General features: G+C 44.2%; 1 pseudogene; it reads left to right on the plus strand.

Annotated features, from left to right (window-relative positions):
• Nucleotides 1-10,468: 10,468 nt before the first annotated feature.
• LOC148476962 (uncharacterized) lies at nucleotides 10,469-35,926 on the plus strand (annotated as a pseudogene).
• The last annotated feature ends 36,163 nt before the right edge of the window (nucleotides 35,927-72,089 follow it).

The raw sequence follows: 72,089 nt of genomic DNA on the forward strand, positions 1-72,089 counted from the left end.
GACGTAAACAGCCCTTTGTTGCCCGCCCAGGATTTAACAGCAGGAAAGGGTAAATGCTTTTGCGTTTAATAACAGGCAATGTAGCAGAGGCACGAGCTGCCGTTTTAAACATGCCTGCCTGTCGTGCGGAGGTGCTCATACAGCCAAGGATTGTAAGCGCCCAGCTGGACAAGCCGCTGGACAGGACGACCAGTGTAGCACTAAGTAGAGCCTTTTCCCCAGTTAAAATAGAAGTCATAGAGTCTTGGCTAGGTCGCTATCCTCTTAAGGAGGAAGCGTCCTTTTTGTTAAGAGGTTTTATTGAGGGTTTTCATTTGCCTGTTGTTCATCCAGTTTTTGTTTTGACCAAAAGGAACCTTAAGTCAGCCAGGGAATACACAGCTATTGTGAGGGAAAAAATTGCGGCGGAGGTTGATGCAGGCCGCATGGCTGACCCTTTTCCATCTCCTCCATTAGTCGATATGTGCATTTCCCCTTTGGGAGTTGTTCCTAAAAAGGAGGCCGGTAAATTCCGGTTGATCCAACACCTGTCCAATCCGGAAGGGGGGTCCGTGAACAACGCTTTAGATCCAGAGGATTGCAGCGTCATTTATCAATCTTTTGAGGATGCCCTACGGTTGGTGCAGGAATTTGGCTCTGCTATTGGCGAAGATTGACATAGAGTCTGCTTTCAGGCTTCTTCCTTTGCATCCTGATTCCTTCAAATACATGGGTTTCAAAATTGATGCGTCATATTTTGTGGATAAGTGTTTACCAATGGGATGCTCCATTTCCTGCTCCTTATTCGAATGTTTCAGCTTTTCTTACAGTGGTGTATTCAGGCGGGTTCAGGGCAGTCGGGAATAGCCCATTATTTAGATGATTTCTTATTGGTTGGGCCAGCAGATAGTGCCATTTGTAGCGAGCTTCTTTTTTCAGCTCAGGCCCTTTTTCGCATTATGGGTGTGCCCATTGCTGTGAAAAAAATGGAGGTGCCTACCACAGTTTTGTCCTATTTGGGTATCATGATTGATACCGGGATGGGGTTATGTTGGTTGCCCAGTGATAAAGTTACTAAGATACGTGAGTATCTAGGACTTTTCCTTTAAAGCAGTTGCAATCACTGCTCGGCCTTCTTAATTTCTCTTGCTGTGTTATTCCTATGGGCAGGGTTTTCTGTCGTAGGTTAGAGAGGGCCACAGCAGGAGTAAAAAAGGCGCATCAAATGATTCATTTGAATAGTGAACTCAAGGAGGACATGCGTTTATGGTACACTTTTCTGCAGGATTTTCAATGGGGTTTGGATTTGGCTGCCCAGGGCAGTGGCCAATTTTGAACTCCAGCTTTATATGGATGCATCTGGTGCATTGGGTTTTGGGGCCTTTTTTGAGGGTCAGTGGTGCACGGAAGCCTGGCCAAAAAATTGGCGGGCTGCCAGTTTTACAGCCACTATGCTTTCGTGGAGTTGTTCCAAATCGTGGTAGCAGTAGACATTTGGGCTACACAGCTAAGTAATCATAGCATAAATTTTTGGTGCGACAACCTGGGGGTGGTTCAGGCCATTAACGACCAGAGAACTGTTTGTCCCCAGGCTCTCAGTTTGCTTAGGCATTTAACATTATTATGCCTGATAGGGAACATTGATTTTAATCTCGGCATGTTCCGGGCATTGAAAACAAGATAGTGGATGCTTTATCTCGTTTTCTATGGTCCAGGTTTAGATCACTGGTACTTACAGCCAGCATTCATGGCTTACCTTGTCCTGATCCTGTCTGGCAGATCATCAGGCTGGCATCGACGGACTTGCTCTGAAAGCTTTGGCACTGGGTACCCTACGGTCTTATACAACAGCATGAAACTCCTGGCAAGCCTTCATTGCCAACATAGATCAGGGTAAGACTGTTCAGGATAACATATTGCAGTTCGTTTGGTTGTGGCATGAGCAAGGCCGGTCAAAGGAGGCAATGTCCGGTGCTTTGGCTGGCATTTCATATTTTTCATGCTTGCATGGCTTGGCAGACCCAACTAAGTTGTTTATTGTTTCCAAAGCTCTGCAGGGTTGGGCTAGGAAACAGGCGCGTCCAGGCGATTCTCGCAGGCTGGTTGATATCGGTTTGTTGAAGAATATTGTGGTGGCAGCAGCAGGAGTGGCCCTAGGTGATTATGAGGCAGTGTTGTTTAGTTTGGTGTTTGTTTTGGCATTTTTCGGGGCACTGCGAGTAGGGGAACTGGTGGCTGCTAGCAGGAAGTCAGTGCAAACTGGGATTCTTATGGTGAATGTGATTGTAAAATCGGACTTGATCTTGCTAAAAGTTCAGAGATCAAAAACCAACCAATTAGGTAGGGGACATTGGTTATCAATTCCAGCACATCCGTATCTGAGCATATGCCCCGTAACCATAGCTAAGCGTTACCATCACCAGCGTCCGCGTGAGGTGTCGCAATGGCTAGTTCAGGAGGACATTTCACCGCTCTCGCGTTTTCAATTCACTGCAATTTTTAAACGTTGTTTGTAGGGGTGAGCGGGTTCGGATTTCTGAAATCCGAACCCCCCCGAGCCCCCCCGATCCGAGTCCGATCCGAATCAGGCTCGACTTTTCCCGCCTGACACGGATCTGAAATCGAGGCAAAACGTCATCATCCCGCCTTCCGAGTCTCGCGGGTTTTGGATCCTATATAAGGTACCCGCGTCAGCGCCATTTTCTCACTCGGCTGTGGACAGTGAAGAGGGAGGGTGGGAGTTAGGGCTGTGTAGTGTAGTGTAGTGTAGTGCTGCTGTTGTCCACTACTTCAAAGTCCATAGGGGCTGGCTGTGTTGTGCTGTGCTGCTGATGTTAATAGGGGCTGTGTCCACTACTTCAAAGTCCATAGGGGCTGGCTGGACTGTGTTGTGCAGTCAGTTCTCCATAGGGGCTGTGTCCACTCCAAAGTCCTGTGCAGTGTCCCAGTCCTAAAGGGGTGCTGAGGTGTTGTCCAGGTGGTGCTCTGTCCATCAGAGGTGCTCCCCCCAAGTGCTAAAAAAATAATATATTTTCTGTGTTTGTGAATTGTGTGCGCAGTAGCCGCACGTGCATCAACAAAGTAGTGCAAAGCGTGCGCCTGTGTCATAAGTAAAGGGCCGGCTGGCTTGACCGTTAAGGGTGCTGTAACCCCCGAAAGTACACTACAGTCCAAACCAAAAAAAAAATTATTTTCTGTGTTTGTGAATTGTGTGCGCAGTAGCCGCACGTGCATCAACAAAGTAGTGCCAAGCGTGCGCCTGTGTCATAAGTAAAGGGCCGGCTGGCTTGACTGTAAAAGGGTGCTGTAACCCCCAAAGTACACTCCAGTCCTAACCAAAAAAAAAATTATTTTCTGTGTTTGTGAATTGTGTGCGCAGTAGCCGCACGTGCATCAACAAAGTAGTGCCAAGCGTGCACCTGTGTCATAAGTAAAGGGCCGGCTGGCTTGACCATTAAGGGTGCTGTAACCCCCAAAAGTACACTCCAGTCCAAACCAAAAAAAAAATTATTTTCTGTGTTTGTGAATTGTGTGCGCAGTAGCCGCACGTGCATCAACAAAGTAGTGCCAAGCGTGCGCCTGTGTCATAAGTAAAGGGCCGGCTGGCTTGACCGTTAAGGGTGCTTTAACCCCCAAAAGTACACTCCAGTCCAAACCAAAAAAAAAATAATTTTCTGTGTTTGTGAGTTGTGTGCGCAGTAGCCGCACGTGCATCAACAAAGTAGTGCCAAGCGTGCGCCTGTGTCATAAGTAAAGGGCCGGCTGGCTTGACCATTAAAGGGTGCTGTAACCCCCAAAGTACACTCCAGTCCAAACCAAAAAAAAAATTATTTTCTGTGTTTGTGAATTGTGTGCGCAGAAGCTGCACGTGCATCAACAAAGTAGTGCCAAGCGTGCGCCTGTGTCATAAGTAAAGGGCCGGCTGGCTTGACCGTTAAGGGTGCTGTAACCCCCAAAGTACACTCCAGTCCAAACCAAAAAAAAAATTATTTTCTGTGTTTGTGAATTGTGTGCGCAGTAGCCGCACGTGCATCAACAAAGTAGTGCCAAGCGTGCGCCTGTGTAATAAGTAAAGGGCCGGCTGGCTTGACTGTTAAAGGGTGCTGTAACCCCCAAAGTACACTCCAGTCCAAACCAAAAAAAAATATATTTTCTGTGTTTGTGAATTTTGTGCGCAGTAGCCGCACGTGCATCAACAAAGTAGTGCCAAGCGTGCGCCTGTGTCATAAGTAAAGGGCCGGCTGGCTTGACCGTTAAAGGGTGCTGTAACCCCCGAAAGTACACTCCAGTCCAAACCAAAAAAAAAATTATTTTCTGTGTTTGTGAATTGTGTGTGCTGTAGCCGCACGTGCATCAACAAAGTAGTGCCAAGCATGCGTCTGTGTCATAAGTAAAGGGCCAGCTGGCTTGACCGTTAAAGGGTGCCGTAACCTCCAAAGTACACTCCAGTCCAAACCAAAAAAAAATATATTTTCTGTGTTTGTGAATTGTGTGTGCAGTAGCCGCACGTGCATCAACAAAGTAGTGCCAAGCGTGCGCCTGTGTCATAAGTAAAGGGCCGGCTGGCTTGACCGTTAAAGGGTGCTGTAACCCCCGACAGTACACTCCAGTCCAAACCAAAAAAAAAATTATTTTCTGTGTTTGTGAATTGTGTGCGCAGTAGCCGCACGTGCATCAACAAAGTAGTGCCAAGCGTGCGCCTGTGTCATAAGTAAAGGGCCGGCTGGCTTGACCATTAAGGGTGCTGTAACCCCCGAAAGTTCACTCCAGTCCAAACCAAAAAAAAAATTATTTTCTGTGTTTAGCCGCACGTAAATATCAAATTGATATAACATAAATGGAGGACCAAACTTTCTCCGATAAAAATAAAATAGAGAAAGATCAAGAACCACTTCCTCCTAGTGCTGAAGCTGCTGCCACTAGTCATGACATAGACAATAACATGCCATCAATGTCGTCTGCCAAGGCCGATGCCCAATGTCATAGTAGAGGGCACATACAATCCCAAATGGCAAAGTTCAGGAAAATTACCTTGAAAAAGACATTTAAATCAGCTGAAGAGAAACGTAAACTTGCCAATATGCCATTTACGACACGGAGTGGCATGGAACGGCTAAGGTCAATCCCTAGTATGTTCATGACTAGTGGTTCAGCTTCACATGATGATGGAAGCCCTCCTCCAACTAAAAAAATCAAAAGAGTTAAGCTGGCAAAAGCACAGCGAAGAACTGTGCTTTCTAAGAAAATATCACAAATCCCCAAGGAGAGTCCAAGTGTGGTGGTGGTTGCGATGCCTGACCTTCCCAGCACTGGACGGGAAGAGGTGGCTCTTTCCACCATTTGCACGCCCCCTGCAAGTGCTGAAAGGAGCACCCACAGTCCACTTGCTGATATGCAAATTGAAGATGTCACTGTTGAAGTAAAACAGGATGAGGATACTGGTGTAGCTGGCACTGAGGAGGAAGTTGGCGAGGAGGATTCTGATGGTGATGTGGTTTGTTTAAATCAGGCTTCGGGGGAGACAGTTGTTGTCCGTGGGATGAAAAAGCCCATCACGGTCATGCCTGGGCAGAAGACCAAACATTCCACCTCTTTGGTCTGGCAATATTTCTATCCAAATCCGGACAACAACTGTCTTGCCATATGTACCATATGTAAAGGTGAAATAAGTATGGGTAGGGACGTCAACCACCTAGGAACATCCTCCCTTATACGGCACCTGCAGCGCGTTCATAAAAAGTTACTGTCAAGTTCAGAAACTTTGGCTAAGACCGTAAGCAGTCGAGGGACACCTAAATCCCATTGTCCTGTTGTATCCAAGCGCCTGCAAACCACACCGTCAACTCCCTCCTCGTCAATTTCCTCCTTAGTCAGGATTGGAAGTAGTCCTGCAGGCTATGTCACTGGCATGACTGACTCTCCTATCCGGGATTCCTCCGGAGGATCCTGCATTGCTACACCTACTGCTGCCGCTGCTGCTGTTGCTGCTGCTGGGAGTCGTTCATCATCCCAGAGAGGAAGTAGGAACACCACTACTTTTACTAAACAATTGACCCTCCAACAGACCTTAGCGAGGAGGATGAAGTATGACAGCAGTCATCCTGAAGCAAAACGTATAACTGAGGCCTTGACTGCTATGTTGGTGTTAGACGAGCGCCCGGTATCCGCCATTAGTGCAGTGGGATTTAGACAATTGATGGAGGTAGTGTGTCCCTGGTTCCAAATCCCGTCTAGATTTCACTTCACTAGGCAGGCGATACCGAGACTGTACAGAAACGTCAGAAAAAGTGTCCTCAGTGTCCTGAAAAATGCCGTTGTACACAATGTCCACTTAACCACGGACATGTGGACAAGTGAAACAGGGCAGACTAAGGACTATATGACTGTGACAGCCCACTGGGTAGATGTATCACCTTACGCAGCAACAGCAGCAGCGTCACCAGTAGCAGCATCTCAGAAACGCCAGCTCGTTACAAGGCAGGCTACGCTGTGTATCACTGGTTTCAGTAAGAGGCACACCGCCGACAACCTCTTAGAGAAACTGAGGGAAATCATCGCCCAGTGGCTTACCCCACTTAGACTCTCCTGGGGATTTGTGATATCTGACAACGCCACCAATATTGTGCGGGCATTACATCTGGGCAAATTCCAGCACATCCCATGTTTTGCTCACACAATAAACTTGGTGGTGCAGAATTTTCTGAAAAGCGACAGGGGCGTGCAGGAGACGCTTTGGGTGGCCCGAAAAATTTCTGGCCACTTTCGCCATTCAGCGACTGCGTGCCGAAGACTGGAGTGCCAGCAAACACTCTTGAACCTGCCCCGCCATCACCTGAAGCAAGAGGTTGTGACGCGGTGGAACTCAACCCTCTATATGCTTCAGAGGATGGAGGAGCAGCAAAAGGCCATACAAGCCTATACATCCACCTATGACATAGGCAAAGGAGGGGGTATGCACCTGACTCAAGCGCAGTGGAGAATGATTTCCGTGTTGTGCAAGGTTCTCCAGCCCTTCGAACTTGCCACACGTGAAGTCAGTTCAGACACTGCCAGCTTGAGTCAGGTCATTCCCCTCATCAGGCTTTTGCAGAAGCAGCTGGAGAAAGTGAAGGAGGAGCTAAGACGGAGCGATTCCGCTCGGCATGTGGGACTTGTGGATGAAGCCCTTCATTCGCTTTGCCTGGATTCCTGGGTGGTCAATCTGTTGAAATCAGACCACTACATTTTGGCCACCGTGCTCGATCCTAGGTTTAAAGCCTATGTGGTGTCTCTCTTTCCGGCCGACACAAGCCTGCAGAGGTGCAAAGACCTGCTGGTGAACACACTGTCAGGTGAAGCGGAACGTGACACGTCAACGGCTCCTTCTTCATATTCTCCCACAACTGGGGCTGCCAGGAAAAAACTTAGGTATCCTAAGCAACCCGCTGGCGGTGATGCAGGGCAGGCAGGACCAAGTTTGGACATCTGGTCCGGACTGAAGGACCTGGCAACAATTTCTGACATGTCTACTGTCACTGCATATGATACTGTCACCATTGACAGAATGGTGGAGGATTACATCGGTGACAGCATCCAAGTAGGCTTGTCAGACAGTCCATACCTGTACTGGCAGGAAAAAGAGGCAATTTGGAGGCCCCTGTACAAACTGGCTCTATTTTACCTGAGTTGCCCCCCCTCCAGTGTGTACTCCGAAAGAGTGTTTAGTGCAGCCGGGAACCTTGTCAGCGAAAGGCATAGGAGGTTGCTTCCACAGAATGTGGAGAAGATGATGTTCATCAAAATGAATTATCAGCTCTTCCAGGGAGACCAGCCTCCAGAAGGTACAGAGGGACCTGTGGTGGTGGATTCAAGTGGGGACGAGTTAATACTTTGTGAGGATGAGGATGTACACACTGAAGAGGGTGAGGAATCGGTGGATGAGGAGGATGAGGATGACATCTTGCCTCCGTAGAGCCAGTTTGTGCAGGGACACATTAATTGCCAGCTTGTTTTGTGGGGGCCCAAACGAACCAATCATTTCAACCACAGTTGTGTGGCAGACCCTGGCGCTGAAATGATTGATTTGTTAAAGTGTGCATGTCCTGTTTATACAACATAAGGGTGGGTGGGAGGTCCCAAGGACAATTCCATCTTGCACCTCTTTTTTTTCTTTGCATTATGTACAGTTTGGGGCCTCTTTTTTCTAACTGCCATCCTGTCTGCCACTGCAGTGTCACTCCTAGATGGGTCACGTGTTTGTGCCGCCCACTCGTGTCGCTTAGCATAGTCATCCAGCTACCTCGGTGCAACCTTTTGGACATAAAAACACTATTGTGAGGTGTGAGGTGTTCAGAATAGACTGGAAATGAGTGGAAATTAAGGTTATTGAGGTTAATAATAGCATAGGAGCAGAAAAACCTACAAATTCTGTGATTTTAGCTGTTTTTATGCTTTTTTTCAAAACAATACAGATCCAAAACACAAAACCAAGAACCCAAAACACGGAAGGGTGGTTTTGGCAAAACCAATCCAGATCCAAAACACGAAGAAAGATCCAGATCCAAAACCAAAACACGAAAAGTGGCCGGTGCACACCCCTAGTTGTTTGACATCCCTTGATTTGCCGGTAGAGCATTATGGCATGCACTCGTTTAGAATTGGTGTGGCCACTTGTGCAGCAGCAGCAGGTTCTTCCAGCGAGGCAATCAAATGATTGGGTCGGAGGAAGTCTTCTGCTTATAAATGTTATTTTAGAGGTGACAAGCTGCCTAATTAGATAGCGCTTCATGCAAGTTTGTTTTTTGGGAAACCCAGTGCCTTAAGCTACCTGGTGCTAGGGGGGGAGTGGAGTTCTTTTCACCTCTTGCCCTCATTGAGGTTTTGGTGTTGTTCACCTCCATCTGGGTCATTCAAATGACTCAGTTTTCCCTCCCTGGTTAATCTGCTATGGTGTATAAGCACTAATGTTCCTTTAAAAAAAATTTCCTTACATGTTGTGGTAGGGTATTTGATAAGGTGTGGATTGTGGGACATTCGTATGTGTATTGGGCTGGCAGACACCCCCTTGTTTGTGAGACCCCTTGTAATGTCCACTGGATTGGGGTGAGGGATTTCAGATGGAATGGCCTTTTGACTCTTCTTTGGGATTCAGAGAAGAAATAGTGTGCCCCATACTGCTTGGTCATCCATCTTGTTCATCCACCTTTACACATACCCAAATCAATGATTTGGGTATGTGTAAAGGTGTGGAGACCATCATTGCTATGAAGAGAGATTTTCAGATAATTTCTGAGCATTGGCCGCAGGTTCAGTTAATGTGGTCAGAAGTCATTCCACGTAGATTCTGGAGAGGGGACCAAAGTGGCACAGCTTTAGATAGAGTGAGGAAAAAACAGAATGCTGCGGTGTCTTGTTCTGTAGCAAGTCTGGGCGGGCATGTTATCAAGCACCCCTTCTCCGTTATGAAGAGGTTGACTTCTATAGATCAGATGGAGTGCATTAGGCAGGTGAAGGTTTGGTCTTATATTAGAGGCAGTTAGTGGTCCTTGTTAGCTGGTGGTGGTACATCATCAGTGGAACCCGTTTTTGGCAGAAAGCAGTGCTCCTCGGCTGCTCAATTTAGTGCAGCTGAACTTGGCTAGCATCCCCCCTTGGAGAGAGGCGAGTCGGTTGCTGCCTTAGGGGAGGACAAGGTCTCCATCTTATGGAGGGATCAGCACTGTGCTATATTAATTAAGGGGGATGGTACAACTCAAGACAGTTCACACTTGGCGGTGGATTCTCCACCCCCATCTTAGTAATACATTCTTCATATGGGCTGTAGCCAAGTTAGCACTGCTTTTTCGCCACCATGCTCGAATATACAGATCAATTTACAATCCGATTTAAATAAATTTTGCTGTGACCTCTTTTTTGCAAATCTATTTAGTTGTCAGTGTCATTATTTTAGTTGGTTAAGTTTAAGTTAAGTATGGTAAATAATAAAACTATGGGTGACTTATTGGCAATTTGCAGTAAGACCTTACACCAGAACAGTTGGGTGTAATTATACTCAGAGACATTGTATTGTAATGTGCTTAGTGTTACTGATAAGTTAAACTAGAATTATTAATTGCCAGTTAGTAATAATAGCAAATGTGAAACAGATATTATAAATGTCATATTGAGCAAGTTATAGTGAGCTTTGGAAAGTGATCATAAGTTAATTCAAGTAATTGTATATATTTTTGGTGTTGTCGTATCCTTGCATACTTTACCTTTACTCCGAACAATACAAGTGTGACTAAGTGTCTTAGAATAATAAAATTAATGTAACTTTCCCCAAAGTGTGTTTACTCTGCTGGGTTCTGGGGGATCTCCTGTCTCTCTGTTGTGATAGGAGGAGTCTGAAAGAGGAAACGCACTGATCTACGCCCAAGCAGGTTCCAGAAGAAAAGCAGGTACGATCCACTCACTGACATCCCACCAAATTGGGGGTGTTACATTTTGGCGTCTACGAACAGGATCGACCATGGAACTGCGAGAAGGCAACCCAGCTGCAGATGACAACAGGATCAGGGAAATGACTGACAGGGTTGCAGGATTCAACCAGTGGCTCACAGAGATGATAAAGGAGATAAGTGACCTTTAGACAGAAACGGGCTGTAACCAGACATGAGGAGTGGTATCCAGACCGCAGAGTGCAAAACCATCCCTGATGGGATGTTTCCCGAAAGACCGGAAGATGAGTAATCAATCAATTTGATGCTCGAGGGAGACCTATATGTCGACGATGCAAACAAAGCGGTCACATTGAGCGGAACTGTCAACAGCCCTCAAGAAGAGATGTATGTCCAATTGCAGTAAGACAGGACCAAGCTACAATGTCTAATGTATCGTATGCCATTGACGATAAGTGAATCAGCCCAAGAAGACTTTTGGGTCATGTCGTGTGGTTCAGCGTACCACGTGGTTACGGATTCATAAATAGAACAGACACCAAAAGAAGAGTATATGTACATTATACAGCCATTAAGAGAAGACCATCCCTGAAAAGTGTTTACGAAGCCTGAGAAGTGGCGAAATGGTCGAGTTTGAATTGGCGAATGGAAAGAAAGGCATAAAAGCCGTTAATGTGACTGGTCCAGGTGGTGTTCCGGTATGAGGCAGCAAATTTGCAACAGATTGCAAGCAACATTGATACTATCCATGTCATGGAGATTCTCTAAGTAATAATCAGAAATATGATCAATACAGTGATGGTGGAGAAAGGACAAGAGCAGTTGAAAGTGCAACTGATAGACGAACGATGATCCTCCACAGTCTTACTGGGGTGTCGGCACCTACCATATCACCAGATGATACCAGCTGAACACAGACAGCAAGAACCCAATGTCCCAGTGCAGAGTGAATCGTTGGGGAGAACCCCAGAGCAGAGTGAATACTTGAGACGAACAGACGAACGGCATGTGAAGGAACCTAGTGAAATGGTGCAACCGAGCCTACAGGATGTAGTTAGGCCGCAACCCACTCCAGAGCCGGAACATGAGAGCAGACTGAAAGTGAAAAATACAGATTCCAGTCTCGCTGACCCCAGTCAAGCAGATTCAAATACCACTGACCAGGAAAGAGACACTAAAGAAGTTATCCACATGTCCACGGCAGAGGGATCGAGACCCCTTAAACCCAATAGTCTTGATTTTCTTATGTATCAGTCTGAATCTAATGTCCCTGTAGAAACTCTTAGTGTAGCTAAAGAGGTTGTGACATATCTTTACCCAGAGAAACATGGCCCAGATAGTGAGTACACCACTATAAGCGGTGAGGAGCTAACTTTCATGTTGCAGCAGGCTATATATAGGTCCAGAAAGAGTCACAAAGGTGTGTTACCTGCACATTGTAGAGTCAAAACTGCTGTTTTCAACTTTGATTTGAATGTTATGTTGTTGATTATGCAGTGATGTACAAGAGACTATTCTTTGCTAGACTTTGCAAATTTGTTTATTACGTGAGGACACGCAATATTTAAGCCGAGAGGCATGTGATACCCCCAAACCAGCAGTGTTTTCTCCAGCATGGAAGGGGTTAATGGCGAGGCGTTAGGACCCTGCTGATCCCCTGGAGATGGTTCTGCCAGCCTTACGGAGGGAAACTAGAAAGAGGCTGTTGGGGATGGAGCTAGAGAAGCCCAGTGAGTCCTGCACAAGACTGGGAGAGGAGCAGCATACTGTGAGCAGAGGCTGAGTTTCTGGGCACACGTGGTGCCTGAGGAGAGCTGCAGTAGTGATAGGAGCTGCACTGCCTGTGAGGATCCCCAGAGACAAACTGGCCCATGCTGACAGCTGACAGAGGAAAGCCTCCTGCAGAGTCTGACAATTGTTACTGTCAGCACCAGCACCAGAGAGCCTACTATTGCTGCAGAGGGACACAGTGAGTAACCAATGCAAGAACTGACACTGAGTGACCACATAGAGAAGAGAGCTCTAGAGCTGATTGTTTCTGCAACAAGGACAATCCCAGTGCACACAAGTGCAGGACAGAACTATTCCAGTGTGTCAGTGTACCTGCTGCATCAGTGAGAGCTATCCAGGTACAGCAGCAAGCTATATTGTACCCATTTCAGGGAGGGATACATAATCATACTGCTAACACCAGTGTACCACAGTATTTGTTCTGAGTGACCACGTTTACTGGGATAGCACCCCTGCATCTCAGTATACAGCCAGTGCCATAGCTAGGGTAGTGCAGCCAGTGCCATCACACAGGGCACCACAGGTCAGGGGGCACTGTTTGGGCCTGTCAAATTTCTGTTTATAATCATTCTTGCTTGTAGCTTCCTCTTATTTCATCACCAGCATCTCCTGGCCTCCCCTATCTCTTCTCTGGCCCTTCCCCATGAAGCCATGGCCCTTTTTTGGGTGCATTATGTCCCTTTGAAAAATAAGGGGGGCGCCAATGCTCTTTCTGGCACAGGGCACCAAAAAGTCTAGTTACGGCTCTGCCTGCACCTTCTTTGTATTTATGAGCCTGTACAGGAAATATTAAGTGACAATACCTCAAGGACACACAGGACCTCATTCTGAGTCGGTCGTTGCGGCCGCACGGTCGTAAGGGAAATGGGGCCGGATATGCAAATGATGCACTCGCAAGTTGCGTCCTTAAGATCGGATTGTTAGCTGGCCGACCAAGGGGAGGATGTGGCCGTAACACAAAAAATACACAGCTTCTCATACGCATTACACGTCATCTCCGGCCATATAAGGATTAATCAAGACCATCGGTAACCATCGGAACTGGTCGTAGAGCTTAAGGTTGACCATACCCTCTCTTAAGCACTACGATCAGGTCAGTGTACAAACCATCCATGTCACGTGTGCCATGACACTACTTTGTTCATTATGCACTCCCATAAAACGCCGTTCACATAATTAGGCACCGCTGCATTCGGATCTCCACTCCCCCGTTTTCAAGCACCTTCCCATGTTACCACCCACAAACGCCTCATTCTGTCACTGAAACTACCGACCTGGCTGTGTTCAAGGAGAGAGAAATTTCTGATCATAGCAGCTAGTTTGCGAATGCGCATTGCAAACTTTCCGAATGCGCAGTTTAGCGAACATCGGTGGTGTACGACCATGCGGCCACAACGACCGACTCTGAATGAGGTCCACAGAGAGGGACATTGTGCTCCTTATTGGCAATTTGCAGTTAGACCTTACACCAGAACAGTTGGGTGTAATTATACTCAGAGACATTGTATTGTAATGTGCTTAGTGTTACTGATAAGTTAAACTAGAATTATTAATTGCCAGTTAGTAATAATAGCAAATGTGAAACAGATATTATAAATGTCATATTGAGCAAGTTGTAGTGAGCTTTGGAAAGTGATCATAAGTTAATTCAAGTAACTGTATATATTTTTGGTATTGTCGTATCCTTGCATACTTTACCTTTACTCCGAACAGTACAAGTGTGACTAAGTGTCTTAGAATAATAAAATTAATGTCAATTTCCTCAAAGTGTGTTCACTCTGTTGGGTTCTGGGGGATATCCTGTCTCTCTGTTGTGATAGGAGGAGCCTGAATGAGGAACTGCACTGATCTACACCCAAGCAGGTTCCAGAAGAAAAGTAGGTACGATCCACTCACTGACATCCCACCAAATCGGGGGTGTTACATTATATATATATATATATATATATATATATATATAAACCCCCCCATAAAAATTATGCGTTTGCCCCTGCAATAGTATCTGTAGTCACCTGGTCTATCCAATAGGTTTCCACACTATTACCCAATATAATAATATACTCATTGCATGGATATATAAAAGGCAAAGTAGGGGAAACACATATAGTGTAAAACCGCAACATTTATTTAGAATCACAACATAAATGAAAATGGTCGCATACCATCAAGTACTTTTTATGAAAGGCACAATTTCAAGCATATATGGGTCTAAATGCTCCCCATATTAAGCAGTACCTTCCCAGGATCAGGTTTCAGATGGCAGCACCACAGGATACAACACCTATCTTTCTGTCCTCACTGAGCTTGCCTTAGGACACCAGCGGTAGGTTTGACAGGTGTACCACCCTGCGCAAAAGTGGGAGTAGGAGCTGTCTGTAGAATCTCATCCCCAAACACACCCGTGTAACATGTATTCCTCTAATGAAGTGAACTGAAAAAAATATTATGTTGATTTTCTCAGAGCTGTAGTTCCTCAATAAATACATTAATGTAAAAAACCAATTTTTGTATTAAAACATTGCAGTTTTAAAAGTATATAACTTCAAAATCAGTGTACTTATCAGCCTAAGATTTTGGGGGTTTCTTTACACCCATGGCAAGATTTATTATGCCAAGTCTCATTGAAATTAGAGGATGTAAGGTAGAATCCTTTTCAAAAATTGTGTTGATTTGATGCAGAATGACCCTTCCAGTTCTTAACTTATGGCCCAGCAGTAGAACGCATCAGTGTGACACTTACAGTGATTCAAACGGTGGGCTAATTGTATTTAAATGGTGGCTCTTTAGACCAGCATGGCATCTGCAACTGATGAAGGACAATAGATCCAAAATGCATTGCACAGATGCCATGCCACACTAATGGACCTCTGATTTGCTAACTACAGAAAGGCTTGAGGTGTGTTGTTGAAATTGCCTCTATCCGGAGATTGGCTTACACCATCTGTTTATACACACCACTTGCCTATTACAGTATGAACTAGAGGACTTTTCTTCTGTAGCTATGTTTTTATTACTTTTTACATCTATGATATATTATGGCTGATTGTGTGTTAGTCACAGGTGGTCTTAGGCCAATGTGTGCAGTCTATAGCTCCTAGGACATTAGACATGCCTGCAAAACTATAGAAAGCTACCCTTATCTCAAGCCACTGTGACTCTTGGCTGGGGAAGCAGATATAAGTGTAGGAGAGTGTCTTCAGGGTTGCCATCACCTGGATGAGATGATGGGAGAAACTCACTTGTGTCATGCCCACCACTATAGAGGAGACTGAATGGGAAGGGGACAGTGTCAAAAAAATTACAGCCAGCATCTTGTGCAGGCCTGAAATGGCATGTGACCATTGCAACACTCTAATGTTGTGTGTGCTATCTTGGACTTACCTGTTGTCTTAATTAACACAATAAATTTGTTTTACTACATTATAGCTAGAGATGAGCGGGTTTGGTCCCAGAGAACCGAACCCACCCAAATTTAGCATATCCGAGTCGGATCCAAGCATGTTCAGAAGTTCCCGCCTTACTTGGTTCTCGAAACTGAGGCAAAACCATAGAGACGGAAATGTTGCAGTTTGCGAGCTTTCGTCTCTATGATCAATGTAGTATATAGGGACCATGTGACAGACGCCATTTCCCTCCAGCTGTGCTGAACAGGGAGGGTGGGTAGTGTAGAGCTGGGAGAGGTGCTGGTGCTACCTGGGCTGGTGACTGCTGATCCATTGTGGTCTCTGGTCATGGTGCTGTCACTGTCACGGTGCTGTCACTCACTATCTGTCACAATTGGCATTTGTGAGTTACCTGTTTCAGGTAATGAACTGGAATCACTGGAAGCCAGCTGGACTGGAACCATGGGTAATGTGAATAGCTCTTTTATTATAAGAATTGGGTAGCAGTGAGAACTGCCTTTGATGATGAATGACTGGAACTGGAAACTTGAAACGTTGGAGTGGGACCATAAGTAAATTGGAGGGACCGGACTGGGACCGGCAGGTAGGCAGACTGAGCTGGTCGAGGTACCAGTAGATGAGCTTGCAGATGGATGGTATAATGGAAGCTACTTGGTGCACCTGGGAAGCCATGTGGAGACTGATGATAGCACGGAGGCTACTTGGAGCGGCTAATGAGCCGTGAGGTGAGTGGACTTGGAGGAACCGTACTGGGACAGGCAGGAAGGCTGACTGAGCTGGTCGGGTTACTAGTAGATGGGCTTGCAGATGGATGGTAGTGTGGAAGCTAATTGTTGTGGCTTGGGAAGCGTAGATGATAGATGGTAGCATGGAAGCTACGTGGAGCAGCTGGGTAGCCGTGTAGAGAAGCTTGTAGCGTGTAAGCTACTTGGAGTGGCTGGGTAGCTGTGTGTAGAAGCTTGTAGCATGGAAGCTACTTGGAGTAGCAGGATAGCAGTGTAGAGAAGCTGGTAGTGTGGAAGCTATTCGGAGCAGCCTGGGAGCTGTAGGTGGGAGATGGTAGTGTGGAAGCTACTTGTTGCAGCCTGGGAGCCATAGATGAGAGATCGTAGCATGGAAGCTACTTGTTGCGGCCTGGGAGCCATAGGTGAGAGATGGTAGCACGGAAGCTACTTGTTGCGGCCAGGGAGCCGTAGGTGAGAGATGGTAGCATGGGAGCTACTTGTTGCAGCCTGGGAGCTGTAGGTGAGAGATAGTAGCATGGAAGCTACTTGTTGCAGCCTGGGAGCCGTAGGTGAGAGATGGTAGCACGGAAGCTACTTGTTGCGGCCTGGGAGCCGTAGGTGAGAGATGTTAGCATGGGAGCTACTTGTTGCGGCCTGGGAGCTGTAGGTGAGAGATGGTAGCAGGATAGCTGAATGTAGCAGGCTTACAGATAGTACTGGTCTAGGAACCAACAGGAGCCAGGGATACACTGGTACTCAGAGATACAGCTATAGCATAAGCTGTACACCATGGACCGTAACGAGATGTTCAGGCACAAAGTCCAGGTGATTAATCACTGTGGGAAGGAGAGCAGTCTGCACACACAGAGATGTCACAGCCAGCATGATTCAGCCAGAGCAGATCTCCCAGGAGAATTACAAACACAGATCCATGGAGCAGGTGTCAGAGGTAAGTCTCAAAGCAATGGTAAAAACTAGCCAGGATTGTGACACTATCACTGTGCAGTCTGCTGATCCATTCTGGGCACGGTGCTGTCTGCTGATACATCATGGCTGTCTGCTGTGTCCTGGGCTTGTGCTGTGTTCATCTCTGGGCCCAAGCTCTGGACTCCCAAAAAAAAAAGTAAAAAAAAAAAAAATTAAAGTATCTCTATTAAATTTTTCTGTGTGTGCTTGTGGGTGTTAGGCTTAACCGCAGTAGCACACAAGAGCCAGCCAGTGCTGCCCGACTCCAGACGTGCTCAATCAATAAAAACAAAACAATACAATATATTTTGTATTAGTAATATAGTTATATTTTTTTCTTCTGTGTGTGCGTGGGTGTTATGCTTAACCAAATTAGCACACAAGATACAGCAACTCCAGTCGATCTCAACAAAAAAATAAAAAATAAAGTGGTAGGCTGAACCACAGTAGCGCACAAGATCCAGCGACTCTAGACGTGCTCAATCAAAAAACAAAACAAAGTGTCATATTTTTTTCTTCTGTGTATGTGTGTGTGGGTATTAGGATGAACCACAGTAGTGCACAAGAACCAGCAACTTCAGTCATGCTCAATCAAAAAAAAAAACAAAGTGTCATATTTTTTTCTTCTGTTTGCTTGTGGGTGTTAGGCTTAACCGCAGTAGCGCACAAGAGCCAGCCAGCAACGCAAGTTACAACCTTGTGCTGCCCGACTACAGTCGTGCTCCTAAAAAGCTATGGGGCCAAGTTCTTCTGGAGCTGACAAAAAATAAAAATCATCATTTGTCTTTTTTTCTAATATTTTTGAACGTGTGTCAATTTTGTAACAGCACCTTGGCTACACTATTGGTGATTGTAACACTGCTTCTAGACTGCAGAAAAAATATGGAGGGCTGTCACATTACAGGAGAGCAAGGCCAAGAACCACATGTTGTAGCTGCCACCGGCAGTGCAAGGCCATCAACTTCCTCAATCTCTAGGAAGGCCCATGTCCCAGGGCTTAAGTCACGCCATCAATATGGTAAAGCAAGTTTTACTGAAATGAAGAAAAAACAATTGAAAGGATATTTGCCTTTAGATAAATAAAGAATTGGCAATATGCCATTCACTACACGAAGTGGCAAGGAAAGGATAAGGGTTTCGCCTTCTTTCTTTATGAAGACTGCTGACCGCTTGTAGTAGTAGTAGTGGTGGTGGTCCTATTAAAAATGTGCAAGTTGTTAAGACAGCTCCGGAGAAACCAACTGTGTGCCCTGAGAAATCGAAATCACTAATCCCAGAGGAGAGTACAAGTGTGTCTGCGGTTGCCATGTATGAGCCTGACCTAAATACTAGTGTAGTGGAGGATCCTCCAAATTCCAACATTTGTGTGCCCTCTGTAAATGTGGGGAAGGGCAGTCAACATCTTGCACACGTAGTCATTGAGGATGATTCTGTGGAATTGCACATGGAGGAGGAGGATATTTTGGTGGATGAAGGTGCTAAGGATGATGAGGATGTTGATAATGAAGATGTTGGTGATGAGGATGTTCATGCCGAGGATGTCCTTTGTATAATTAAGGCAACAATGTTGCCCATGGTTTGAAAAAGCCAAAGCCCATTGTTGTCATGCTGGGACAAAAGACCAAAAAATCTAGTTCTCACATGTGGAATTATTTCCATCCCGATCCGGACAACAGTCGTCAAGCCATATGTGCCCATTGCCATACAAGATTGAGTAGAGGGAGGGACCTAAGCCATCTAGGAACCTCCTCCTTGTTACGTCACTGCGCATTCATCAAATATCAAAGTGTACATCGCCAAGTTCCAAAACTCAAAATGTAACAAGTCGAGTGTCACCTACCAGCTCCCTCTCTGTGAGATCTAAGCGCCTTCGATCTCCAACACCTGCATCATCATCTACATCCTCATTCATGATCGGAAGTAATTTAAAAAAACAATTGACTATTAAACAGTCCTTTGATTGAGTAAGTAAGTATAACAGCTGTCACCCAGTTTCACAGCGGATCACTGATGCCATGACGGCTGTGCTAGTATTAGATGGTGAAATAATAAAAAATGAGGATGATAGTGTGGAGGAAGTGCAAAAGGAGGATGAGGGGTAAATTTGTGTCCTATCTGACGCTAATGTGGATGTTGATGATAAGGATGTGGTTTGCGTAAATCAGCCACCAGTGGCAGCAGTTCTTGCTAATGATAAAAAGAAAGCCAGAAAAGCAACGTCTTGGGTGTGGAATTATTTTAATCTAAATTCTGACAACACTTGTGAAGGCATCTGTTCCATTTGTAAAGCCAAAGTTAGCAGAGGAAGGGACGTTAACCATCTACGTCATTTGTAGCAAGTTCATGCAATTTGTTTAACAAAATTATATTTTGTAAATTAATAACAAGCAGTCCAGTATAAGCTACCAGCAGTTTGGACCATAACATGCAATCTCCACCAACAACACCCTCATCATCCACCTCCTCCGTAATAATTGAAGGTAGTCCTTCCAATAAATGTTTTGTGGGGCCCAAACAAACCAGTCAGTCCTAGTGGCTAAAGTGCTTGGTTTTCTTAAACTGTGCATGTCCTTTTTAATATCCCACATAACAGTGGGTGGGAGGGACAATTCCATCTTGCACTTCTTTCCTTTACATTTAGCACAATTTGGGGCATTGCTGACTGACATTATTATAGTTTATTAAACTGCCATCCTGTCTGCCACTGTTGTGTGGCAATGTTGCATAGATGTCTGATATTTTTTTAAACTGCCGTGTGTTTGTGCCACTGCTCTATTGCAGCCTTTGGCCTATATTGGTGAAAAATATTGTGACCTGTGAGGTGGTTAAACATGCCTAGAAATGCCTGAAAACCATTGTAATTAAGGTTAGTAATACCGTAGAAACAAAATAGGCCCAAATCATGAAGTTTTAGCTGTTTTTATGGTTTTTTAAGAAAAAAATCCAGATCCAAAACCAAAATCAAAACACAAAAACAAAACATGGAGGAAAAAAATCCAAAACCAGATTCAGATCCAAAACCAGGGGAGATCCAGATCCAAAACCAAAACCAAAACACGGGGGTCGGCGCACATTTCTAATTATAACACTAATGTTGTCAATCCTCTTTAAATACATTTGCTAAGCACACTGCAACTTTTCAAGTCTATAGATTTTATAACTAACTAAACACTTTTATACTGCAGTTTAAAGTAGGGGTGAGCGGGTTCGGATTTCTGAAATCCGAACCCCCCCGAGCCCCCCCGATCCGAGTCCGATCCGAGTCAGGCTCGACTTTTCCCGCCTGACTCGGATTCTGAAATCGAGGCAAAACGTCATCTTCCCGCCTTCCGAGTCTCGCGGGTTTTGGATCCTATATAAGGTACCCACGTCGGCGCCATTTTCTCACTCGGCTGTGGACAGTGAAGAGGGAGGGTGGGAGTTAGGGCTGTGTAGTGTAGTGTAGTGTAGTGCTGCTGTTGTCCACTACTTCAAAGTCCATAGGGGCTGGCTGTGTTGTGCTGTGCTGCTGTTGTTAATAGGGGCTGTGTCCACTACTTCAAAGTCCATAGGGGCTGGCTGGACTGTGTTGTGCAGTCAGTTCTCCATAGGGGCTGTGTCCACTCCAAAGTCCTGTGCATTGTCCCAGTCCTAAAGAGGTGCTGTAGTGTTGTCCAGGGGGTACTCTGTCCATCAGGGGTGCTCCCCCCAAGTGCTAAAAATATAATATATTTTCTGTGTTTGTGAATTGTGTGCGCAGTAGCCGCACGTGCATCAACAAAGTAGTGCCAAGCGTGCGCCTGTGTCATAAGTAAAGGGCCGGCTGGCTTGACCGTTAAAGGGTGCTGTAACCCCCGAAAGTACACTCCAGTCCAAACCAAAAAAAAATAATTTTTTGTGTTTGTGAATTGTGTGCGCAGTAGCCGCACGTGCATCAACAAAGTAGTGCCAAGCGTGCGCCTGTGTCATAAGTAAAGGGCCGGCTGGCTTGACCGTTAAGGGTGCTGTAACCCCCGAAAGTACACTCCAGTCCAAACCAAAAAAAAAAATATTTTCTGTGTTTGTGAATTGTGTGCGCAGTAGCCGCACGTGCATCAACAAAGTAGTGCCAAGCGTGCGCCTGTGTCATAAGTAAAGGGCCGGCTGGCTTGACCGTTAAGGGTGCTGTAACCCCCGAAAGTACACTCCAGTCCAAACCAAAAAAAAAATTATTTTCTGTGTTTGTGAATTGTGTGCGCAGTAGCCGCACGTGCATCAACACAGTAGTGCCAAGCGTGCGCCTGTGTCATAAGTAAAGGGCCGGCTGGCTTGACCGTTAAGGGTGCTGTAACCCCCGAAAGTACACTCCAGTCCAAACCAAAAAAAAAATTATTTTCTGTGTTTGTGAATTGTGTGCGCAGTAGCCGCACGTGCATCAACAAAGTAGTGCCAAGCGTGCGCCTGTGTCATAAGTAAAGGGCCGGCTGGCTTGACCGTTAAAGGGTGCTGTAACCCCCGAAAGTACACTCCAGTCCAAACCAAAAAAAAATTATTTTCTGTGTTTGTGAATTGTGTGCGCAGTAGCCGCACGTGCATCAACAAAGTAGTGCCAAGCGTGCGCCTGTGTCATAAGTAAAGGGCCGGCTGGCTTGACCGTTAAGGGTGCTGTAACCCCCGAAAGTACACTCCAGTCCAAACCAAAAAAAAAATTATTTTCTGTGTTTGTGAATTGTGTGCGCAGTAGCCGCACGTGCATCAACAAAGTAGTGCCAAGCGTGCGCCTGTGTCATAAGTAAAGGGCCGGCTGGCTTGACCGTTAAGGGTGCTGTAACCCCCGAAAGTACACTCCAGTCCAAACCAAAAAAAAATTATTTTCTGTGTTTGTGAATTGTGTGCGCAGTAGCCGCACGTGCATCAACAAAGTAGTGCCAAGCGTGCGCCTGTGTCATAAGTAAAGGGCCGGCTGGCTTGACCGTTAAAGGGTGCTGTAACCCCCGAAAGTACACTCCAGTCCAAACCAAAAAAAAATTATTTTCTGTGTTTGTGAATTGTGTGCGCAGTAGCCGCACGTGCATCAACAAAGTAGTGCCAAGCGTGCGCCTGTGTCATAAGTAAAGGGACGGCTGGCTTGACCGTTAAGGGTGCTGTAACCCCCGAAAGTACACTCCAGTCCAAACCAAAAAAAAAATTATTTTCTGTGTTTGTGAATTGTGTGCGCAGTAGCCGCACGTGCATCAACAAAGTAGTGCCAAGCGTGCGCCTGTGTCATAAGTAAAGGGCCGGCTGGCTTGACCGTTAAAGGGTGCTGTAACCCCCGAAAGTACACTCCAGTCCAAACCAAAAAAAAATTATTTTCTGTGTTTGTGAATTGTGTGCGCAGTAGCCGCACGTGCATCAACAAAGTAGTGCCAAGCGTGCGCCTGTGTCATAAGTAAAGGGCCGGCTGGCTTGACCGTTAAAGGGTGCTGTAACCCACAAAGTACACTCCAGTCCAAACCCAAAAAAAAATTATTTTCTGTGTTTAGCGGCACGTATATATCAAATCGATATAACATAAATGGAGGACCAAACTTTCTCCGATAAAAATAAAATAGAGAAAGATCAAGAACCACTTCCTCCTAGTGCTGAAGCTGCAGCCACTAGTCATGACATAGACGATAACATGCCATCAACGTCGTCTGCCAAGGCCGATGCCCAATGTCATAGTAGAGGGCACATACAATCCCAAATGGCAAAGTTCAGGAAAATGACCTTGAAAAAGACATTTAAATCAGCTGAAGAGAAACGTAAACTTGCCAATATGCCATTTACGACACGGAGTGGCAAGGAACGGCTAAGGTCGATCCCTAGTATGTTCATGACTAGTGGTTCAGCTTCACATGACGATGGAAGCCCTCCTCCCACTAAAAAAATCAAAAGAGTTAAGCTGGCAAAAGCACAGCGAAGAACTGTGCTTTCTAAGAAGATATCACAAATCCCCAAGGAGAGTCCAAGTGTGGTGGTGGTTGCGATGCCTGACCTTCCCAGCACTGGACGGGAAGAGGTGGCTCTTTCCACCATTTGCACGCCCCCTGCAAGTGCTGAAAGGAGCACCCACAGTCCACTTGCTGATATGCAAATTGAAGATGTCACTGTTGAAGTACAACAGGATGAGGATACTGGTGTAGCTGGCGCTGAGGAGGAAGTTGGCGAGGAGGATTCTGATGGTGATGTGGTTTGTTTAAATCAGGCTCCGGGGGAGACAGTTGTTGTCCGTGGGATGAAAAAGCCCATCACGGTCATGCCTGGGCAGAAGACCAAACATTCCACCTCTTTGGTCTGGCAATATTTCTATCCAAATCCGGACAACAACTGTCTTGCCATATGTACCATATGTAAAGGTGAAATAAGTAGGGGTAGGGACGTCAACCACCTAGGAACATCCTCCCTTATACGGCACCTGCAGCGCGTTCATAAAAAGTTACTGTCAAGTTCAGAAACTTTGGCTAAGACCGTAAGCAGTCCAGGGACACCTAAATCCCGTTGTCCTGTTGTATCCAAGCGCCTGCAAACCACACCGTCAACTCCCTCCTCGTCAATTTCCTCCTTAGTTAGGATCGGAAGTAGTCCTGCAGGCCATGTCACTGGCATGACTGACTCTCCTATCCGGGATTCCTCCGGAGGATCCTGCATTGCTACGCCTACTGCTGCCGCTGCTGCTGTTGCTGCTGCTGGGAGTCGTTCATCATCCCAGAGAGGAAGTAGGAACACCACTACTTTTACTAAACAATTGACCCTCCAACAGTCCTTAGCGAGGAGGATGAAGTACGACAGCAGTCATCCTGAAGCAAAACGTATAACTGAGGCCTTGACTGCTATGTTGGTGTTAGACGTGCGTCCGGTATCCGCCATTAGTGCAGTGGGATTTAGACAATTGATGGAGGTAGTGTGTCCCTGGTTCCAAATCCCGTCTAGATTCCACTTCACTAGGCAGGCGATACCGAGACTGTACAGAAACGTCAGAAAAAGTGTCCTCAGTGTCCTGAAAAATGCCGTTGTACACAATGTCCACTTAACCACGGACATGTGGACAAGTGGAACAGGGCAGACTAAGGACTATATGACTGTGACAGCCCACTGGGTAGATGTATCACCTTACGCAGCAACAGCAGCAGCGTCACCAGTAGCAGCATCTCAGAAATGCCAGCTCGTTACAAGGCAGGCTACGCTGTGTATCACCGGTTTCAGTAAGAGGCACACCGCCGACAACCTCTTAGAGAAACTGAGGGAAATCATCGCCCAGTGGCTTACCCCACTTAGACTCTCCTGGGGATTTGTGATATCTGACAACGCCACCAATATTGTGCGGGCATTACATCTGGGCAAATTCCAGCACGTCCCATGTTTTGCTCACACAATAAACTTGGTGGTGCAGAATTTTCTGAAAAGCGACAGGGGCGTGCAGGAGACGCTTTGGGTGGCCCGAAAAATTTCTGGCCACTTTCGCCATTCAGCGACTGCGTGCCGAAGACTGGAGCGCCAGCAAACACTCTTGAACCTGCCCCGCCATCACCTGAAGCAAGAGGTTGTGACGCGGTGGAACTCAACCCTCTATATGCTTCAGAGGATGGAGGAGCAGCAAAAGGCCATACAAGCCTATACATCCACCTATGACATAGGCAAAGGAGGGGGTATGCACCTGACTCAAGCGCAGTGGAGAATGATTTCCGTGTTGTGCAAGGTTCTCCAGCCCTTCGAACTTGCCACACGTGAAGTCAGTTCAGACACTGCCAGCTTGAGTCAGGTCATTCCCCTCATCAGGCTTTTGCAGAAGCAGCTGGAGAAAGTGAAGGAGGAGCTAAGACGGAGCGATTCCGCTCGGCATGTGGGACTTGTGGATGAAGCCCTTCATTCGCTTTGCCAGGATTCCAGGGTGGTCAATCTGTTGAAATCAGACCACTACGTTTTGGCCACCGTGCTCGATCCTAGGTTTAAAGCCTATGTGGTGTCTCTCTTTCCGGCCGACACAAGCCTGCAGAGGTGCAAAGACCTGCTGGTGAACACACTGTCAGCTGAAGCGGAACGTGACACGTCAACGGCTCCTTCTTCATTTTCTCCTGCAACTGGGGCTGCCAGGAAAAAACTTAGGTATCCTAAGCAACCCGCTGGCGGTGATGCAGGGCAGGCAGGACCAAGTTTGGACATCTGGTCCGGACTGAAGGACCTGGCAACAATTTCTGACATGTCTACTGTCACTGCATATGATACTGTCACCATTGACAGAATGGTGGAGGATTACATCGGTGACAGCATCCAAGTAGGCATGGCAGACAGTCCATACCTGTACTGGCAGGAAAAAGAGGCAATTTGGAGGCCCCTGTACAAACTGGCTCTATTTTACCTGAGTTGCCCCCCCTCCAGTGTGTACTCCGAAAGAGTGTTTAGTGCAGCCGGGAACCTTGTCAGCGAAAGGCGTAGGAGGTTGCTTCCACAGAATGTGGAGAAGATGATGTTCATCAAAATGAATTATCAGCTCTTCCAGGGAGACCAGCCTCCAGAAGGTACAGAGGGACCTGTGGTGGTGGATTCAAGTGGGGACGAGTTAATACTTTGTGAGGATGAGGATGTACACACTGAAGAGGGTGAGGAATCGGTGGATGAGGAGGATGAGGATGACATCTTGCCTCCATAGAGCCAGTTTGTGCAGGGACACATTAATTGCCAGCTTGTTTTGTGGGGGCCCAAACGAACCAATCATTTCAGCCACAGTTGTGTGGCAGACCCTGGCGCTGAAATGATTGGTTTGTTAAAGTGTGCATGTCCTGTTTATACATAAGGGTGGGTGGGAGGGCCCAAGGACAATTCCATCTTGCACCTCTTTTTTTTCTTTGCATTATGTACAGTTTGGGGCCTAGTTTTTCAAACTGCCATCCTGTCTGCCACTGCAGTTTCACGCCTAGATGGGTCACGTGTTTGTGCCGCCCACTCGTGTCGCTTAGCATAGTCATCCAGCTACCTCGGTGCAACGTTTTGGACATAAAAACACTATTGTGAGGTGTGAGGTGTTCAGAATAGACTGGAAATGAGTGGAAATTAAGGTTATTGAGGTTAATAATAGCATAGGAGCAGAAAAACCTACAAATTCTGTGATTTTAGCTGTTTTTATGCTTTTTTTTAAAAAAATACAGATCCAAAACACAAAACCCAGAACCCAAAACACGGAAGGGTGGTTTTGGCAAAACCAATCCAGATCCAAAACACGAAGAAAGATCCAGATCCAAAACCAAAACACAAAACACGAAAAGTGGCCGGTGCACACCCCTAGTTTAAAGTGACCTGGTCTAGACCATAAGTTCAATTGTATACTAACGCTCCCTTCCTTTCCTCAGTAGTGATGCAGGATATTATTGATGAACTGGAGACTGCAGCAATATGGAGCGAAAACTCAGTTTTTGCGATGTTTTCGCACCGATGACATCATATTCAGAGGTTTTGGTTTGGATGTAGGGGAGTATGAAATCTTTCTTGCAGGACCACTCATGGATTTCTACTTGACAAGGGGGCCGAACATCTGGTATAGGTAAGTATGTGTGAATGGGTAGGTGTGTTTAATAAACTTATACTGGACACGGTGTGTGTCTTATGTTTTTTTTAACTATTTATTTTACAGTGAAGTTACAGGTGCTGCATGTCTGCTGGCACTTCTAGTTCCACTATAAAGTACAATACTGTTACATTATTCCCCCCCCCTATTACCCCCATACCCACAAAGCAAGGGGTATGGGGAAGAGCCCCAGGCTTCAGCATAAGCCTGTGGTGCTTGGGAGAGGGGGGACCCTTTTTGGGGGGTCCCCAACTCCCCCGAAGATCACTGGGTTGCGCTGACCAACTTGGGGTATAATGCTTTGGACCTGGAGCCCCGGTGATTGGGTCTCTGGGCTGTGGCATTACACCCCGGTCGGGGGAGTCTGGTGCTGGTCTTAAATATAAGGGGTACCCCACGTCTTTTTTGTCCCCTATATTTAAAACCATCACAAGTCCCTGCAGCCTGGTGTTGGTTTCTAAAATACGGTGGAACCCTACACATTTTGTTCCCCGTATTTTTAGAAACCACCACTGGCTGGCAAGCCTGGGGCTGGTTTGGCTTTTGGGGGGGACCTTATGTCATTTTTTTTGAAAATTTTTGCTACTATTTTTTACATGTTCAACAAAAATGGTAATTTTTGGGAAATATTCTAGGGACCCCCCTAAAGATGTGTAGACATGGGGGATCACTATGGGTACCCCATTTTAATCTCCTGAATGAAGTCGGGGTTTCTAATAGCCGCGGCAGGGAAAAAGACCTAGCAAAGCTATTTAAAAACCTGACTTTATTTTGCAGGCAAAATCAGGGTACCCATAGTGATCCCCCATGTCTGGACATCCCAGGTATATTTCCAGAAAATTCACGTTTTTATTCCTTAATGGGGTCAAGGGTCATTTTTAAAAAAACAGGGATAATATTTCAATTCACTACAGCAAGCGAAAAAGTGCAGAATTGGGGTTTGGGGGTGCAGGGTTATAAAAAATAGCCTGTACTTTTGGGAATGTTCCCAATAAAAGGAAATGTTAAAAAAAATTGTTTTAAAAAAAAAAATCAGGACACCCTAAAAAAAAAAAATTGTTGTGAAAATATAAAAAAAGGAAAAAAATTGCCAAACTAACAAAATTAATTCTAGTGAGGTCCCCAAGTATGTGGCAGGTATTTTTTTATTGTGCAAAGTAGCGTAAGGTGCATTTTTGCAGAATTTAAAAAAAATAACTTTAGGGACTTAAAAATATGCTAGTACCCATTTTCATGTACTCCAAATTTGATGGAACCACTTTTAAAAACGAAAAAAAATGAAATGCTCTTCTGCATCACTTCAAAGTCAAACACCTGCCGCGACTATTTAAAAACCCAGATTTTCTTCTGCAGGCAAAAATGGGGGTACCCATAGTGAACCCCAAGGTCTGGACATCTTTAGGGGGGTCCTACAATTATTTCCAAAAAAATCCCATTTGTTTTCGCCGATCCAAGTATCGCTGGGTCCCGTTTTCGAAGATTTCATATTGAATACGGGGATAAGCGGGAGCGCGTGCGATACTTTTTTGCCGGCAAAAGCTCTGATGTGCGGCGAAATCTTCGACGGCGAGGATAATGTTTCATATTGAATACCCCTCAAAGTCTGCAGAGTTTGGATACTGAGCCAGCCAGCAAGAATATGTCCTCAAATTCTCTCTCTCTTTCTCTTTCTCTTGCTCTTGCTCTTGCTCACTCTTTCTCTCTCTCTCCTGCAGAGGGGTAACAGGGTGCCAGCTTTACCTCCTTAGTAGACTATTGTAAGTAGGCTAGAATGTAAGCTCTTACAAGTAGGGCCCTCTATCCTCTCCTTACTTTACTTTCATCTACTTCTTACTCCCCACTAGGGCACCTAACACTTGGTTGCTTTGCTCTGTTGCTTATCTAGGGGGTTATGGTCACTAATGTAGTAATGTATATTATCCTTGTCCTCATCCTCATCCTGTATTGTATTGTACTGTAAGTCACTGGTCAACCTATTTGTTTTTTTACTTTGTAAGGTGCTGTGTAACACTTGTGGCACCATTTAAATAAATTATAATAATATAATAATATTCCCCAGAAGCTGTGGCAGACAGTGGGTAAGCAGTAGCGCTCTCCTAGCTACTTCAGGCTGACTGCAGCAATGCAACTCTACCCTTCAATGCTGCTACCTGTAGACTGAACCAACTGCAGTTACCTTAGACTACAACTACCAACTGCTCCCTTCCAAATAACACTTGCTTAACACTGGTCATGTGACCTGCTCTTGACATCTTCAGTTACTTCAGAGGCTGCTAGGACTTGTGGTCTGCCTGTGAAATTACATGCAGTGTAGTGTGATGTGTCAGACGAAATATCTCGCATAGCGGGGTACAGTATTACACCATGCAGTGTCTGGTTCAAGCCAAGCCCTGTTATGGTTGAGGTGGAACATATGTACTGAATTGAGATTTAACCACCCATGAGAGAACCTAAGGCTACATAGACTCTGCAGTACCTCAATGGGGGAGATGTATTATAGCGGCACGTTAAGTGCCGCTATAATTCTTCCTGCTTCTCCTCCTTACCGAGGTGAAGCAGGAAGCACTAACGATGAGATGTACGAACATCTCATCAGCTGGAGCAGGGGAGCATTAACATAGTGTCCCAGTCATTTACCGCCAAACCCGCCAATCATACATCGGGGAGAAATAGTATCAGCACACATAACATGCACTGATACTGCTTCGACGCTTAATACATCTCGTCCATTAAGATGATGATCCTATTCTGGTTCTGTCTCTTGGGCCTTTTCAGTTAGGTGTTGGAATGTGGAGTTTTTAAGGTATGGGGTGAGCACAGAATAGATCCCTGCTTCAGCTATATTTCATACAGTCAAATGGCTGCAGGTGAATTAGTTTCCTTTTATTTGTATCATGATGAAGCTTAGATGAATAGGAGCACTTTTGAAAGAACAACCCACCACTCATTTGGTAGTTAACTTATTTTGACTATTCAGGTGCAATTTTTCATCATGTTCTATGATTTTTACAAACACGATGGTTACTAAATCCAGGGTTTTTTTTGCTGTCTAAATATAAATTAACAGATACACATTCCTATTGCACCTATGGTTCCTATGCAGCTTATAACATTACGAAGATACCCCTATTATCCAATTATTTAGATTGTGTCAGTATTTCCAAAGGGGTGCTACCACTGGACACGGTACAAGTTACATTACACAGCACAAAGAAGAAAAAAAGTGTGTCACTATTGGGTGCACTAGAGTAAAACATACCTTTTAATTCAAACATCTACATTTCAATGAACTCCATATAATGTACCAGCAAGGTTTTTTTTTTAAAGGCTTTGAAAAAGCCATTAAAGCAAAACATGCATTAGGCATCTTTAGCTGTGTGTTCTTGTCTCTACTAATATCATTGTTGTGATTTATGTCTGCCATGCAGGGCCGCCATCAGGGGGGGACTGCTGGGCCTCCAGTGGCAGCAGCAAGCCGGCAAGGAAAATCATCAGTGCTGCAGCATGTAAACTATGGAGCTGGCCATGAGCCAATCATACCTCACAGAATGGCAACCAATCAGAGCAGCCTCTCCTGATTGGCTGCTGTTCCGCAAGCTGTGATTGGCTCGCGGTCAGCTCCAATTACATCTCATGGAACGGCAGCTAATCAGAAGTGGCTGCTCTGATTGGCTGCCTTTCTCTGAGCTATAATTGGCTCATGGCCAGCTCCATAGTTCATATGCCGCAGCGCTTATGCTCTCTCTCCCACCCAGTGCACTCCTTGTCCCTCTCTTTCAGACAGGAAGTACTATGGAAAGACCAGGTATGGTGATCTTGCTTTGTGCCCCACATGAGTCCAGCCAGCCTTACCTGCACTGCCCCCTTAGTCCAGCCAGCCTACCCACCCCCCAATCCAGCCAACCATCCTCCCTTCCCTGCACTGTCCCCCCAGTCTAGCCAGCCCTCCCTGCACTGCCATCTAGTCCTGCAAGCCTGCCCACCCCCTAGTCAAGCCAGCCATTCTGCCTTCCCTGCACTGTCCCCCCCCAGTCTAGCCAGCCTTCTGTGCACTGTCCCCCCCTGTCCAGTCAGCCTTCCCTGCACTCCCCCCATTCCAGCCAGTCAGCCTTCCCTGTCCACTCCCCCATCCCCAGTCCAGCCAGTCTGCCTTCCCTGCCCAACCCCCATTCCAGCTAGCCTGCCTACTTTCTCTGCCACTCCCCCAGCATAGCCAGCCATCCCTAAGCCCCCTCCCCAGTCCAGCCAGCCTTCTTACCCTGCCCACCAGACCCCAGTCCAGCCAGCCCACTAATTTAGCCAGCCTACCTTCCATACCCCTCCCTCAATCCAGCCAGCCTTCCCTGCACCCCTACCCCCTTCTAGTCCAGCCAGCTAGCCTGTCTTCCTGACTCCAGTCCAGCCAGTTTTCCCTGTGGCCCCCCATCTCCAGCCTGCCTGCCATCTCTGTCTTGCCTCTCCCCTAGTCCAGCTGACCTTCCCTGCCCTTTGCCCCCCCAAGACCAACCAGCCACCCCAGTTCATTCTTGCCAGCCCAGTGCCCCCACTTGTCCAGCCTTCCATGCCCTGTATCCCCCCCCAGTAATACCCAACCTTCCCTGCCCATTCCCCCCCACCATGTATAGCATCCCTGGTTTATGCACCAATTGATGCACCACCACCGAAGTAGGTCCACCCACATCCACAGCTCCACCCAAGTCTGCCCTATACACCTACCTATTTTGTTAGTACCGGGCCCCACAATTTCTGATTGCAGCCCTGCTGTCATGTACTGCTGACAACTCAGCACAGAGGTACACAGGCTGAGAGCTCTCACAGTACGTAGCAGCAGACACAGTAACTGTCTGCAAATAACACAGCAAAATGACTAAGGTTACCTAAATAAAGGAAAGAAAAGATCAAACAGGCAATCCAAGCCATATACTCTCACAATTGAAATGTCATTTTTGATACATATGTAGCACTCCCAGTTAGATTGTATTAGGAAAGGATTGGAGTGTAGGCAATTATACAATACGATTTTTTAAAGATTTATTCCACAACAAGTTAGATAGTACAAGGATCATACAGTAAAATTTCTTTAATACAATACAATTTGTTCAGAAAACACTTTTCTATAAAACCACAACAATATTATTACTTTTTATTTTTTAGGAACTTGATGGTATCTGACTGCACCTCACTCTGAGGGGTACCTGTGGACTTCTAGAGGTTAGTAAACAAACATCTCCTATTTCTACGTATAACTTTGATACAATGTAACACCTCAATTAGCCTCTTAACTAATACAGTTTTAAATGTTTAGTCTAGAATAACATGTTATTCTAATTAAGTCACAAAGTAGTAACTTTTAAAGAAAAAGAACAGTATACTGACTGTTTCCCGGGTTGAAGCAAAGTCACAGTTAGTAGTGCGCACTATAAGTTGGGGATCCCTTGGTTGATTAATTTAAGATAGTCAGTCAGAATTCCTAAATTCCTCCCTGCTTTTTGCTTATTGTCTGTCACTTTCCTGGAAAACTTTATGGCAGGCAAATAATCTACTACTCAAGAAATAACTTTCTCAACTCTCCTAGAAATACTTCAGGATACTTTGTGCTACCGTGCAGTACGATCAACTGTACCTATTCAGCAGACTGTATCCTTCTGAAATTTCCTCACTTTCTCAATACAGTAGGTAATAGGTCCCTTGTCACTGAAACTTGGTTACTTCCAAATATCAACTACTCAGTGGGCTAAACATCAATGACGGTTGGCAGCATGATGCTATCTCATTTATGAGTCAGTCCTGTCTATCTCTTCTGTTGCTATTCTACAAGGGCGCTGTATTTCACACTGATTGTCCTGTTTGGCTCTTAGCAGATGTAAACGGTTGGGGATCACTGTGTAATGCGGTTTACTGTCTCTACCTCACTGCACAGAGGTGATAAACTATAGTTCTGTGAGAGGTCTAATCTCTACTTGTACTCACGATGCTATCGCTTTAACCCCAGATGCCTCCTCCTAATTCTGACTGACTTGGAGCTTCTGCGTCACCAGGAACCGCCTCTCAACAGCCAGGCTGGCTTAACAACCTCCATCCATATTTCTGCCTCTGTTGCGCTTCCCAGGACTTCTATTGGACACTGAAGGGAGTACCCAATCTCCTCCAGATAAACTCCGCCTCTTCCTAACACTCCCTAGTTGGCTGCTGAAAGGTCTACGGGCCCTGGTGTCCGCCACGATGCGCTGAAGCTTCTCTCTGCCCTCTCCAACTGCTGGTAACTCCCTGTAACTTGTCACAACCACAGTTTCTCAGCATGGTGGCCGATGGGTATTACCTGTGAGGTCACCATGGCGGGGGTGTCACGGCCAGGGTTTCTCAGCATGGTAGTCACCGGGTATTACCTGTGAGGTCGTTATGGCAGGGGGTCTCTGGCAGCGGTGCTGGTGTTTGGCATTTGACATTGTCACTAGGCCTAGTGAGGCCTGGCGATGTTTCCGTTCCGTTGGCATGGGCACCGCCGTCTTGCCTGTGGCCATGTGATTCCGGCTGTCCAATCCTGGTAGGTCATGTGCTCATACAGCCAGTCACAGTGCGGCACTGAGTATTTAGGAAGGTCCAGAGCCTTCCTTTCTTTGGCCAGGGCAACGTGTTTCTCAGCTGCGGCTGAGAGTACCTGTGCCTCACCTGCCTGCTTGTATATGCTCCTAGCCCCTAGCCTGAACCTTGCCTGCTCCAACCTGCTGGACTTACCCTGCACCCTTCATATACCTTCTTACCTGCCTGAGAACTGGAACCTGCTGTTTCCCTGCACCTTGCTTCATTTCACTCCCTCTGCCTGCATCAGTTACAGCTCACCAAACCTGCATTCAGTTACAACTCGTCAAGCATGCATTTAGTTACAAGCTCATCATACCTGCATTCTGTTTTCATCTCACCATACTTGTATACTGGACTGTTCCTGCCTGTCACTATCTGGACATTTTCTCATTAACCCCCACTACAGTTATCAAGTGCACTTTAGTGCTATACCTGGACTTTTTAATTTGACATTCCCATGTCTTCTAAGTCACTTATTAAAAACGTAACTGTTTCATTTAAGTCTGCTTCTGTGTCTGCTCCTATCACCACCCCAGGTCCACAACAAATTCAGAACCTCACAGGGGGGGGTCTGGTGGTGGCGTTGGTGTCTGGTGAGGGGCATTGGCTGTGCGTGTTTCTGTGCGGGCATGTTGTCACTTTGGGCTGGTGAGGCCTGGTGGTGCTTCCGTTCCGCTCTGGAATGGGCACCGCCATCTTGTCTCCAGTCACATGACCTATTAGCCCAATCCTGGTTTATCACATGCTCTCTCTGGCCAGTCATGGCACAGCACTTGGTATTTAGGGAGGTTTAGATCCTCACTTTATTGCCAGAGCAACGAGAGAGTTCCCTGTGCTCACCATCTTTTCCTGTGAAACGCTACCTGCCTACCTGCCTGTTTGGCTTCTCCAACCTTGCTGGACTACCCTGCATCCTCCATTACCTTCCCCTTGCTTGAGTACCTGAGTCTGCTGTTCACCCTGCACCTTGCCTCCACTGATACTCTGCTTGATGATTTTCCCTCAGCCTGCATTCTTCATTTCAACCACTACACCTGATTTCCCCTGCCTGTCATTAACTGGACATTTCTCTATTAACCAGTCACTACCTGGACAGTTCCCATTGTTTGCCACTACCTGGACATTTTCTATTAACCAGTCACTACCTGGACATTTTCCATTTGCCGGTCACTAACTGGACTTTCTCCCAAAACTTCACCACAGCTCCCAAGTGCACTTAGTCCTATACCTGAACTTCAGTTTTTTTCATATTCATGTCTACCAAAGACTCATTAAAAGTTCTACATTTTCATTGAAACCTGCTTCAGTGTCTGCTCCTCTCACCACCCCAGGCCCACAACAAAACCAGAACCTCACAGTTTGCACTGGCCCCATGGACCTGGCCATGGAACAGGAGTCTGAAGTAGATTTAATCTGGTTCAATGATGGCCGTTTGGAAAACCTGGAAACCATGCAGCACCAAATGGCTCAGTTCTTACAAGAAATTGTCTAAAATACAGGACATTCTGCAAACCTCCTTATCCTCCTCTGGGGTAACAGTCCCTTTGCTCTCTCCAGCACCTGGGAATACTGGCAACAAGACATCTCCTCATTTACACCTTCCTATGCCCAGCAAATTTGATGGCAACCCTAAACTCTGCAGGGGTTTCTGAATCAGTGCGATATACATTTCACCTTACAGCCTGATAACTTTCCCACTGCAAGAACTAAAGTGGCCTACATAGTGTCTCCGTTGTCCGGCTCAGCCTTGGATTGGGCTTCCCCACTCTGGGAGCATTCATATTCTCTGCTGGATATCTATACAGACTTTGTGTCATCATTCAGGAGGATCTTTGATGATCCCAGACGTACAGTATCAGCTTCAACTGGTATTATGACTCTAAGACAAGGAAATCATCCCATCAACCAGTATGCCGTACAATTTCAGATTTTAGCATCTGAGCTCAAGTGGAATGAGGAAGCCCTTACTGCAGCCTTCTGTCATGGTCTGTCTGACCAACTAAAGGATAATTTAGTCACCCGTGAGCTTCCTACCAATCTAAATGATATGATTTCACTCTGTAACAAGATCGACCTATGCTTCAGAGAACGTCAGGCTGAAAAGCACAGAACCGGCCGACAAAGGTCATCTACCCCTTCCTTACCCACCCGTCCATACCCTCCTCCTTTGCAAGAAGAGCCTATGTAGGTGAACCATACCCATCTCTCCAAAGAGGAACATCAGAGAAGGATATCAAAAAACCTCTGCCTGTACTGTGGAAATTCGGGTCACCTGGTGGCCTCCTGTTCCCGTAAATCAGAAAACGCCCAATCCTAACTGCCACTGAGGACTGCAAGTTAGGAGTAATGAGCCCATCCTCAAACTCTAAAGATTTTGTATTAATCTTTGTCCTAGATCTCAAGCCTAAACCTATCCTCACTTCTGCTCTATTGGATTCGGGAGCAGCCAGAAATTTCATGATTTCCAGTTTAATTGATTACAGATCCCTTGAAAATCTCTCAATCATGCAATTTCCCTGACAGCTATAGATGGTCATCCTCTGACTAAGGGAATCGTCACCCATGAAACTCAACCAATACTAGTCCGTATTGGAGCGCTCCATTCCGAGTCTCTGAAATTCCTGGTGATACCCAAAGCCTTCCAAGAAATTATTTTAGGACTACCCTGGTTATGCCAGCACAATCCCAAAATAGACTAGTGTTCTATGCAAATCCTCTCATGGGGGGTCGATTGCCAGAAATCATTCTTCCCTGGATTCGACCTGTAAGGAAAACAGTTTCATTAGTTCTTCCAGTTATCCCTAGAGAGTACCAGGAGTACACTGATGTCTTTTCTGAGCAACAGGCTAATATCTTACCTCCTCACTGAGAATGGGATTGTCCAATTGATTTATTTTCCAACAAGATGCCACCCCGATGCCGCACCTATCCTCTATCCTTGCCTGAGACCAAAGCAATGTCTGAATACATCCAGGAGAATTTAGAGAGAGGATTTATTCGCCCCTCCACCTCTCCTGCCAGAGCAGGGTTCATTTTTGTGGCCAAAAAGGATGGTGGTCTAAGACCTTGTATTGATTATCGGGGCCTCAATGACATAATGGTCAAAAATTGATATCCGCTTTTGCTAATCACTGAGCTATTCGATAGAGTCAAGGGATCCATCATATTCTCTAAATTAGATCTGAGAGGGGCCTATTACCTCATTCGTATTTGCACAGATGATGAGTGGAAGACCGCCTTTAATACCAGCGATGGGCATTTTGAATATCTCGTGATACCTTTTGGATTGTGCAATGCCCCTGCTGTCTTCAGGGTTTAGTTAATGACATTTTCCGGGACTTACTTTACGTATCAGTTGTTGTCTATTTGGATGATATATTAATTTTTTCATCTTCGGTAGAAGAACATCACAAGCACGTGAAGGAAGTACTGTCCCATCTGAGGAGGAATCACCTCTATTGTAAATTTGAGAAATATGTTTTTGATGTACCCAGTGTGCCATTCCAGTGCTACATCATTTCTGGCTCTCATCTATAAATGGTCCCTAAAAAAGTGCAAGCAATCTTGGACTGGTCTTGACCTCAATCCCTGAAAGCCATCAGAGACTACTTGGATTCGCCAACTACTACAGGCATTTTATCAAGGGATTTTCTTCTTTGATGGCTCCAATTACGGCCTTGACCCATAAAGGTGCTAATCCAGCCCTATGGTCACCAGAAGCAGAGACTGCCTTCCAACTTCTGAAACAAGCATTTATTTCAGCCCAGGTTCTAAGACAACCAGATCTGGATAGACCATTCATGTTGGAGGTTGATGCATCATCTGAAGCTATGGGAGCAGTTCTGTCCCAGAAGTATGAAGACAACCGAAACCACCCTTGTGGCTTTTTTTCCAAGAAGTTTACTCCCACCGAAAGAAACTATGCTATAGGTGAACAAGAACTTCTGGCAGTAAAGCTGGCGTTAAAAGAGTGGTGATACCTGCTGGAAGTGGCCAAATTTCCCTTTACCATCTTCACAGACCATAGGAACCTCCTCTTCCTTAATAATATCCAGTGTGTGAGCCCCCGTCTAGCCCGATGGGCAATCTTCAACGCTCAATTCCAGTTTACCCTGACTTTTCGAGCTGGACCTCTAAACCAGAAAGCAGATGCTCTGTCCAGGTCCCTCCTCTTTAGTGACAATTCAGAGACCATACATAGTGCCCCAGTACTGGAATCAGTGTTTGCCAGCATACAATTACAACCTCCTACTGGGAAAACCTTTGTGGCCCTGGAGTTAAGGAAGCAGCTCCTCACTTGGGCTCAATCCTCTCATTTTGCAGGTCACTCAGGTACTCGGAAGACTCTGGAGCATCTAAGAAGGGGCTACTGGTGGCCATCTATGAAGTCTGATGTGATGGAGTTCATTTCTTCATGTACCTCTTGTGCACAGCATAAATCTTCATGTCAGGCCCCAGCTGGAGAGTTTTTACCCCTGCCTATTCCATCACATCCTTGGACACACCTCTCCATGGATTTTACTACAGATTTAGCAAATTCTCAGGGTTACACCACCATCTGGGTTATGGTGGACCGATTTTTGAAAATGGTCCATTATGTACCTTTAAAGAAGCTGCCAACTGCCCCTGATTTGGCTCACTTGTTTGTCCAACATATATTTAGTCTCCATGGACTTCCTGTCGAAATAGTCTCAGATTGTGGTGCTCAATTTGTGGCAAAATTCTGGAGGGCGCTATGTTGTGTTCTGCAAATTAAACTAAACTTCTCCACAGCCTATCATCCACAAAGCAACGGATCTACAGAGATGGTTAATCAGGACCTTGAGACCTTCCTAAGGATCTTCATGACATCTTCTCAAGACAACTGGTCTGATTTACTGCCCTGGGCTGAATTTGCGCATAACGCCTATTACCATTCATCTACAAATCAAACTCCATTCCAAGTATGGTCATCATCCTCGGGTTCCCCAGTTTCAAAGCCTGCTTGTTTTTGATGTGCCTGCCATGGAAGACACTATACGGAGATTTGTATCTATATGGACTCAAGTACGTACTAACTTGGAGAAGGTGTCCTCTCGTTACAAATATCAGGCAGACAGGAAATGTAGGAAGGTACCACACAAGCAAATTGGAGACCAAGTGTGGCTATCCACTCACAACCTACGTCTCAGAGTGCCTTCAATGAAATTCGCCCCACGTTTCATCGGGCCCTTTTCCATTATCGAAGTGATCAATCCTGTGGCTTATCGCCTTCAGTTACCTCCTTACCTAAAAGTCCCCAATTCTTTTCATATTCCCTGCTCAAACCCTTGATCCTGAACAAATTTCGTAAAGTTCTTCCTGTTCCTCCTTGGATTCAGACTGAAATAGGTGTGTAATTTAAAGTCTCTCAGGTTCTGGACTCTCGTATTCGCAGAGGGTGACTTCAATATCTTCTGGATAGGAAGGGTTATGGCCCGGAATAACGCTGTTGGACCGATGCCCGAGACATCCATGCTTTTGCCCTGGTCAGGAGATTCCATACTGTTCATCCTGAAAAGCCTGGTGAGTATCCTGAGGCCACCCATAAGGGGGGGTACTGTCACGACCAGAGTTTCTCGGCATGGTGGTCAACGGGTATTACCTATGAGGTCACTATGATGGGGGCGTCTGGCGGTGGCGCTGGTGTTTGGCAAGGGGCATTGGCTGTGCGTGGTTCTGTGAGGGCAAATTGTCACTTTGGGCTGGTGAGGCCTGGTGGTGCTTCCGTTCTGCTCCTGCATGGGCGCTGCCATCTTACCTCTGGTCACGTGACCTAATCGCCCAATCCTGGTTTGTCACATGCTCTCTCTGGCCAGTCATGGCACATCAATTGGTATTTAGGGATGTTCAGATCTTCACTTTATTGCCAGAGCAACGTGTTTCTCAGCATAGCTGAGAGAGAGTTCCCTGTGCTCACCATCTGTTCCTGTGAAACGCTACCTGCCTGCCTGCTTGTCTTCTCAAGCCCTGCTGGACTACCCTGCATCCTCCCATTACCTTCCCCTTGCCTGAGAACCTGAGTCTGCTGTTCACCCTGCACCTTGCCTCCACTGACACTCTGCTGGATGATTTTCCCTCAGCCTGCATTCTTCATTTCAACCACTACACCTGATTTCCCCTGCCGGTCACTACCTAAACATTTCTATATTAACGAGTCACTACCTGGACATTTCCCATTGTTTGCCACTCCCTGGACATTTTCTATTAACCAGTCACTACCTGGACATTTCCCATTTGCCGGTCACTAACTGGATTTTCTCCCATTACTTCACCACAGCTCCCAAGTACACTTAGTGCTATACCTGGACTTTAGTTTTTTTCATATTCATGTCTACCAACCACTCATTAAAAGTTCTACATTTTCATTGAAACCTGCATCAGTGTCTGCTCCTATCACCACCCTGGGCCCTCAATAAAACCAGAACCTCACATAACTGCCCTGTCAGAGCATGTCTCTTCACCTTAACAGTTCTAATGTCCTAGGACAGTACCAGTATCTCTGCATTAATGACCTTAAAACCCCATAAATATTAATTTACATACATCTGATCTTATCCGGATATCCGTAAGGGTGAACAAAAGTCTTGAGAAAGGCCTCTGTGGTGGTTTTTGTAGTTAGATCCTTCACTGGCATGGCCACGACAAATTTGCTGTAATGGTCTGTTATCGTGAGTGCATACTGATATCCTTGTGTACTATGATCTAACTTGACATGATCAAGTGCCACCATATCCAAAAGATATTTACTCCTGATGGGTTGTAACAACGCTTTTTGTTCTGGTCCTCCTTTTCTTTTGAGCGAGCAGGGAACGCAACCCTTACACCAAATTTCAATGTCAGTTTGCATCCCAATCCAGAAGTATAGCTGTCTCAGAACTGCTTCCATCTTCTGACTCCCAAAGTGCCCCGACTGGTCGTGACAAGCCATCAACAGGAGACTTGCTTGCTGTCGGGGGACAATGATTTGAGAAATCCACTGGTTGATGTTTGGATCTATACTGTTACAGATGATGAGTCCTTTCTGGATTCTAATTTGATCCTGATGTCGCAGCAGTTTCACTAATTCAAGGTCTGCCTTTTCCCTCTCTGTCTTATTCAGCCATTTGCTTTTATGAATGATATTCATCAACTCTTGGAGAACCCTACTTTCTTTTTGTATTTTTTGCCAGTTAAATCCTTGTAATTCTTGCTCTTGATGATGACTTGAAGGAGGTTCAATAGCCTCACAGGTAATGATGAGTTGTTTAATCGCTGAGAGCTGGAATTTAGGGAGTTCAATATCTTCTTTGTAGACATTATTTTCTTCAGCAACATCTATGACAGATAGATTTGAAAGGGCATCAGCATTTCCATTGGACCTGCCACTACAGTAAGACATGGTATAAGTAAAATTGGCTAGATGAGACATCCACCTCTGTTCCATGGCACCATAGATAGGACTGACTCATAAATGAGACAGTGTCACTCTGCCAACCATCATTGATGTTTAGCCCACTGAGTAGCTGATGTTTGGAAGTAACCAAGTTTCAGTGACAAGGGACCTAATACCTATTGTAGTGAGAAAGTGAGGAAATTGCAGAAGGATACGGTCTGCTGAATAGATACAGTTAATCTCACTGCACGGTAACACAAATTATCCTGAAGTTTTTCTAGGAGAGTTGAGAAAGTTATTCTGTGAGCAGTAGATTATTTACCTGCCATAAAGTTTTCTGTTACTGCCCAAATTACCACAAGTATTTCCAGTCTGAAGACACTATAGTTTTTGCTGTTACATTAAGTTTTTCATAGACCTCTACTGGCATAGGCTATGACTCGTTCCCGCCCATCCAGCATCTGAGAAAGAACAGCCCCGATCCCATGATGACTGGCATCCATATAGACACGAAAAAGTTGCTCATATTCGGGATATAACAGAGGAGCCTCGATCAATAACGTCTTTAATGCTCTAAATGGATCTTGGTGTCATACCATCCAAATGACAGGGGTATTACTATGTCTCTCCTTGCCGCCAGTTCCACGAAGAAGTTCATGCAAAGGTGTGGTGAGCTTAGCGAAGTTTATCATGAATCTGTGATAGTAGCCAACAAATCCCAGGAAACTCCTCACTTCCTTTACGGTCTTGGGAACGTGCCAGTCTCGGACCACACAGATTTTCTCGGGATTTGGTTGAACCACGACTTTATGTTTTAGATACTGGACTTCCAGCTTCAAGAGATGACACTTGGACGGCTTCAACTTCAACCCATATTTGATCAATTGCTGGAACACCTCCTCTAGATGCTGTAAGTGGTCTTTATAGTTCAGAGAAAGAATGATCACACACATATACTGTATATATACCCATGACACCACTGGTGGGTAAATTGTCATAAACATGAACACCCCTTTATGTGTAAACTAAAGTCATAAATGTAAGATCTATTTCTGGAAAGATAGCAGAAATATTTATATTTATATACTTGGAAAGTGACAGTTAATATATTTTGATATATTTGCATTCTATAACCACTCTAACCACCAAATGGATTTCTCACTGTATAAGGGACAAAGGGGTAAATTTACTAACAATCTAGATAGGTTGGGTGATTTATTGATTTTTTCCCTGCTTGCAAATTTACTAAAGGCAAAAGTCGGATGAGTTAGAGAGATTTCTCTCATCTCACTCGTAAAACTCTGGTGAGATAGCAATCTTGAATCAAATCACCATCGGGCCATCTCTCAAATTTACCAAAAATCGGGATGACAAGCTCAGGTGAGTTAGGAGCAAACTCTCTGTCAAAATCACTTTTCAAACTCTCACTTTCAGCGGTGGCTAACATTAGCAGCCGCTCGTTGGCTGGGACCCACGTGGAGGAGCCACTCATTGGCTAAGCCCACGTGGGTCCCAGCCAATGAATGGCCGCTAATGTTAGCCGCCGCTGATTGGCCAGCATCCTGCGATTGAAGTCTGCTAGTTCCCACGAGCAGACAGTAGCGCAGTGTAACAGCATGTAGTAACATGCTGTTACACTGTATCAGGTGCCCGTTTTTGAATTCTGCGCAGAACATCGTGGGACACAAAGGTGAGTATTTGATCTTTTTTTACAGGTGATTCCAATAGGATACTTTACAATGACAAGTGGACGTGAACATCTGGAACCAGGTGAGTATGTATGTGTATACCTATATGTAATAAAGCTTTATTGTTGTGTGTTTATTTAACCATTTCTTTACAGGTGAACTACAGGTACCAGTGGGCCCTTAATGCCCGCATGCTGGTACTTGTGGTTCTCCAAGTACCAGCATGCAGGGGAGGTTTGCTGGGTCCTGTAGTTCCACTGTAAAGACAGTGATGAAAAATCTTAATTTTACACTTCACCTAACACAATCAACCCACCAGCCACCACCAAGGGATGGTGGGGATAGCCCCAGGTTATCAGCCTAGGCCAGGGGTGCCCTGGAGAGGGTTACCCCTTTATTGGTGGAGTCACCAACTCCCTTGGATCCCTGGCCTGGGCTGACTAACGGTTAGGGCTGATGCTGCGGCTGGGTGGCCCGGTGAAAGGGCACCCCTGGCTGTTGCATCAGCCCCCCATTAGAAAGGGTCCTGGGCTGGTTTTAAATATACGGTGGAACCCATGACATTTTTTATCACTGTATATTTAAAACCAGCTCTGTCCCTGCAGCCTTGTGCTGGTTCTTACATTACAGGGTATCCCTACACATTTTTACCTGTAATGTTAAGAACCTGGACAGGCTGGCAAGCCCGAGGCTGGTTAGTGTTTTTGAGGGGACCTCATGTCATTATTTTTTTTTTAATTTTCACATTTTTACAAGGGTTAACACACAAGCAGCAAGCACATATCTCACTGATATGTGCTGGCTGCTTGCTCGGGTGAGATTTGGCACAGAAAACACTGCAATCTCAGTTGATTCATTTCCTGCAAAGCGAGTTACTCGGGAGAGATATCTCGTTCTGCTCCACCATCGACAAACTCGTTTAGCCTCAAATCACCTGTTTGTAAATTTAGTAAAATAAAAGGGATTAAATCACCCGAATTTGGGCGAATTTCAGCGAGTTAAATCACTTTGAAAATCGGGACCATCTCAAATCTTAGTAATTTACCCCTAATAGTGTTTGTTCACTTCACACATTGATCTAAAAAAATAGGATAACAGTCTGTCCTCAATAAAACAAAATTGAATAATTTAAACTGAAGATGGGAAATCCTCTCTTTAAACATTATCTATAATTTTTGGGAGATCATTAGAGGATATAATTTGAATCTCATATCTGTGTTTAATTTAAATGGACAATTGAACAAACACTAAATACATACCCAAATATATGAATGATGAAGTGCAGACTATATGATATTTTTGAATTTTAAAGAAGATAAATTAAAGACACACAGTTTTTTGTAATATTTTAATATATCAAATTTTATATTTATTTATCTCATTTTTTCTATATATTTTTTTAAGCTCGCTGGTACATTATATGGAGTAAATTGAATTTTAAATGTTTGAAATAAAAGTTATGTTTTAATCTAGTGCACCCACTAGTGACACACTTTTTTTTTTCTCTTTGTGTTATGTAATATAAATACTAATTAATCAATTAATCAATGGATAGTCTAATGACATCTTTCAGCATCTAAAGTCAGATTTTCATGTGATATTCCTTCCATTTTGCCTTTAGTAAATCACCAGATTGCAAAATTGACAGAAAATTGCATAAAACCCAAAATCAGTGCTTAGTAAATGTACCCCTAAGGATCCAGTTCAGGTCCCGAACAGTGGCACATTTGACCTAAATGTGTTAGAATCATTTAAAAATATTCTGTGTAAAAATGTGGCTGAATGGAAATGCTAGCTGGTAATAAGAAGTACAGAATTTGTCTGTCAACAAACCCTGGCACTGCCACTGTCTGCTGATGATAAGTGTTGTGCAGAACTGTAACCAGATATCCTTCAAACACTGAAATACCCCTCACGATCATTTTTCATACCTCCTACAATGAAATAACTCTCTCTCACAATCAATCCCTGACCCCATAACTGACCAATTAAAATAATTCTCATTTACCAATACCTGCTGACCCCATACAGGGATGGAGTAGGGCTGTATTTCAGCTCTGTTATCTCTCACACATAAACAAAAAAAATGTTAATTTCTCATTGGGACATGGACATGCCTTATAGGCATGTCACAGGGGCATGTCAAGAGTCACAGGGGTGTGGCCTCATGGCACACCCACATCTCTCTGCATGCTGCCCAAGCAGAGCGCCAGAAGGCTCAGCTGCAAAACCAGGCTTTTGGGCCAGTCTAGCCCTGACTCCATACTTCACCCATTGAAATACCCCTCGCTCACCATCATACCCTGACCCCCATAACTAACACATAAATACTCTTTCCAACATCTGGATAAAAAAACAAAACAAAATTATATAATTTATCTATTTCTTTTTTTTAATATGATCAATTTAGTAAAAGGTTTGAGCAAAATAGCAGGGGAGGGGTAGAAAGAAGACAAAAAAGGAGTAGAGTGGAATGGGTACAACAACACAAATACATACAAGCAGGACATATGACATAAAAACATCAAGTGGTAGAACAATGTACTGTAACAGTAGTGAAGCAGAGAGAAGCACAAGAGAACACAAGGTAATGTAAGTGTAGAAACTATCCATGAGACACAAAGACATGGGAGGGAAGGCATTGTGTAAAAAACAACCAATGTGATCTGCTGGTGAAAAATGGAATGACTTTATTAACTACAACACTGAAGATATGCTCAAATTTATAAAGTAAATTGCTTCTTTAAAGGAGTCAAGGGAATGTGGTAATTGTGATTTCCAATTAAATGCATTACTGCATTTAACCACTTTTAAAATATGCCAAATTAGTTTTTGGGTGAATTTTGGTACTCCAGGAATGGGTCTAGGAAAAGAGAATAGGTTGGAGAAGCTGGAATGGTAACATTAGTGAGTAATGAGATGGTGTACCCTTGCCCACATGGACCAAAACATGTGATGCAGAGTGCCCTCCGCTCCACAATTCCACCAACATATATTTGAAGCCAATATACCAAAAAAGATAAATTTTTAGTGAGTTTTCACATAGACAGAGTAATGATGTGGAAAATACTATGAGATACTAGAGGACAATATTAGTCCCCTGGCCAGTAAGCATAGGTACAGTAACAAAGATTCTAAAGTGGTAACTGACTAAGCCTGCACAAAGACACAAAGAATGATAAAAGCTGCGTAATTGCAGATACTGATAAAAATAATGGGAGGGGAGCAGGAATCTATCATGAACAGAGTAGGAGGGGGAAGAGTGTGAAGAAGCAATATCAGATTGAAATAACAGCTCACAACTAATCCAGGGGTAAAATGCAGCATGATTGCAGCCAGGTGAGAAACAAGAGTTGTCCCACAATAGAGATGGGGGAAAAGACAAAAGAGAAAAGGACTTTGTAATATGATCCCATATACTTTAGTGGTGGTAAAAGCTATAGGGGCCTATTCATCATACCTAAAAAAATCGATGGAGGTAATATGGTTTAGAACTCACATGGAGTTCTACCTAACCAGAAGAAGTCATCATTCGTCCTGCCCATAGCTATCTATTTCGAAAAGCTGTAATTTTTGTGATGACAGCTTTTTGGGAAATAGATATTTTACCCTCTCTACACTAACACACCGCAGCTGGAATCTGTGCTGCACATGTGCTGTTACATTCGTAAAACCAGCGCATGCGCAGCACTGCCAACTCCAGTGGTAATTTTGTGTCCCCCTCACCCCCCTCGGCATACCTCCCCCCCCATCCCCGACTTACCTGCCCGCTGCAGCTGTCTCCAGTGGCTGTTGCTGTTCACTTTTTTTTTTCTACACTTTATTGTGTTCTGCTGGGAGAACATGTGTCAGAGCAGTCACCTGAGCCAGAGGACAGACCAGAGCACCGGAGGGAGATACCAGGGAACCTGCCCATGCTTACACAGGTAAGTTTTACCTGCTATTCACCACTTCACAGTGGCGGATAGTAACTCCATCAAATTCCAAAAATACATAATTTTTGGAATTTGATGAATACCATGATTTCCATATCCCCATACTAATTTATAGGGAGTGTGTATATTAACACAGGGGGACTTAACCAGGAGATATCAGTGATATTTCCTGTTTTAAGTCTCTTCAGAATACTAAAATAACGTTAATTAAGGAAAATGTCCTTAAAAACTTTATTTTACTGTTGATGAATACTAGACCCCATAATGAGAAAGTCCTGTAGAGGAGGGCGTCTATGGAGGTGTTGAAAACACAATAAGGAAGATGCAGATACATATTTAATCTGTTCAGATTTAATTTGAACCCACAGTCTAAAAGAATGATCTGAGTGCCAGAGTATCCCCTGTGTAAGGTGAGCTTGAACTGGGCACTCCAAAGCCACCCTCCTTTGCTGGCTTATGCAAGAATGTCTCAAAAACAAAGGAGGTGAACCTCTGCACTAGTAGACAGAAGGATATCAGACTGAACCCCATATAGATTTTGACTTAATTGTAATGTATCAATTTTTGGGGTGCTTCCCATGACAGATATTGGGGGTATTAATAAATACTAAGAAAAAGAAAAAAGTGTAGTCTCAAAGTCATGAACTTTTTAAAATATAACTTTTAAAGTATATAATTAAATAAAAATTGTGTAACATTATCGAATTGTTTAAAACCCATAAACACAAATATTGTTGTAGATAGGGCCTGATTCAACTTAGGATGCAAGCAGCTTTGCAATTCCATTCTTTCAATTATGGTAATGCAGCAGAAGGCATCATGCCTCCTGCATGTATTACTTATTGAGCTGCATTGTACAACACAACATCGGATAATCTGTAAGAATATCGGCAGCTAAGTGACACAAGCCGGCCAACGCAGATGAGGGAAAGAAGCTAGGAAATCTCCATCAGCTGATGGAGATCCTGCCCCCCCCCAAGTCACTGCCCCCTCCCTGCCACAAATGGCAGCAGACTATTGATCACAATTAGATTCTATTATAAATCAAATAAATGTTCTGTGTATTTTATCATAAACAGTAATAGTTCATATTCCGCTCATCAATTGACCCATCCAGCTGTAGTGATAAGCACAAGAGGTTAATATATATATATATATATATATATATATACACACATATGTGGACAATGCAGTCAAGTCAGAACGCCTTAAAGTGCTATATAGTGCAAAATAAATTATGTGCAAAAGAAAGCAGAGATCAATTAGGAAGTTAAAAACTTAGGGCCTAATTCAGAGCCACTCGTTCGCTCCGAGCGATGTTTCCCCAACATAAAGTGCATGTGAATAAATAAGAGGCATATCTTATTTCACGTATAGAGGAAGGTATAGTCAGGTAGGGTACAAGCTCCCTGACTATACCTTCCTCTGTACATGAAATAAGATATGCCTCTTATTTATTCACATGCACTTTATGTGCAGTGGGCGGCGGGTCGCGGTTGTCAGCGGGGGGCGCTGGTGTTGGCAGCGGCGTGGGGGGCATGGGTGTTGGCAGAGGGGGAGGGTCCGGCGGTGGTGAGGGCGTTGGCGGCGGGCCTGGACCCAAGAGGATTCAGACCCCACCAGCCATTATGCTGATTACCGCAGCGGTGGCCATTTCAAAAATGGCGCCTCAGCGCTATTTTTGAAATTCAAAGATGGCCGACACTAGCCAATCACGGCATCTCTGAATTTTAAAATGGGCGCCGCTGCCGTACTCAGCAGAATGGCTGGCGGGGACTAAATCCTCATAGATCCAGGCCCGCTGCCGACACCCAGACAGGCGCCGGTCGCGCAGCTGCCGCCGCTGATGATGTTGCGTGCCTTGATTGGCTTGCAGTGGCCATCCTTGATTTTCAAAGACGGCAGGTTGGTGCCCACCAGGTGAAAACTCTGAAGCCCTGGTGGGATGGCGCCCACCGGGCGAAGACACCGGAAGTCCTAGTGGGCAGCGGCCATGTAAAAGAGCTGAGATGCTGCCACCCAATAGGTGAAGAGGCCGAAGCCCTTGTGGGTTGGTGCCCGCCAGGCAAAGACACCAGAAGTCCTAATGGGTGGAGGCCATGTAAAAGAGCTGACACAGGCTGCCACCCACTAGGTGAAGAGGCCGAAGCCCTGGTGGGTTGGCGCCTACCAGGCGAAAACAGCAAAGCCCTGGCGGGTTGGCGCCCACTGGGCAAAGACACCTGAAGTCCTAGTGGGCGGCAGACATGCAAAAGAGCTGACACAGGCTGCCATCTACTAGGTGAAGAGGCCAAAGCCCTGGCGGGTTGGCGTCCACCGGGTGAAGACCTGTAAAATAAATATTACAATATAAAAGTGTGTTGTGTTATTTAATTTTTTTTATAGGTGGACTACAGGTGGCAGTGGGCCCTAATGCCCAGCATGCTGGTACTTGTGGTTTTCCAAGTACCAGCATGCAGGGAGGTGTGCTGGGACCTGTTGTTCACCTGCAAAAGAAAACATTTTTTAAAATGCACTACACAGCACAATCAACCCAGCACCCACTGCTCAGGGGTGCAGGGAATAGCTCCGGGTTATCATCCTGGGCCTGGGGTGCCCTAAGGTGGGGGACCCCTTTATTGGGGAGGTCCACAGCTCCTCAGGGATCCCTGGCCTTAACTGAATAGCGGTCAGGGTTGATTCTGTGGCTGGGGGGCCCGGTGAAAGGGGTCCAGTGCAGGACAGGGGGACCCTACTAATTTTTCCCCCTGTATTTCCAGAACCGGGACCGGGTCAGAGCCCAGTGCTGGTTGCACAACTTACAGGAGACCCCTACATCATTTGTCCCCCATATTCTGGCAACCAGGACTGGTTCTGACTAGCCCGGTGCTGGTTGTGCTTGAATATGGTGGAACCCTATGTCATTTGTTCCCTGCATTTAAGCACAACCAGGACTGGCTGTATGTGTTTGAAAAAAAAATGACATGGCCCCACCCCCCCAGAAAACAGCCAGCCTCGGGCTTTGGAGCCCCAGTACTGTTTGTGCTAAATACAGGGGACAAACGACATAGGGGGTCCCCTGTATTAAGCACAACCAGCACCAGGCTTTTGAGAACCTGTCCTGGTTGACAAAATACGAGGGACAAATGACGTAGGGGTCCCCTGTATTTAGCGCAACCAGCACAGGGCTCTGAGCCGGTCCTGGTTCTAGAAATACAGGGGAAAAATGCATAGGGCTCCCCTTGTATTTCCCAGAACCAGCACCGGACTCCGTCTAGTGGGGGGGGTGATGCCACAGCATTATTGGGGGGGTCCCCAACATACTCAGGGATCCCTGGCCTGGGCTGACTAGCGGTCAGGGGTGATGCAGCAGCTGGGAGCATGGTAAAAGGGCTCCCATGGCTGTGGCATCACTCCCCTGCTAGAAAGCGTCTGGTGCTGGTTGGAAATACAGGGGGGCCTTATGCATTTTTTTTCCTCTGTATTTCCAGAATCAGGACCGGCTCAGAGCCATGTGCTGGTTGTGCTAAATATGAGGGAGGGGGAGTTGCTGTGAGCTTTAAACCTTGATAGCATACTCTGAGTTTAACACTAATGTGATGGCTATGTCCATGTTACAATTCTGAGCAATAGAGTAGGGACTTGCTGTAAAGTGGGGTACCGTGAGGGGGGCTGCAAGCTTAAATGCATTGATCAATTCATGAACCAAAACCCCACTGTTTATCATATTATGATTATTGTTAGTTATAATGGTGAGTGCAGAGCCCCTGTGATTTCGATATATATATTTATTGTTATTAACAGTTTCTTATATAGCACAGCATATTCCGTTGTGCTTTACAATTGTAAGCATTAATAGAACAAAAGTGGGTAATAACTGACAGATATATAGGTAGGAAGGCCCTGCTCGCAAGCTTACAATCTATAGGGAAATAGGCATTGATACACAAGGATAGGTGCTATATATTGCATTTTGGTTCAGCCAGAGTGCACAGTTTCTTGGTTGGCTGCATGATCCAGTCACACAGGAATGTTGACCAAATGTCATGAGGATGTGAGAGAAAGATGATGTGTGAGATTGTGTGTGGACTGTAAAAGGGGATGTAATAGATATGGAAGCTATGAAGGTTATGTGGGAGGTTCTGGAATCTGATAAGCTTGCCTGAAGAGGTGAGTTTTCAGGGAACACTTGAAGGATTGGAGACTAGAGGAAAGTCTAATTGTGCGAGGTAGTTCATTCCATAGAGTGGGTGCAGCATGAAGAAAGTTCTGTAACCATGAATGGGAGCAAGTAATGCATGGGGATGAGAGACGCAGATCTTGTGCTGAGCAGAGAGGATAGGTTGGGAGATATTTTGAGATGAGTGAAGAGATGTATGTTGGTGTGGTTTGATTAATAGCCTTATGTGTAAGTGAAAGTATTTTGTATTGAATACGGTAGAAAACCGGCAACCAATCGAGGGACTGACAAAGCGGGGCAGCAGAAGAAGAACATTTTGCAAGGAAGATAAGCCTTGCAGCTGCATTCATAATGGATTGTAATGGTGATAGCCTGTTTTTGGGAAGACCAGTAAGGAGGCAATTGCAATAGTCAATGGGGGTCAATGGTTGGAGTTTTTGCAGTGTCTTGTGTGAGATATGGTCGAATTTTGAATATGTTTTTTAAATGTATGTAACATGATTTTGAGACAGATTGAATGTGGAGATGAAAGGACAGTTCAGAGTAAAGGATGACACCAAGGCAGCGAGCTTGTGGGGTGGGGTGGATGGTCGAGGTATCAACAGTGATAGAGAGATCAGGTTGGTAACTGTTATTGGCCGCTGGAAATATAATTAATTCTGTTTTAGAAATATTAAGTTTCAGGTGGTGAGATGACATCCAAGATGAAATGGCAGAAAGACATTCAGTGACACGGACCAATACAGATGGTGACAAATCTGGAGAGGATAGGTAGATTTGAGTATCATCCACATACAGATGGTACTGAAATCCAAAAGAGCTGATTAGTTTGCCAAGAGAGGTGGTATAGATTGAGAATAGCAGAGGACCTAATACAGAGCCTTGCGGTACTCCAGCTAATAGAGGTAGCGAAGAGGAGACAGAATCAGAAAAACGAACAGTAAAAAAGTGATCAGATAGGTAGGAAGAAAACCAAGAAAGAGCTGTATCCTTAAGACCTAGGGATTTCAGTGTTTGTATGAGAAGTGAGTGGTCAACAGTGTCAAAAGCAGCAGAGAGATCTAGAAGAATTAGTGAGTAATGGCCTTTAGCCTTGGCAGTGACAAGATCATTTACTACCTTAGTCAGTGCTGTCTCTGTGGAGTGTTGGGAACGAAAGTCGGACTGAAGTGGGTCCAATAAGTTGTGAAGAAAGTGTGTGAGGTGGGTGTAGACAAGTCTCTCAGACAGCTTGGAGGGGCATGGGAGCTGGGAGATAGGATGGTAATTTGAGAGAGTATTAGGGTCAGAATTTTGTTTTTTCAGAATGGGAGTAATCACTTCGTGCTTGAACAGTGATGGAAAGTTGCCAGTAGAGAGAGAGAGATTACAGATTTTAGTTAGGGTTGAGATAAGCACAGGAGACAGAGCTTTACTGATTTGTGAGGGTATAGGATCTAGAGGAGAGGTAATAGAGTAGGAGGATGAGAAGAGTGTATATATAATAAAATCCAGAGGGTGGCACTCCCAATAAGTATAATGCACAGTCCAGGTGCCTTCCAGAAGAGTCTGATATCAGTCAGCCCAAATACAATACCAAGCAGGCGGCACTCTGTTCAAAAATGAAAGCTTCAACACAGGGGTATCACCGACAGTTCGGAGCCACTTTAATACTCCATTATCAAGGTTAAATAGCATGATACAAACAACACATAAATACTCACACATCACCACCACGTGAGGTCCTGGACAATCCCCTTTGTTCCAGGCGGTATCTTTATTTTTGGATACTGCCTTACAACCTTGCATTAAGGAACATCCAAGATTCCTCTTAGACACTACCTCCTTTTTGAAACAAGTTTTCAATTTACCTAAAATTCCTCAGGGCAGTCTTTTTTGCAGTATAGACATTAACAGACTATACACTGTGATTCCGAACATGGAGGGCTTGAGTGCGGTTAGACATTTAATCACAGAGAGCTCAGTATATAAGGGCACCGATGTAGACTTGTTTCTTGACTTATTAGAAATGATCTAACGAAGAATTTCTTTATGTATAGCTATACTTGCAGCTCATTGGCATAGCGATGTGGTCGAATGTGGCCCCATCCTACGCCAATGCTTATATGTTCCTGGTGGAGCAGGAAATCTTTTTTCAAGATGTCTATGTATCTGGCATGATTTTTTTCTATGCCAGATACATAGATGACATCTTCTTAATTTGGACAGGTACAGAACAAGAACTTAGAGGTTTTTTGGATGGACATAATGCTTTGGCGAGTCCTATTAAATTTACTTTTAATATTGACTCCAATACCGTACATTATTTAGATGTCCAATTGAGATTGATTGGTGATAGGTTGACTACTGAGTTGTTTACCAAACCTACAGATTGGAATACTATCTTACATCATGGAAGCTGCCATCCAAGACCATTGAAATATGGGCTACCTTACTAGCAATTTCTGCAAGCCCGCAGAATTTGCGGTAATGAGGAAACTGCCCTTAAACATATTGAATTAATGATTTCTAAATTTTGACAAAGGGGATATCTAGAGGATGTCTTGTTACAGGCAAAAAGTAAAGCCATTCGAATTCCTCGTAACGACCTTTTAAAATCTAAGAGTATTGGTGAAAATACTGAGTATAGACTTCGGTGGGTCAATCACTTCCATCCCTTTAATGATAAAGTTGCTAGTACTACTAAGAGGCTGTGGCCCATTGTGGGTACTGACCCTGAATTGAATCTCCATAACACACAGATCATGCCCTGCTATACTAGAGGGTGGAATTTACATAACAGGCTAGTTAAAACTGTTGATGTCACTAAAATATATCCCAATAAGCATGACAGCTTTTTACAGCCCCAATTAGGATGCTATAAATGTTTAAATTGTCTGACCTGTAGGTCACTCATTGTAGGACAGAGTTTTTGCCATCCTTACAGTGGTAGAAGATTTTTTATACATCACCGGGTTACGTGTACCACTACATATATAGTATACATGATTATTTGTCCTTGTGGGCTCATTTACATTGGGAAGACTGATAGAACCCTGAGGGAATGTATGGCTGTCCATAGGTCCGCCATTCGTGTGGCCCTAGCTTCAGGTAATAGTGACTAGCTGGTTGCTCGTCATTTTGTGGTTAATAAGCATAATTTATATGCATTACATTATATGATCATTGACCACATTCCATTGTCTCCACATGGTGGGGATAGATCACGAAGTTTACTTCAATGTGAATCCTGCTGGATCTTTAGACTAGACTCATTGGCCCCTAAAGGACTCAATGAGAACTTAGGGCTACATTGTTTTTTATAATAGATTCATGTAGGTTTAATACCTTCGTATGGTGTAGTAGTGGATTGCATAATCTACATGAGAATTTTTTATTCGATTTTATGTGGGTGTGGAGTTTAGATGTTCTCTATAATATATCATAATGGGCTATTTGACTAGAATCACTGTTTGGTCTATATTTATTTACATGTATTTTTCTTTATATGATAGGCTTTATTATTTTTTGCATAATGTGAACTGCTAGCATATTTATGATGATTCTATGCTAAATGTTGTATATGCCATAGTGCAGTTGTGAATAGGATGTATTTAGTCTCCATAATTTGTTTATTGATGTTTCTATTATATCTAATATGATCTCTTTGAACTGTCCTTACACATATTTATAAATGTTTTATATATTACTACTAGTTATCAATTGCATTGTTGTTTATTATAATGCTTGAGACTGCCGAGTCACTAGATGTGTCAATTTGATTTTATGTATAGGCTTAGAGCCGCGCGTTGTCTGGGAAACTGGGATGCTGCTGAGGGGCATTTTCTCTGATTTCCAAAGCTGACGCATCATCAACTGGCGCCAGCATGGTGATCAGGTGATGTTACGTCATGACAGGGCAACCCAATACCGGACGCCGGGCAGATCGGACCTCACATGGTGTTGATGTGTGAGTATTTATATGTGTTGTTTCTATCATGCTGTTTAACCTTGATGATGGAGTATTAAAGTGGCTCCGAAACGTCGGTGATACCCCTGTGTTGAAGCTTTCATTTTTGAACAGAGTGCCGCCTGCTTGGTATTATATATATATATATATATATATATATATATTATAAACCAAAAAATGTTCTGTGTTTTTATTTTATCATATACAGTAATATTTCATATTCTACTCATCAATCAACCTATCCAGCTGTAGTGATAAGCACAAGGGGTTTGTCGAAGCTGGATTATTGGCTGAGATGAGGGAGCCAGCTCTAGCGTGCGCATGCGCGAGACCCGGATAGTGACGGTCAAACCGTCACTCTGGGTCTCGCTACAAAGGAGGCGTGCTGTCAATGGAGAGTGACAGCACGCCCCCTTTGGTGGGCGTGCCGGGGGCGTGGCTGCCCAGATGGAGGTGTTCCCATGGGAATGCCTACTGTCTGGGGCCTGCCCCATTGACATAACAAGTGATGTCAGTGGGAGTGCTCTCAGCTCTGATAGAGCCGAAAGCACTCCAGGGCTTGCGGCAATGAGACCCTACCACAAGGGTCTCATCGCAAGCCTGATGGTCGTGAGCGGCCAGGAGGCTGCTCTAAAAAAAGAGAAGGACGGCCCTGATTCAGAGCGGTTTCATAGTTGATGCGGGGGATCTGGATCCAGAGCACATGCGTAAGTATTCGACTGTACCTTGTGATTGTATAATTTGTTTGCGCTAATTGTATTTAGATCACAGCATGTAACTATCTGCTTTTTGGTGAATAATATATTTTTTGTGCTTTGGAGCCACAATCATAGTCAGGAAAGTAATTATTTCTTGTGCAACTTATAACGCTAAATAGCAACATTCAGGGTGTATAGATCACCAGGTATTCATAGTTGGGGGCTCGTAGAGTGAGATAATGCTGCCAATTTACACAATAACACACGGTTATTGATCTCTCAGCAAAGGATGGAGGCACCATATACAGGAAGGAATGCATTGTGCCTTCGAAAACCTGCTACCACTTGATGCTGAGAGACTGCTATCCGTTATTGTGTGAGTTCAAGGAGCGTTGATTAGAATCCAGGGACAAGGAAGGAAAAAGTTTGTTTTCCTTCATTGAATAAGGTTCTGGTTAAAAAGGGGAAGTCGCACAATAGCGTATGCATATTTCCTGTATTGCTGCTACGTGTTCAACGGTCATTGTATGTATAGCGTGATTGGAATCATACTGCTATATTAAGGGAAATAGGTTTTATTTTCTGTACAGAAAACGGGTATGAAACTTTGACATGTGATTGTAAGTGGAGGCTACTGTCTGTTAAGCCTGCAGGAGGTTACTGTCTGTTAAACCTCAGGGAAACTCGGTAGGGGTCTGACGAGGCCACACAAACTACTGGGCCAGTGTACAAAGCAGGTACATTGTGGTTTAGGTTATCAAGAAACAAGGGTTTTTCTCGGTCCGAACACCCATTAATCGCAAAGTCCATTGATCAGTTAGGTTCCTTGGGCAGCGCGATTGGATTGCATGATTATTTAAATTATGATTGTGAAGTGGGTGTCATGGGAGTGAAACTGCTGGCAAGGTTAGTTGTAGTAACTTCTAAATGCTACCAGTTGGGAGTAAACTCGAAGCAGGAAGCCAGTGGTAAATTTTGAGTCGATTTGCCACGGGTAAAGTAATTCGCTAAGCGGTTATTTTACTCCTCGTGAAGCGCATGGTCCCTAAGGGTGGGAAATCGGTGCAATACGGGAAGGAGTGCATGAATGTTAGCTCTAGAATAAAAATATCAATCACCAATCGAAATTCTCTAGAAATTGCTAAGCATTTTCCCAGATGGGTGCGAAGCCATCTCTAGTAATGGTTGATGATGCACTGCGGATGGAAGGGCCGTTGGGATCGGCCAGGTATGTTATGTTTAAAAAGTATGGTGCATACGCTACAACATATTGCGACATATGGGTCATAATGACAAAGAAATGAAGAACACCTTTTCCTAAGATTGGTAGCTTCGATTCGGAGGTTCTGAACAATCTCAGAGACAGTATATGTTTAGTGAAGTATGTGAAGAAAAGAGTAAAATTTAATGATTGCTTGAAGTTGTAGCAGCACGAGGGGGATATGAGGCTTAGTGGTGTGCACGTGACGCAATCTAGCATCTCGTGCACAATGCAAGGAAACGTTCACGCAAATAGCATTGCGTGCGCACTGCAAAGTAGCATGGTGATGCCAGTAGGCCCGTAGCCTACTACAGTGTACAATTGGACACTGTGGCAAGATCACTCCCAACATGTTTAAGAAGTGTAGCAGCAACTGCTCTATTGGTCAGTAAGAGTGAGGATGTAGGATTAGGCCATGATATGATTGTCTATACACCCCATGCTGTATCTGCTTTGCTGATTTCTGCCCAAACCAGACATGTCTCCTCAGCTAGGTTCACGAAATGGGAACTAGCCCTAATAGCACCTGCAAAAATCAACATTAAGTGGTGCAATACATTAAATCCAGCAATGTATTTACCATATGTGCCCAAAATGCACAAAGGGTGGATAGAGGTGAGTCACTGGTGGAAAGTGAGTTCTGGAGGTATATTGATGCACATGATTGTATGGAATATCTGAATCAAACCTTTACTGCAAGACCTGACATACGGGATACACCTTTAGAAAATGTAGATATGACATTTTACACAGATGGGAGTTGTCATAGACAGACTGACACTGGAGACTTATGTACAGGTTATGCTGTGATAAATGATGAAGACATCATAGTACTGAACCTCTAGGTCCACCTCACTCAGCCCAAGTGGCGTAGCTGGTGGCACTAAGAAGAGCATGTGAATTAGCAAAAGACAAATCTGCTAATATCTACACTGACACTAGCTACACCTTCAGGGTAGTACATGATTTTGGTACTTTATGGTGTCTGAGAAATTTTATGACAGCAGCAGGCACACCAGTCGCACATTCCAGACATATAAAATGACTACTGACAGCGATCCAAATGCCTTAGGCAATGGGCATAATTAAGTGTAAAGCCCATACATGCAAGGACAATCCAGGGTCAATGGGCAATAACAGGGCAGATGAAGCTACCAAATGGGCAGCATGCTTAAAAGTGAACATGCCAATTAACGAAATGACGTTTCAAACGATTGACATGCAGAAATTAATTGAGATGCAAAATTTGTGATCCATTCAGGAAAAGGCAGTTTGGAGGTCAAAGGGATGTGGGCAGGAGTCCTCTGGAGAGATGGACAAGGTAAGCCAGTGGCCCTCAAGGCGTACTACCCAAGCCAGGCTGAGGCAGCACACGGTCTGACTCACTTGGGAAAACAAGGTATGTGCAAATTGGTGAGAGCATACTGGTGTGCACCGGGTTTTTCTTCCCAAGCGGAAAAGAGAGCAATGTCCTGTTTGACCTGCTTGAGGAAAAACATTGGGAAAACAATCCTTACCAAGCCATCCCACATTCCTCCGACTGACAGATCTTTTCAGGTAATACAAATTGATTTCATCCAATTACCACCATGCAGGAATCTCAAGTATGTATTAGTGTGCACTGATGTGCTTTCTAATTGGGTTGAGGCATACCCAGCTGCCACTAATACTGCTGCATTTACTGCTAAGAAAATAGTTCAGGAATTTGTATGCAGATTTGGTATCCCTAGAATTATTGAAAGTGATAGGGGTACTCATTTCACAGGCGATGTATTAAAAAACATGTGTAAGTTGATGGGTATTAATAATAGAATTCACACCCCCTACTGACCGCAAGCCAGCGCTAAAGTGAAGAGGATGAACCGTACTATTAAAAATAAATTAAGTAAGATCATGGCAGAAACAGGACTGGCATGGCCAGAAGCACTACCACTTGTCCTTCATAGCATCAGGTCAAATACTGTTTGGGAGACAACCTCATTTGATTATAATTCCGCAGGAAGATTTGAAAAGTAACAACAAGGTAACTGTAAGGTATCTTATAACAATGAGTAAACAGTTAAAGCAGCAACAGCAGAAACTGAAATTGTTGTCACATGATATGCCTGAAACAAACTGTCATGATATTGAAATGGAGAATTTGTTATGATCAGAAATTTTTGCTTTCAGGTTGTTTGACAGATCGGTGGGAAGGTCCATATCAGGTGTTGCTGACAAGTACAACTCCCTTGAAAGTGGCTGAGAGAGATACATGTGTCCATTCCACTCACTGTAATAAGGTCAACCAACCGGTGGAGAGACAAGGCAGAATCGAGGCAGATAACATAGACCTGTCAATAGCGAGTCTGTTCCAGGAGGGTTAAAGGATACAGTGAGATACCTGAGCTAAAATAAATTTGTAAATCAATGTTTTCAGCAATGGAGTGGTTGCTGTGGTTATCTTTGTGTTTTCTCCCAGAGTTTTCATCATCCTGGGTTGCTTCCGGATCTCTGGTTTCTGTGACGGAGGACAGAAAACGGAGAGGGGAGCTGAGGGCGATATCGATGGAATGGAGTTGGGAGAAGGAGCAATACAGTCACAAGGGCAGTAACTGACCAAACCCAGTACAGTAATTGATAAGAGATTTGCTATTGTGAAGACAGTGTGAAGGTCTATCGTCGGAGGATTATTGTATGTGTGAGTTTTGTGGGTCCCAAATTGATGAGAATTGCATCCAACGGTGCCAACCTAAGTATAACCAGTATTGAGGTGGGTATCCTTTAGAGGATTATCAGACCATGGTGGGCAAACTTTTAAACCAAACTGACTGTTGGGTCTCACGTGCCTCAAGTACAGCATGACGTAGGGTTAGTGCCATTTCCATTAAATGTCTCTGAGGTTTTAGAATTACAAAGAGGGATGGAAAATTTCTAAAGTCCAAACCACCTCATTTTAAATTCCACCAGTACCAAGTAGATAGATCACTTTATGTATGAATCTCACCAACTTCAATAAACCAGGAAGTTGGGAGGTGACTGGGAATAACCATAGAATGACCTTCTCACTAAGAGCTGATTTTGAGCCTATAAATCTTGAACTTCTATGCTCAATTAGACTAGGTGGAAGAAACTTCCGGTATAAATATACACTAAGTTCCACCAAGGAAATGGTTGGTAGGGTACCAGAAAGATATTGGACCTCATTCAGAGACGGTCGTTAGATGCAAGCAGTCGCTCTGAATGAGGGCGGCCGCTTGCATCTTGTAGTGCCACCTCTTGGTTGATTGCTAAGCTGTGGGTTACCACCCACAGCTCTAGCGACCAACCAGGGTGATGGTCGCGATGGTCAAGTCCATCGCAACCATCAGGGCTTGCGATGAGACCCTAAGGTTGGGTCTTGGCACTCGCACGTCCCAGGGAGCTTCCTGCTCTGATAAAGCAGGAAGTTCCCCACTGACATCATTGCTTATGTCAGTGGGGCCGCCCCCAAATGGCAAGCGTTCCGTCGGGAACACCTCCATTTGGCAGGCCATGCCCCCTGCCCACCTTCCAAACGGGGTGAGCTGTCACTCACCAATGACAGCTCGCCCCCTTTGGTGCGAGACTCCTAGTGACAAAGCACCCGTCACTAGCCAGGTCTCGCGTATGCACACGTTGGAGCAGACTCCGACGAGCGCATGCCCAGTGGGGAAATATCGACCCAGTTGTGAGCGCTCATCGCTTGCGACTGGGTCTGAATGACCCCCATTGTGCCAATATATTGCAACAGAAACTTGCATTAGTCAAATGGGAGACCTTGAAATAGGATCACTTGCTAGGGAAATGTGTGTAACAATAATGAGGTTTACTATGCCTTATGTTCTCCCCGAAGATGTATATTTTATATGTGTTAGAAAAGCGTATAAGTGGCTCTCTCCGAATTCTGAAGGTTTGTGTTACCTGGGAAGAGTAGTTCCAGAGGTTATGACTCTTACACATGGTGTAATGCTTGGTATTCATAAAAACACACCATCACCATATCTTCACACACAGTATGAACATAGAGACAAAATAAATATGATACCTGGTAATGTACATAAAGCCACACAATTGATTAGTGAAACAACTGGCTTTCAAGTTTTAGTCGCATTGGATCCCACCAGGATCGCTCGGGGTACGTTAAATTTCAGATATATTCAAGATCTTGCTAATTTAATAGATAATATCACCGAGATGTATGATGACACGTTTAAGTATACAGGTAAGGAGTTACAGGCCTACAAGAAATAATTTAACACTAGTCTATGTTGCTTGTGCAACATAGACTAGTGTTAAATTATTTAACAGCTGTCACTGGAGGGTATTGTGTAACTTTAACCACCCAATTTGGTGTAAAGTGTTGCACGTACATCACAAAAGATACTAGTGACCCCAAGGAGGTAATAGACCTTCTGCAGTTAAAATGGGAATTTCAGAAGAACCGTAATGCTTCAGTGGCTGAAGTAGAGGAGAAGGTAGAGGAATGGGTTTCTTGGTTGAACCCAGCGAAGAGTGGGTCCAGGAAATTGTTGATAGCATAGGTAAACTCCTGATCCTCATATTGGTTGTCATCATAGTAATTGGCTTATGTGTCAAATGTGTTCCTTCTGTGTTGAAAAGTGGAAAATGTAAAGATAAGATAAATCAAAGGAATGAAATTATGATGGTGGTTAGTAGTAACAATATGAATACCAAGGTAAATGAAGAACTGCATTACAACCCTGAACTAGAATGTACCGTCAGATAATGTATACATCTTTAGCCATGCATGAAATGTATTATTAAATGTTATTTGAAACATCCTAAGAAATGTAAGTCCCTATCCCCTTCAAGACTTCCCCACATCTTTCCCATGATCTCCCAAGATCCGCGGTGTGCATATAAGGGTAGTTTTATGTCCCTCCCAGAGACACATTATTGATGGTTTAAGAGCCACCTTGTACCATCCCATAATACAACATTAAATAATATGTCATAGTGTAAGTCTAAATGAAATTTTTAAAATCAGAGTGTGATAGTATGTTGTTGGCTATCAAAGGGTGGACTGTCAAAGCCGGTTAATTGACAGAGACAGAACCTGTTAAAATTAAAATCTGCATGACGCCATTTTGCGAATGGCAACAAGACGCCATTTTGCAAATGGCTGCCCAACGCCATTTTAGCGAATTTCACACAATATCAGTACATACGGCGATGTTATTATTTAGCGTTGTGCAATTCCTACAAAACAGAACACTATTAAAAGTTAAAGTTATATAAATACATACATTTACTAAAACATATAATATGAACAATCCTGCAAAACACGTACCATGGTATACTCCACAAACACGTAGATGCACAATGCTAACTAGCATCTTTTCTTAATATTCTTACACTTACACATTGCACACTTACATAGGAAGGTTCCCTAGCATTAAGGCTAGTATTCAAGATTTTATTCATTATTATGTAATAAAGTGACTGTATTTAAGATCTCAGGTTTAGTACATGATAAGTAGACCGTGTTTGGTGCCATTCTGAACCACTGTTTATTTGCAGATTCCAGGTTCCATCAGCAAAGAAATCGCAACATGTTTCTGGGAATTATGGATCATAGAGAGATAGGCATTAAAATGTACTCTGTTCATGTAATGCAAGTAGCCAGTTTAGACTTGTTTTTTGGCTGGAAAATGGACACAAAGAGGCTGAACTATTACAATGCAAACTGACCTATGAACTGCATCATAACAGGAGAACCAGGAAGAAGAACCAATGGGATTATGCCAACTTGTTCTGTTATATTGCCTATCTCTGCAAGGGTTTATATGCAAGCTCCCTGAACCTGCTAGTCAGTCATCTTTTCTTTGCTATTTACGGAGGTTTCATAGTTGATGCAGGGAATCTGGATTCAGTGCGCATGTGTATGTATTCGACTGTACGTAGTAATTGTATAATCTGTTTGCGCTAATTGTATTTAGATCACAGCATGTAATTATCTACTTTTTGGTGAATAATATATTTTTGTGCTTTGGAAACACAAAGTCTGGAAAGCAATTATTTCTTGTGTGACTTATAACGCTAAATAGTGACATTTAGAGTATATAGATAGGTAGGAATCAATAGATGGGGCTCAGAGTGAAATCACGCTACCATTCACACGGTAACACATGGTTATCAATCTCTCAGCAAAAGGGTGGAGTCACCATGTGCAGGAAAGAACACATTGTGCCTTCGACTACCTGCTACCACTTTGTTGTTGAGAGACCGCTATCCGTTATTGTGTAAGTTCAAGGAGCACTGATTAGAATCCAGGGACAAGGGAGGAAAAAGTTTATCCTTCATTGATAAAATTTCATGTTAAAAGGGGAAGTCGCACAATAGGGTAAGGGTAATAATACATTTTGTGTAGCGGTCGCATTATTGTGTATGCGACTAGTCGCACAATAGCTTATATGTATTTCCTGTATTGCTGTCATGTGTTTAAACAAAGCCGTTGAGATTGTACTGTGATATTGATAGTGTGATAGCATTGTTTTAAAGATCTTAATCGGTGCTGTCATATCTGGGAAAACGTTTATTTTTCTGCGCAGGAAAAAGGTGTGTAACAGTGAACTTGTGTTGGTAGGGGTAACATGTTCCCTAGCTAGGAGTATCGTAGGACCCTTAGGGGCTAGGTGTCTGGTGTTGGCCTATTGGCATGGTAGTAGATACCAAAGTCTATACACACAGCAGGTGTAGTTGTTTTGTGTTAGGTATTGTCTCTCAGTGTGATCGCAGCATCCAGTGATCAATTAGTGTTATTGTGCATTGTGATTTAACTGCACAGTTGTGGCATATTGTGATTGTGAACTGAGTAGTGGTGGACGAAATCACTGAAAAGGGCAAGTGTTATTGGAATGCTTTAATTCTAGCAGTGCAAAGTACTCAGAAAGGGCTTAGGTGCATGGAAGCAGCCTGGTTATTCTTCCATAGGTGTGTGGGCGCAACCTGTTAATATCGTCCACAGGTAAGTGAAAGTAGCCTTGACATTCTTTCACCGATTTAAATCTCTATTGAAAAGTTTAGTGTTATTCTCCCAAGATGGGAACCAAGCAAACGGTACAGATGTTAGATGATGTGCTGTGCATGGAAGCGCCGATTGGTTCAGCCTAACATATTATGCATACTAAGTACAGTGTGCATGCAACTATGTACTGTGATGTATGGTTTAAAATGATGAGAATGAGTGTGAAACTGTTTCCCAGAATTGGAGAAAGAAAAAAGGATCGAACAGCGCTAGTATTAAGGCAATATAGAAACTGGTCTAACACTAATTAGCTTCAAATCTAGTGGAGCAACATCTGAATATAAATGACAAATAATAAAATAGTTCCCTGAATTATATTCAATACGGCTTGGTTCAGAATACAAAACATTTAATAATAAAATAATTTACAATATATAATGATAATAATCACACATAAATTAAAAAGTAATAGCGCATAGAGTAATAATATTCCAGCGTATAAGGTGCATGTGCGGACTCAAAATATAAGAGTCTCGAGTCCATATAGTTCACAGGTATTGTAGAAATCAAATAAAATGTCACAATGTCACAATAGAAGAGCAACCCACATGGAAAGAAAATGGAGTATATTGAGGCAATCCGGACAATTATCCAGCAGTTGTCAGTATATTACCAGCCTGTGGAGATGATCCAGTCAGTGGCTGGTCCAGTTAGCCAACGGAGGCCACCACTTAATGGCAGATGGTGAAAAGTGTGTAATGCTGGTCCGGAACTTCCTGAGTGCGTCTCCAAATCAGTCCTGATATTCTGGGGTGCTGTAAGTCCTGGGGTGTTAAATGCGTTTCATTGTGGAACCCCCCATAACTTCGTCAGTAGCTTCTGTTTCCCAGAATTGGCAGCTTTGACAAGGAGGTATTGAACAATGTCCGAGATAGCATCTGTATGGTGCACTCTCGAAAGAAAAAGATAAAGTATAACAATTGTTTAAAGTTGTGGCAGCATGAGGGGGATACGTGGCTTAGGGGTGTGCATGCAGCGCAAACCAGAGTCACGTACACGATGCAGGGGAGTGCGCGCACAGCACTAAGCAGCGTTGCTTGTGCGCCATGAAATAGTGCGCATGCACATCAAGGTAGTGTTGCGGAAGGTAATTTCAGTAGTTCACGCACACCACCACCGCCCTATGCGGATGGGTTGAAATTAGCAAAATGCCAAAGATTTGTGAAAAACTTGGGTAATGCTCACGAGCCAACCAATAGAGATTGGCGAGTGGTGTTAAGGGCATGTCTTCCACACAATACTGACGGGAAAAAGTTTATCACGGATTGCGAATTGGAGGGAGATGGTCTCTCAACAGATGAGGATAACCAAGGTAACATTACCCGCATAATAACTCAATTGGGTGTATATTTTCTAGTAGTAGTTAACTGGAGTAAAATTTTCACCATAAAACAGAAAGAGAGTGAATCTGCAGAAGATTACTGTACCCGAGCTCTACAGACTATCACCCAGTGCACTGGGATAGAAGATATTAAAGAAAGCACTCACCATAAGGAAATGGTCATCACGGTACTTATGGATGGTCTTAAAGACAATCTGAAGACCCGAGTCCAGACCTCTCTACCTTCCTGGAGGGGGGTTCCTGTAGACACACTCAGGGAGTTTGCTGTTGAGCATGATAAAAACATCATCAAGAAGAGAGAGACCCAGAGTGAGAAGCTAATGGCTTCTAGCATTCAAACTCTAGAAGGAATGAATATACCATCACAGCCACCAGACACACATGCACCTGCACAGCTATACGCCCTCACCAATCCTACACCGCCACAAACACAGCCCCACCCCACTTATCACACACAGCCACAAAACCCATACTAACCACAGCCACCATATTACATTCAAAATTCTTACCCACACTCACAATCTTTCTCTACTGCCCAACCCACACAACAACTTTTTACCCCACCTCTATTCACGAAGGTGTTTTAACTGCAACCAAGTGGGACCTGTAATTAGGAACTGTAAGGTGAAGAGGGTAGGACCCCCTAACCAGGGAGTACCTAGATATCCACTAAAGGATATATGCAGAATGCAGGGAATTCTCCACAGTCACCTGCTCCAATTGTGGCCTTAAATGCTTTATTGTAGAGTGAGAGTCAATGCTAGGGGGCATGTAATGTTAACTGACGTAGCTGGTACTAAAACATTGTTTTCTTGTAGACACAGGGGCGACCAGATTAGTGATAAAATCTCCATCTAATTTACAAGTGACCAGTGAGACAGTACCAACAATGGGTGTAACAGGTAAAGTGCAACATTATCGTTTAACCAAATCTGCAGAGGTTACTATTGGCCCACTGCATACCAGACATTCCTTTCTCCTGGTAGCAGTGGCCACTACTAACCTACTGCTAAGGGATTTGTTATATAAAAGGATGTGTCATTTATTGTACCCCTGATGGTATATTTCTAGATATCCCAGAGAGAGTGGCACATGAGATGAGAGATATATTGGACACTCCGCAAAGGTTAATGTATCACTCTACTGGTTCAGGTAAAAATCCATCTCTAGTAGAACAAATGTTATCTCAGATACCGGGGTCCCTCTGGATCAAAGATGGACAGGACACTGGATTGATGGCAAATGTAGCTCCTGTAATGGTAAATCTAAAAAGCGGTAGGCAAGCTCCAAAAATTCCCCAGTACCCACTAAAACAGGAGTTAGAGATAGGGGTTTACCCCATAATTGAGCGATTATTACAACAGGGAATTTTAGTCCGTACAGCGAGTGTAGCCAACAGTCCCATCTTTCCTGTGAAGAAAAGTGGTGGGAGGGGTTATAGGCTGGTACAAGACCTTAAGGTAGTAGAGCCAATTTCCTGAAGTGCCGAATCCAACTGTCATTCTTATGCAGATCCCACCAAATGCAACCCATTTTACTGTCATAGACCTCTGTTCCACTTTCTTCTCTGTACCTCTTCATCCTGACTGTCAGTACCTACTTGCATTTACATACACAGGGGTACAGTACACATGGACATGATTGCCCCAAGGTTTCATAGACAGCCCCAGTATTTTCTCAAAGGCCTTACACGACTGTTTACAATCTTTTCAACCTGCCAATGGATCTGTTCTAATACAATACGTGGACGATTTATTGTTGTGGTCTGATTTGTTTACGTCATGTTTAAATTATACTAAACTTTTATTGCTTCATCTCTCGCAAACAGGAAAGAAGGTTGCTATGGAAAAACTACTGCCATGCCAGTCCAGGGTTAAATACTTGGGACATTGCCTAACCCAGGGGTTATGACACCTGACCACTGACAGAATCCAAGCCATACAGACCATGACCTTTTCCGCAGAACCAACAGCAAATCCATACCTTCTTGGGAAAGTGTGGATACTGCAGAATGTGGATCCCAGGTTTTTATATTTTGGTCTTGCCATTACAGGACTTAGGCCCTGATTCAGAGCCGGACGCTCTGACCAGAGCGCTCGCTCTGAATCAGGGCCATCCTATTTAAATTTGGAGCAGCCTCTTGGACGCTCGCATAGCTGTGGGTTACCACCCACAGCTTATGCGGGCGTCCATGACGATGGTCGCGATAGTCAAGACCATCACGACCATCGGGCTTGCGACGAAACCCTGCAGTAGGGTCTCGCTGCCACAAGCCCTGGAGTGATTTTGGCTCTATCAGAGCCAAAATCACTCCCACTGACATCACTAGTGATGTCAGTGGGGCCGGACCCAGATGGTAGGCGTTCCCATGGGAATGCCTCCATCTGGCAGCCACGCCCCCAGCATGCCCACCAAAGAGGGTGTGCTTTCACTCACTCACCATCGACAGCACGCCCCCTTTGGTGCGAGACCCGAAGCGACAGCTTGGCTGTCGCTATCCGAGTATCGCGCATGCACACGATGGAGCTCCCTCCATTGTGCACATGCGCATTTGGGTACCATTGACCCACTTGCGAGTGTCCTGCGCTTGCGAGTGGGTCTGAATGAGACCCTTAGTCTTTTCCTCAAAGCCCAATCATGTCATACACACAGAGGAAACAGAGCAGGCTTTCCTTAACCTTAAGGATAGTCTGACAAGAGCACCTGCAATGGGAATACCTGATTATGAAAAACCTTTTGATTTGTACTGTACGGAAGCTAATGGTTGTGCAGCAGGTGTCCTCACACAAAAACATGGTGATGCCAGTAGGCCCGTAGCATACTACAGTGTACAATTGGACAATGTGGCAAGATCATACCCAACGTGTTTAAGAAGTGTAGCAGCAACTGCTCTATTGGTCAGTAAGAGTGAGGATGTAGGATTAGGCGATGATATGATTGTCTATACACCCCATGCTGTATCTGCTTTGCTGAATTCTGCCCAAACCAGACATGTCTCCTCAGCTAGGTTCACAAAATGGGAACTAGCCATAATAGCACCTGCAAACATCACCATTAAGCATTGCAGTATGTTAAACCCAGCAACGTATTTACCATGTGTGCCTCAAAATGCACAAAGGATGGAGAGAGGTGACTCACTGGTGGAAAGTGAGTTCTGCAGGTATATTGATACACATGATTGTATGAAATATCTGAATCAGACCTTTACTGCAAGACCTGACATACGGGATACACCTTTAGAAAATGTAGATATGACATTTTACACGTATGGGAGTTGTCATAGACAAACTGACACTGGAGAGTTATGTACAGGTTATGCTGTGATAAATGATGAAGACATCATAGAGGCTGAACCTCTTGGTCCACCTCATTCGGCCCAAGTGGTGGAGCTGGTGGCACTAAGAATTATCAGAAGGTTTATCTGCTAATATCTACACTGACTCTAGGTACGCCTTTGGGGTGGTACATGATTTTGGTGCTCTATGGCATCTGAGAAATTTTATGACAGCAGCAGGCACACCAGTCACACATTCCGACATATAAAAGGACTACTGACAGCGATCCAATTGCCAAAGGCAGTGGTGGTAATTAAGTGTAAAGCCCATACATGTGAGGATTGTCTGGTGTCACTGGGCAACAACAGGGCAGACGAAGCTGCCAAATGGGCAGCAGGGTTAAAAGTGAATGTGCCATTTAACCAAATGACGTTTCAAACGATTGACATGCAGAAATTAATTGAGTTGCAAAATTTGTGCTCCATTCAGGAAAAGGCAGTTTGGAGGTCTAAGGGATGTGGGCAGGAGTCCTCTGGACTCTGGAGAGATGGACAAGGCAGGCCAGTGGCTCCCAAGGTGAACTACCCAAGCCTGACTGAGGCAGCACATGGTCTGACACACTTGCGAAAGCAAGGTATGTGCAAATTGGTGAGAGCATACTGGTGTGCACTGGTTTTTCTTCTCAAGCAGAAAAGAGAGCAATTTCCTGTTTGACCTGCTTGAGGAAAAACATTGGGAAAACAATCCCTACTGAACCATCCCACATTCCTCCGACCGATGGACCTTTTCAGGTAATACAAAATGATTTAATCCAATTACCACCCTGCTGGAATCTCAAGTATGTATTAGTTTGCACTGATGTGTTTTCTAATTGGGTTGAGGCATACCCAGCTGCCACTAGTACTGCTGCGTTTACTGCTAAGAAAATAGTTCTGGAATTTGTATGCAGATTTGGTATCTCTAGAATTATTGAAAGTGATAGGGATAATCATTTCACAGGTGATGTCTTCCAAAACATGTGTCAGTTGATGGGTATTAATAGTAGACTTCATACCCCCTACCGACTGCAAGCCAGTGCCAAGGTGGAGAGGATGAACGGGACTATTAAAAATAAATTAAGTAAAATCATGGTGGAAACAGGACTGGGTTGGCCAGAAGCACTACCACTTGTCCTTCATAGTATCAGGACAACTCCTAGACCCCCTCTCAATCTCTCCCCCTTTGAAATACTGTCTGGGAGACTACCTCATTTGATTATAATTCCGCAGGAAGATTTGAAAAGTAACGAGGTGACCGTAAGGTATCTTATAACAATGAGTAAATAGTTAAAACAGCAACAGCAAAAACTGAAATTGTTGTCACATGATATACCTGAAACAAACTGTCATGATGTTGAACCTGGAGAATTTGTTATGATCAGAAATTTCTTGCTTTCAGGTTGTTTGACAGATAGGTGGGAAGGTCCGTATCAGGTGTTGCTGATGAGTACAACTTCTTTGAAAGTGGCGGAGAGAGATACCTGTGTCCATTCCACTCACTGTAATAAGGTCAACCAACCGGTGGAAAGACAAGGCAGAATCGAGGCAGATAATGTAGACCAGTCAATTGCGAGTCTGTTCCGGGAAGGTTAAAGGTTACAGTGAGATACCTGAGCTAAATAAATTTGTAGATCATTGTTTTCAGCAATTAAGTGGTCTGCTGTGGTTATCTTTGTGTTTTCTCCCAGAAGTCTCATTATCTTGGGTTGTTTTGGGATCTCTGGTTTCTGTGATAGAGGGCAGAGAGAGGAGCTGGTGGTGATATCAATGGAGTGGAGTTGGAAGGAGTGCTAAACCAACCAGGGGAGTATTTGACCAAACCCAGTACAGTAATTGTTAAGAGATCTGCTATGTTGGAAACTCAGAGACAGTGTGAAGGTCTATCATCCGAGGATTATTGTATTTGTGAGTTTTGTGGGTCCTTAGTTGATGAGAATTGCATCCAGCAGTGCCAACCTAAGTATAACCTGTACTGGGGTGGGTATCTTTTAGAGGAAAATTTATGAAAATTGATCAACATCAATGTTTATGTGTCACACATTTACTAATACTTAATAAACCAAATCAAAATTGCCTGTTAGTAAATGTGTGATTTAGCCCCAGAAACACAACCTCAATGTTGATCAATTTTAAATTATTTTCATCAATTTTAAATTGATCCAATCAATTAAAATTGAAAAATACACACCAGTCTTGTGTATATATTATGTTTATCACTATTTAATAAATTGTTATATCATAGTCTAAAAATGCACTAAATTAGTACAATATATAAATACAATAAATGGTAAATAAAGGAAAACAGTAGAATTATTAAGACAAATATAATATGCTAAACCAAAGATATATCTTCAATCTTCAAATAAATAACCCTTATGGAACATATATTAAGCAAAATGTCATGACACAGTTGATATTGGTACATGATATAAAAGTATTTAGAGCAGGGGTCTTCAAACTTGGCCCTCCAGCTGCTGTGGAACTACACATCCCAGTATGCACTGCCACCTTTTTGATATAACAGCATGCTAAAACTATGTGCAGTGCTTGCTGGGATGTGTAGTTCCACAGCATCTGGCGGGCCAAGTTTGAAGACCCCTGGTTTAGAGGATTTAACCGCAGTTTTATTATAATGTATCTCTATGGAAAAAAGTGCCAGCTTCTAGCTAGAAATAATCACAGTTCCTCATCTCAAACCAGCTGTGTAACTCCTTTTGAAAAAGAGTCTATTTGTAGGTTAAGTGGGTTCCCAATGTATAGCAGGAGACCCGATTTACACACTGAGCAGTCTCATTAGCAAATTGCATCAGCCAGTAGGTAAAAACTCACAAATTTGTGGTCAAGTCCTGGACCCACGGTATAATGTTTAATTTCCAGTATTCATTACGGCCAAGGTTAATCCACACTGAATATAGCATGTTTGTAGCCAAGGGGACATCCAAATAGGCATGCACAGGTGGATAGTTGATCCATCTGAGCGTGATCGGAACTGTGCAGGAACCGGGGCTCAACTTGCAGCTGTGTTAGATAGTATAATAACTATCTGGAGCAACCAGACTCTCAACCTGGGGGGAGAGACTGAGTGAATGCAAGTCCTATGTGCAGGACCAGAGGCTCCGCTGATGTCTGTAGTCAATTTGAATTACAGCAAGAGTTAACGGGAGCAGCCGGGTTCTCCAGCATAGATGGAGGTCAGGTAGAAGAAAGCCCATAACGTGTTTCATCATGCACATGTGACTTTCTCAAAAGGTGTGGCTATAGACCTAGAATGTACCTTATATGTGAGTTCCAGTATGTGCTGACAGGTGTAAAATTAATCAAGCAAAAGATGTGTTGTTTCTTTAAAGAGACACAGAATATAATTATCGATGTCTGCTTAAAACAATAATTCAATAGTTCACATTCAGAACACAATATTACAGTCGATAGGGATCAGATATCTGACTATTATAGTAAAATAATAAAATCTAAAAATAATAATATAATGAAATAAAAAAGGAAACAATTATTACAGAAATATCAGTCTAGATTTAAAACAAAAAAACAATAAAAGAGGCATATATAAGAAGATTTATACCTGTTTTAATAACCAAAGACCGCTAATACAATCATAACTATAAACATTCTATTTAAGTCAAATCCTTCTGATAAAGGATTAACCATTGAAATAATATTCAATTAATACTTTAGGGTATCAACACAATATATCCAACAGTGCTTAAAACAATTAAATACGCATAGCCTAGTCCCATTTAGAGATCAGCATTATGCACCAGCTTAAAAATAAAAAGATGAAAACAATATAATATATAGGACATATATAGAAAAATTATAATAAAATATTAAATATTTGATATATTCAGGGAAACTAAACTGTATGCTTGAATGAGGGCAAATCTA

The sequence above is a fragment of the Taudactylus pleione genome, unplaced genomic scaffold, assembly GCF_031769625.1.
Source record: "Taudactylus pleione unplaced genomic scaffold, aTauple2 ptg000760l, whole genome shotgun sequence".
NCBI lineage: Eukaryota > Metazoa > Chordata > Amphibia > Anura > Myobatrachidae > Taudactylus > Taudactylus pleione.